The sequence below is a fragment of the Rhopalosiphum maidis genome, chromosome 2, assembly GCF_003676215.2.
Source record: "Rhopalosiphum maidis isolate BTI-1 chromosome 2, ASM367621v3, whole genome shotgun sequence".
Taxonomy (NCBI): Eukaryota; Metazoa; Arthropoda; class Insecta; order Hemiptera; family Aphididae; genus Rhopalosiphum; species Rhopalosiphum maidis.
The window spans coordinates 40,989,391-41,047,770 of record NC_040878.1 but is presented as its reverse complement, the minus strand read 5'-3'; the positions used below and the strand labels follow the sequence as shown (position 1 = coordinate 41,047,770).

Sequence of the window (58,380 nt, the reverse complement as noted above, 5' to 3'; positions counted from 1 at the left end):
AAACCTACTTTGCTCTGTTTTATGTGTTATAACTTTTACAATCCAAATCCATAGCTATTTTTTTTACCTTTTTCAATTTATTGGTATAAGTACCTATATAATAGTAAAATGTAAACCATTAGCATTAGAGTATCCATAGGCGTGCTCACGGGGGGGGGGGGTTCCGGGTGTCCCTGGGCACCACCTGACATGTAATCGAGGCTCCAAAATTTAAATCCTATAGCATATATATGAGTCCGTATTTTTACTAATGTTACTAGAATAAAAATGATATTTTTTCTAAAATATGTTGTGAAAAATTATGTTTTGAGATAAAAAAAACAATACAACTTAAAATATCTTAAACTTGCGCGGTAAAATTTATCATGATTATAACAGCTAGATGTTATTAACTACAAAAGTAAAAATAATAAATAAAATATATTGCAATTATTTTGAAAATAGATTTTAGATCCAACCATGTAATGAAATACTATATAACTACTTGGTACTAGTAATAGTAGTAACACTAGTTTACTACTGATTAATATGTGTTATAATGTAAGTAATGTTTATTCATGCATTATACTAATTAAAATATGTACATGTCTTGTTAAGAGAGGGCCCAAATTAAGAAAAGGGCCTGAAAAAATTGTAGGCACCCCCCCTTGAAATTCAAACCTGCGCACGCCTATGAGAGTATCATGTGTATTTTTAAAATTAGGTAATCAGATTTAAGTATTAATTTATAGAAGACAAATAATTACCCCTGTTTAAAAATCTAATAATCAAAAATAACAAATATTGTAGCAGATGGTTATATGTATTTTTTCAGTAAATTGATGTTCGTTTTTTTTTTTTTTTTTGGTGTAATTTGCGTAATAGGTATAGCGTAAACGTGCAACCTTATGAGCTTCTGACCATTTCCGTTTTTATTGTAGTTTGCTAAAAACTGCACAACTTTATTATATATTTTATAAATTAATATGAATAACCATTATACAGGTAAGGGCTGTAGATTAAATTAATAAAAAAAAATTTTATTTTTGTTATTTTATAGATGGACATTCACTATCTATTCAGTAATTATGTAATACCTATACACAGAATTAATTTTTCAAAATGTTTATTTATTTGAAGTCTTAATATTATTATTTAACTGAATATTTCCTTCAAATTATCTTTGTTTGATTGTTTTGTTAGTTCTCTTCTGTTATTTGGGCGGTATACACTCTTGTATTGTTGTATCTATAGTCTATATATTGTAGTCTTCAGATAGTGTGCTTGGAATTGTTTTTAAATTATATATATTTCTTTATGTTAAAAAATGTGATCGTATAATTTTGATTCTCCACAAACACTTAAAATATTATATTACAATAGTTTATAAATAAATAATATTTATATTATCTGTGTATATTCTATTAATAAAATAAATGAATATCCATAGGCGTAAATAAAAATATGTGTAAATTCAATGTTTTAAGTAAAGTAATAGATATATACAATATTTCTGTCAATATACAACTTGGCCAGCTTTTGTTAGTGTCTTTGTAAAATAAGAATTAATATAATAACTACTTGGAGTATTTTTATAATAAGTCAGAGAATATTTTTTTTCAAAACTATTTTACTGTAATACTTTATAAAACGTTAATATTTCTCATTTCTTGATGTAAATAATTATTTAATTGGTATTTAATAAAAAATGGTGCTTACTAGTTACGGTCAAAATCAAAAATTACATACTAGTTGTGGTCTACCAATTAAAAGGTTACCTACTAATTACGGTCACTGTTTGCGCTTTTATAACTCAATAGTGGGATAAAAGCACAAAAATAAATAAATATTTCTTAAATGTGTAGTATTTTTATGTTTCAAAAACAAGAGTGATCGACTTCAGTTAATAAACTACTGTGACGGTTAATAATCATTTAAGATTACTATACAGTATATTATATAGTATAACCTTACATCAAATGGTATTTAATAGCTCTAAAGTCAACTCCAATAAAAAAGCATGGTACATATCAACAACATTTCCGGATTGGATTACTTAAAAGCTGTCAGCTTCAAATTTCAAATTACATTTTTTAGATACTCATTATAATATCATATTAGTTACTACTAATAGATAATTTAAATTCTAAATTTTTTAACTCATTTTATTATCAGTGTAAAAGCTCAGTCTTTGCTGTGACCGCAACTTAGACATTACTTACAATTGTACCGACCGCAACTGTTATATGTGCTCATCTCAAAAACTATCAATGACCACAACTAGTATACAGCCATAAAAAAATGTATGCAAGGTAACTTATAAGATAAGAATAACAGTGTTAGGTAATTTTCCACACCACCTTTATTATTAAACGACGTACAATAACATTGTCCGTAATGTTTAATAAATTTATGAGGTATTACACGAGGCGCGTTTTTTTTATTGTGGTGTCCCCAGTAGGCCTAATCCACATTGTAAGTGAGAACGCATCATATGCAGGGGCGTATTTAGGTAGGGGCTTTGGGTACCGTCACAACAAATGTGTGCCATAGAGTTATAGAATACTGTAGTATTTATATAACACGGTGTTCTATGGTATTAAAAATTTCACCATTGCGCGGTGTAGAAGTTTTTAGTTTTTTTTTTTCTAGGGGAGAGGCGGCAAAATATGTCTTGCTCTTATTCTAAAATTCTTAAATACGCCACTGATCATATGAATGCATTCAAATAATAAAAAAAAATATACAATAACTTAAACTATGTAGATATCAATAATACTATAAGGAAACCTAGGAATAAAAATATGATTTTCGCTATTGTACATGCTACAAAAACGGGTAATGTGTGTAATATGTGTGTTGCCGGCCGGCGATAGTCTATGTGTTGGATGAATGGATGAGAGATGAGCGCTGACGCGTAAGGGGACAACTAAATAAAAATTATTATAATATAATAATATAATAACCTAACTTAACCTATACTATAATACAAACACATCCTGGCAACACTTGATGAGATGAGATGAGCTGCCAATCTTCCTCCGGGTTGAAACGAAGCAGAGTGCCGACACATTTCCCATCAGCTTTGTGACAAATTCTTCTTCACTAATAAATATAAATATTATATATTTATATATAGTATACTGTACCTACTATGATTCTAAAAATTATTATATAATAGTATAATACAAACAAATCCTTTCGACAGTTGATTATCAGCTGAATTTATTTTTGCTGCTGCCAAACGTCCTCCGTGTTGAAATACAACAATCAACTTTGCTGCCAATCTTCCTCCGGGTTGAAACGAAGCAGAGTGCCGACACATTTCCCATCAGCTTGGTGACAAATTCTTCTTCACTAATAAATATAAATATTATATATTTATATACAGTATACTGTACCTACTATGATTCTAAAAATTATTAAATAATACAAACAATTCCTTTCGACAGTTGATTATCAGTTGAATTTCTTTATGCCGCTGCCAGGCGTACTCCGCGTTGAAACGAAGCCCAATTCCGACACATTTTCCATAAGCTCAATGACAAATTCATCGTCGGTGAGTAGTCCATGATCCAGCTAAATGTTTGATTCCTATAAAACTACAAACTAATGTGCAGATTAAATGCAATAGAAAAACAATTTTAATATTTCAGAAATCTGTGTTGGTGTTCTTTTATTTTTGGATTTAAATTAATTTTAAATTTTATATTTATAATTTATCAGTTAAAAATGTAAACAAGAACTAAGAAGATTATAGTATATTGCAGTTTAACTTTCTGTTCGGTGGCCACCTTTTAAATTCCTCGCTCTCTTTTATAAGAAAGTTAAACAGCACAATAACTATAAAATATATAAATTTAAACATACACAAAGATGAACTAGCTGTGTAATGAGAAAAAAAATTGGAAATGTATCAACGTATTATTAAAATAAAAAGAACACCTAAAACCGTAGTACAGTATATTATCTGAAAAAAAATCCATAAAAGTTAAATATAATTTAAGTAAATATTCATAATATACTGTACTACTGTTCAAAAAATTATAGTATTAAACAAACACAGCCTTGCGACACTTGTTATTCAGATGTTATTGATGCTGCCGATCGTCCTCCGTGTTGAAATACAGTTCACACATTTTCCATCAACTTTGTGACAAATTCTTCTTCACTAATAAATATTATATATAGTATACTGTACCTACTACGATTTTAAAAATTATAATATAATACAAACAAATCCTTTCGACAGTTGATATTAAGATGAGCTTCTTATTGATGCTGCCAATCTTGCTCCAGGTTGAAATTATACAAGGATATAGCGTAATTATTTCAGTTTTGTTGTTTTTCCGATGTTAGAGCAAGATCTGAAATTTTTTGTTTTATTTTAATATTTACTACCCAAAATATCAAATAGACCATGTTTGCTACAAGAATTCATGACAAACAGAAAATAAACTACATAATTAAAATCATTATACATTTTTCGCTACGTCCAGGATCTAAGGTGTACTTAACGACTTTATTTTATTCTTGGCAATTTCATCATTAATGCGTGGTCAGTAACCTTTTTGAACTCACGGGCCACATTCACAAATTAAAAACAGTTAGCGGACCAGATAAAAATAAAAATTGTATATTCTTAAATTATTTACTATGGAAAAAAATATTGTCTAGAACTTTAAAATAATAAAATATAATTAAATAAAAAATGTGAGTGTTTTAGAATTTAAAACGGGTCGTATACAATAACCCGCCGGTTGCCGACCACTTCATTGGACTGGACAATCGGAAATAAAATATAGGTCTGTCATCGGGGTAATAGCTTGTAGAAGTCAATAAACATTTATTTTATTATACGTATAAATAGTAAATTTATTACTACCCCAATATGATAAGACAATATTAACCTACGTAAGTATCCTTCGACGCTTTTCGGTGAAATCAAGCTGTGCCATATTAATATTCAAACGCACACCGTCACCAAAGAAACAGCTAGTTTATTTCTTCATTCGCCTTCTTTATGCTTCGGAATGGAATTATTGAAATATTTTATGAAAATAAGAGTACTCGTCATGTACTGAAGGCTGTTGTTTGACGACTGTTCAATAAAATTATTAGAATTGTTAATCGTCTCCTACAAATGACAACGATTGTCGTTTGCCATGGATGATAAATATTATGTTTTTTTTATAGAACTCTTTGTGATTTAATAAGATTCATTATTATATTTCAGCTGCCTTGCATACGAAACTTTTGGTATCTAATTAATTTCATACTTAAAATCATAATAGTTGTATATTATCCTGAATGTTTTTTTAAATTATAATTTTATAACGGTTATTAACGGTTTTATACGGTTTGGCTAAACTAAATGATTAATAATTTTAAAATTATCAAATAACTATATTAATTCGTTTTTAATCACGCGCAGTATTTTAACCTAATCTTACATACCTATTACATTAGATGCAATTACCAATTACCTCTGTCTGTAGATATTGTGTCTGATGACACCTATCATAATAGAAAAAAAAAATTCATACATTTCGATTATTGTGATTTCTTGTAACAAATAGTACCTAATCACTAGTCAATGCTTTGGGAAATCAATTTACGTTTTAAACTTAAAATAAAATATATTAATTTTTATGAAAAATCCGCTACCCGGATAATGTAATCGATGTAGACGCATATTTTATTAATTTATGTATAAATTATATAGTACTGAACTTCAAACAGTCATAATATAAGTTTCCAATGAGCATTTTATTTTTGTTTTTGCATAAAAAAAACTAATGAGAATTCCTATAGAAAATTTTAAAAATGTTAAAAATTTGTAATAATAACAAAATAAAGAACATTGTATATAATATATAGTTTGAAATATTTTTAAAATAATAACATAAATAAGAAATATTCTCATAAAAAATTAGTTAAAACTTTAAGTTCTCGGTGTATAAGATTATTTGTTTTTAAACTATATAGTATATTATAGCCTATAACACAATATAAAAATTGTTTTACAAGAATTAGTTTTTTTTTTGGGATGAAAAATTAATACTCAATAAGTCATAAAATATTGAACTTCAATCATAAAAAAGAATGTGACTTTCCAGTAAACCTTTTATATTTGTTATATTTAAAAAAAACTAATGAGAATTACTATACTAAATTTATATATAAAAGACATTATTATATGAATATCTGATGAAAAAATAATTTGAAAATTGTATAGATTTAGACAAAATTTCACAAAATTTTGATTTTAAACGTTTATAAAATTACTTATTTGAAAATAAAATACAGGTTTAAATAATCGAAGTGGCAGCATGTACAAGTCAATAAATATTTGTTTAAAGTATAAATTTTTTACTACCCTAAAATTATAGGAAAATTAACCTGCGCAAGTATCCTTTGACTCTTTTTGGTGAAATCAAGCTGTGCCATATTAATGTTCAAACGTGCACCGTTGCCGAAGAAACAGCTAGTTTATTTCTTCATTCGCCTTCTTTACGCTTCGGAATGAAATTATTAAAATATTTTATGAAAACGAGAGAACTTGTCATGTACTGAAGGCTGTTGTTTGACGACTGTTCAATAAAATTATTAGAATTGTTAATCGTCTCTTACAGATGACAACGATTGTCGTTTGACATGGATGATAAATATAATAATAATGTTTTGTTTACAGAACTCTTTGTGATTTTATAGGATTTATTATTATTCTTCCAGCTGTCTTACATACGAAACTTTTGGTAATTAATTTCATACGTAAAATCATAATAATTGTATATTATTCTGAATTTTTTTTTAATTTTAATTTTATATCGTTTATTAACGGTTTTATACGGTTTGGCTGAACTAAATGATTAATAATTTTAAAAATATTAAAAAGTTTAATCATTAAACTGATATTACATACTAAATAGTTAATAGATTATGATCTAGGTATAATAAAGAAGGACTTACAAAATCAATAAAATTAATTTCTAAGTACAAGCAGTTATTCACATTCGACTCGTTATATACACATGTGACTTTATCATTCCCGTTTCGGTACAGTCTTGTTTAGGAATAATACATACCCACTCATACAATTTTTTACTGATTTTAAAATAATCAATAAGTTATAATGTTTATATGCTCAGATAATTTGAGATATTATTATATATATATAATAAATGCATCTATTTATGGTATTATGCTATTGTTATTTTATCCTATAAGTGTATAATCAAAATATTTTGAAAATTATAATATGTGTAAGAAATGCAAACATTAACATTTGTTAAAATTTTCAAATAACTATAGTAATTCGTTTTTAAATTACTACAAAAAACAAAAATAGGTTGAGGAGTAATAGTTATCACAGAAATATGAAATGAATATCTAATAATGTCATCAAAATTCAAAATTCAGAAAATTATAAAATATTAATGTGTCTTTTTGGAAAACTTTTTATATTTATTAGGGATAAAAAAAACTTATATTAGTCGGGTACTCGGCCAGTCAAAAATGAAAAATGCTAATTATACAATTAATATAAATATAAATTATTATATAAAATGGGTCTGGTAATATACTAATATGACGATTATGTATTTTCGGTCTCACGTATTTTATGCATCGCGCGTTCGGGAATAAAATATGCATACGTATACGTCACCCGGCGTGAATAGTAGAATAAAATATGTGCCTACGTTGATTACTTCGTCCGGGTAGCAGATTGTTCATATAAATGAATATATTTTATTTTAAGTTTAAAATGTAAATTTAATCCTAAAAAAGAATAAGAAAAAAACTTACGTAATCGTAGACTGTTCCAGGGAAACCGAGTTGTGTCAATCTTCAGTCTATACGTAGTAGTGCACCGCCGCCGAAGAAACTGCAAATTTTCTTCACATCGATCTTCATCGTGATTCTAAATGAGAATAAAAATACGTTTTATGAAAATAAATAGCACGAAATGAAAATGAGAGTAGTTGTCATGTACTTCAGTACTGTTCATTAAGACTGTTATAGAATTGTTAATCGTCTCTGACGAATGTCGTCGATTGTCGTATGCCACGGATGACGAATATTATAATATGATAAATCTATGTAGAACTCTTTGTGATATTATACGATCTATTTTTATATTTTAGCTGTTTGACATACGCAAAATTAAAACATATAAACTAGACCAAATCTTTATAGATATTGCAAAGTATCAATATTTTATTCTAATGAAGATGATTACAAATTATTTAATTTAATCTATGAAAATAGTGAACTAAATAAAAATAATTATATTATTAAGTATTTAAAAAAACAAATTATGATTAACATCGTTATGTTTCTAAGTCATTATTCCTGCATTATTTTGATTCTAATCACGCGCAGTGTTTTAACTTAATCTTACATACCTATTACATTAGATGCAATTACCTCTGTCTGTAGAATTTGTGTCTGAAGACACCTTTCATAATAGAAAAAAATTCATATATTTCGTTTATTGTGGTTTCTTGTAACAAATAGTACTTAGTCACTAGTCAATGCTTTGGAGAATCAATTTAATTTTTATACTTAAAATAAAATATAGTAATAATAATTTGAAAATTGTATAGATTTAGACAATATTTGTCAACATTTTGATTTTAAACGCTTATAAAAATATATCGTGACTATACATTTTTTATTACAGTAATTTAGTGACCGATGAGGAACACTGTATTAAAATTTAAATCATTTTTGCTATCAATAATTTTTATTGGCTTAAAAAACAAATACAAATTTTAATTATTTAAAATTGTTAAAATGTTTTTATAATTATACAATAAATAGGAAATCATAATGTATAGACAGTTGGTAAAATTTTCAACATTCTATAGTTAATATTTTTGAATTAAAACTTAGTAAATGAATTAATTTTGTCAAAATTATACAAGTATATAGCGTAATGATTCCAATTTTTCCGATATTATGACAAGATCTGAACTTTTTTATTTTATTTTTACAATTAACCACCCAAAGTACTAAATATATCATATTTGCTACAAGAATTCATAACAGATAGAAAAAAAACTTAATAATTTTAAAACCAATACACATTCATTGCTACGTCCAGGATCCAAGGTATAATTGACGAATTTATTTTATTATTGGCTATTTTTTAACTTTAACTTTTTAGAACTCTCATGCCATATTCATAAATTAAAAACAGTTTGTGGATCAGACAAAAATAAAAATTGTATATTCTTAAATTATTTACTATGAAAAAAAATATTATCTAGAACTTTAAAATAATAAAATATTAAAAAAAAGATTTCATCGTTTAAGAATTTAAAACGGGTCGTATGCAATAACCCGCCGGTTTCCAACCAACTGCATTGGAAGATCGGAAATAAAATATAGGTCTGTCATCGGGGTAACAGCTTGTACAAGACAATAAATATTTATTTAAAGTATAAAAATTAAATTTATTATTACCCTAAAATTATAGGAAAATTAACCCACGCAAGTATCCTTCGACGCTTTTCGGCGAAATCAAGCTGTGCCATATTAAAGTTCAAACGTGCACAGCCACCGAAGAAACAGCTAGTATATTTCTTCATTTATCTTCTTTACGCTTCAGAATGAAATCATTGAAATTTTTTATGAAAATGAGAGTACTTGTCATGTACTGAAGGCTGTCGATTGACGACTGTTCAATAAAATTATTAGAATGATTAATCGTCTCCTACAAATTACGACGATTATCGTTTACCATGGATGATAGATATTATAATAATATGATAGATCATATGTTTTATTTTTATAAAACTCTTTGTTATATTATATGATTTATTATTATATTTCAGCTGTTTTGCATACAAAACTTTTGGTTAATTAATTTCATATATATAATAATTGTATATCCTGAATTTTTTTTTAAATTATAATTTTATTATTTCAATAGTTGTTTGGTAAAATTTCTCACAAAAAAATAAGACCATCTTCGACCAGCATAATTTTACATTGTACATAATGCATTAATGCATTATACATTAAAAATTGAATTCAAATTGTACAAATTCATTATAGTGACATACTTAACCTAGTCTACATGTAGTATTGTAGTCACCTACTATAGTAGCAATACAGCAGTTTACGGTTTGGCTGAACTAAATTATTAATAATTTTAAAAATACTTAAAAGTTTAATCATTCAATTAATATTATATACTAAATAGTTAATAGATTATGATCTACGTATAATAAAAAAGGACTTACAAAATCAATAAAATTAATTTCTAAATACAAACAGTTATTCACATTCAACTCGTTACATACACATTTGACTTTATCATTCCCGTTTCGGTACCGTCCTGTTTAGGAATAATACATATCTACTCATACTATTTTTTACTGATTTTAAAATAATCAATAGGTTCTAATATTAATATGCTCAGATAATTTGCGATATTAATATATATATATGTAAAAAATGCATCTATTTATGGTATTATGCTATTGTTATTTTATCCTATAATCAAAATATTTTGAAAATTATAATATGTGTAAGAAATGCAAACATTAACATTTTGTAAAATTTTCAAATAACTACAGTTATTTGTTTTTAAATTACTACAAAAAAACAAAAATCGATTGAGCAGAAATAGTTATCACAGAAATATGAAATGAATATCCAATGTCTTAAAAATTCAAAATTTAGACAATTATAAAAAAATATTAATGCGTCTTTTCGGAGAACTTTTTATTTTTGTTAGGGATAAAAAAAACTTATATTAGTCAGGTACTCGGCCAGTTAAAAATAAAAAATGCTATTTATACAACTAATATAAATATAAATTATTATATAAAATGGGTTTGGTAATATACTAATATGACGATTATGTATTTTCGGTCTCACGTATTTTATGCATCGCGCGTTCGGAAATAAAATATGCATAGTGCATACGTGTACATCACCCGACGGGTGCAATAAGTATGTATTTATTTTATATCTAAAAAAGTAAATTAAAGCTCCAAAAGTATAGAAAATCAAACTCACGTAAACATCGTTTTTTTTGTGAAACTTAGTTGTGTCATATTTAATGTCCACATGTTCAGTAACCACATCGCCGACTTAGGAACACCTTTCCTCGTCAGTCTTTACCGCATTTCGAATCGAAGATATTGAGATATTTCATAAAAATAAACTGAATAGAACGGCATATGCGTGTAAAATATTATATATATTAAAGTACGGTTTAACGAATTGTACGTCTATTTTTTTCTCCGTTAAAATGATTACAACCGTCAATTGTCTCCGACGAATAGCGAAGATTGATGATTGCCATAGATGATAGATTAATATGATAGATCCATATCCAAAGATTATATACTGTATTATTATATTGTAATATTATTAGCCAGTCATTTAAATTTATTCGGGAGTCTGTCGTTCGAGAGACTCAATTGTGTATTTATACAAATTTTATATGCATGACAAGGCGGAGGGCCGGGCAGATGTTGTTCAGTACATTGAGACTAGACTCTTCAAAGTTTTTGCCATTGACATCGCATAAATTAGTTGTTGTTATCGATATTTTTCGCCCGTATTATTATTGAATGACATCCGTCTTCTCATTACTAATGTAAAAATATAATATAAAATATTATAATATTATCAATAATCAATATTAATATCGAAAACCATCATAATTATTTTCAAAATAGTTAAAAATATTAAATTATACTACAATTTTCTTCAAACTTTTTTATTGCTTTACTACTTTTTTGTTATGGTGAGTCGCCGTCTCAAAGACCCCTGACGAGCCGCCACTGCTAAGGTGTTAATAAGTTTATGGCATAAATAGCTTAATACTTATCTACATAATATTTTAAATACCTTCTCTGTTTGCGTTATAAATAATAATACACGAATTGGTGTCTTTAAATAATATAGACTTATAACTTAGAACAAAATAGACAAAACTATACCTATAATCGTTATTTTTCGTTAAAATATCCAGTTTTGTCAATATTCAAATTTGGTATGTACACGGGTATGAACTGGGGAAAATTCCCCAGAAATATTTATGGGTTGGTGGGTGATAATCAAAAATAGTTTGCTATGCAGTATCTTGTATGTATATAGTTAGAAATAAATATAGTACCATTCGAATGTAACAAACATTTTTTTAGTAGTTGGGTCTAACACCAGCATTTTTTCCCCATAAAATGAAATATAGCCACTGGACTTACGACTAACCTCTGAGACTGGGAGCGAGAAAATGAATAAAGTTAAAACTTTTTAGCAATAATAATAATATAATTGTAGCTTTAGTTGTATAATTATACTAAGTTATTTACTACTCGATAGGCTATTGTCTATATACTATAGAGCAGTGGTTCTCAATCTTTTTAGTACCACAACCCAAATTTCCCCCGAAAAATCTTTCGCAACCCACATGGTTTCACTTTTCAAAAAATAGTTATAAGAAACAAAATTTGTATTATATAAATATGTTTATATTTTTATTATGTATTTAGTATTTTATAGGTTTATAATCAATATATTTTTACAAATGTACTCTTAATGATGAGGTGTATGCGAAATGTGTACTTGTTTTCTGTTTTGGTTATTAACAGCATTGACATCATAATTCAAAAAATTGTTCGCGACCCACCAAAAATTGACTGACGGCCTACCATCAGTGGGTCGCAACCCACACTTTGAGAAACGCTGCTATAGAATATATTATACTCGTTAATACTTCTATACTAGGTACATATTTTGATATTTTGTGCACAGTGTTTTAGTGAAATAAAAAAAATGATGTAGTGCCAGATAAATATTTTTAATTTTATTTCACTATTACGACAAATACAATTTTAATGATCTGCACAAATATAATGATAGAGTTAAATTAATATACACAAATTTGGAATTTTACTAAACATTTCCGGTCGAGCCTATGGTGCGCACACCTATGTCAGAATATCTATCGTCCGTCTGACCTTGTTTAAAAATGTATGTAAACACTAAACGCAGTACGAATTAGGTATCTACTTATACATATACTTCTATTAAATACACGGCCGCACGGGAGTTTGTCCAACAAATGATACATTTAAAAAATTAAAACATAATGCCTATACATTTAAATTTGTATTATGATCAATCATCAGGCACCTTTTTCCAATTGCTGGGCTCTTTGGGCATGTGTGATCGATGAGGGATGGGGCCAGATCACCAACCGATAATCAATATTTATTACCGATAAATAAACTTATTTCGAGAAAAATCAAAGGATAATTGCTAATAGTATAATAATAATAATAAAAAAATTAAAAAATTAAAAACAATTTATAGTTAAATTAATCAAGTCTTTTTCTTATCTATCGCCACTTTATTTATCTGTTTTAATAAAATAGTACTCTGTTCAAGTTGTGGGGGCCCAATTATACCACTGCTCAGGGCTTCAAAAGATTAAAGACGGCCCTATCAATCATAGATGTAAAGTTTATCCTATTTTGATAAAAAAAAAAAATCAAAAAGTATTTATTACACAATATTGATCTAGTAAGAGCATAAAAAATAATTATTATAATAATATGTCAATCTCAAATCACACAAAAACTGAACAACCCCCAACCATGAGCATCTTTCGAATCAAGACAAGGCTAGTACACTACGTTATAATTTTTTAACCGTAGTCTTAGAAATATCTATAAGATAGTTCGAACCGTTTTTGGTATTATCGAACGACACAAAACATTAAAATAACTAACTTCTAACATTTAGACACAAAAAAGTTATATAACGGATCGCCACGCAACAATTATAATAGGTAAGAAAACTGCAATTTTATCGGAACATTACTGTTGTATAGTTAAAGTATTCCACATGTACCTTAATTTTTTTTCCCCATTTTCACTAGAAATATCAACTAATCAATGTACCTTTAAAAAAAAAATATTAACAGCTAGTATAATATACTATCGCATTCAAACCACACAAGACACAACACCAAATCATGAGCGTTGTTCGAATCGAAATGTCTAAATAGTCATTTATTTTATTATATTTAGTTATTATAAACAATAATAGGTATACCTATTCGCGATTTTTTTTGAAGTAAGACGATATGTAAATAATAAAATAAATGTATGATAAATTGATAATTACTTACTATATACATTTTAACTGTAAACTGTAATTAATATGAAATGATGAGGGAGGATAGCCAATAACGATGGAATCCAACATGTATAGTGAATAAGCGATATAGTCTAATTTGTGGGCTTAAAAGATTTACTAAAGCCACGGTCTAATCTATTTTACACTTAGTGTAGTCTATTAAGTAGGTACTCATTTCAGATTATCGTAATATCATCAAATGGTATTATGATATCGAGAAGAATTAATTGCACAGATACATGACAAAATATATTATAATATAAAATTTATTTTGCACAGATGTAAAAATATTTTTTAAATTTTTTCTTTCTCATTATATTTAATAAACCTGTCTGTGAACAGATGAAATTTAAAAAAAACATTTATAACATTTTTCAAACGTCTTTGGCAAAACAGCGTACGATCCGATCCGATGATAGCCGGCGATCAAAGTAGTTATCGCGTTTACCGTTGCCAACATCATTCTTATGCGTTGTGTTTACAAGTTTACAACCTTAAATTCAGTCCGCGTAGTGTGTAAGCGTAACATCTGATTACACTACTTTTCACTTGAACGTGATTTTGAGTGCCGCTGTAGAGGTATGTACAATTATTTTCATCCATTTTGATCGTAATATTTAAAAGCTTTTGACGTTTGAAATTGTTGTCGCCGCTTTAATAGTATCGTGGCGGTTTCGATTTCATCAATCGGCATATTTATTTTCGCGATACGAAAATTGTGACTTAGCACTCAACTGCTGCACTATTCGTTTCAGATACCCGCTAAAATATGAAGTTCAACATTTACAAAACGTCGTCGAGACGCAAGTCCCGCAAATTGCATTTCACAGCTCCATCGCACGTCAGGCGTCGCATCATGTCGGCGCCTCTTTCCAAAGAACTGAGGAGCAAGTACAACGTAAAGTCTATGCCTGTCCGCAAAGACGATGAAGTCCAGGTTAGTGTACCGATAACTTCTACTTTATTATAATAATATGTTTGGTTTTCACTAGTGTTTACATTCATTGCTAAACAGTTAGTAGTTCGATAGATCTGATCCATGAATCATATGATTTGGAAGGTATTTTCATTTGTTATTCGATGTTAAATTCTATTAAATGATTTTTTTTTAATTTTTCTACTCAATTTTATTTATGTGATAAGTGTTAATAGAAAAACAGTATCTACGCTCATCAATTATATCTGATTTGGTATTGTTTTAAAAATTAAATTTTCAACTATATACAATATATAGATACAAAACCAACATAACATACAGTATTTAAATGCCCACTTTAGTGGTCACTAGTTGATGAGGTCAATTTGTTTATTGAAACAAAAAATTAATAAATATAATCATGTTTAATTCTGAGAAATTTTGTCTATTGAGTGCTGTTAAAAAGACGATTGAATATTACTTAAAGCAATTTAACGTATAAAATAATTATTATTTATATTCATAATTAATTTTCATATGTACTTAAACTGATGAAGCAAAACCATTCTTTGAAACAGACGTATAACAAGTGCAATCAATTTTGTGTTACAGTTTTTGTAGCAGAATATATGATTGTAGGTGTTTTATCTGTTAAATGATATTGTAAAGGCTCTGATTTAACCATACCATAGTGAAATTTCATTAAAAAAACTTATCTTATTAAGTATATTTTTTTAAACATTCATAGTTCTGCTTATATAACTATTTCTTATTTATCAAATTTTATTTAAACTGATGAAGCAAAACCATTCTTTGAAACGGACGAATAACAAATACAATTAATTTTATGTTACAGTTTTTGTATCAAAATATTTGATTGTAGGCGTTTTATCTGTTAAATGATGTTATAAAGGCTCTGATTAAATATTGTTTTAAGTAATATTATTTGATAGGGATGAAATAATTATTTTACTTTTCACATTAAGGCTTTATTATTTATAAATTGTGTACCTGTTAGTGTGTTAAAAAATATTTTTTCTTACTACTTCTTTGCATACTTGTTAATTTTTATAAGTAAGTAATTGTATGTAATAAGTATTTGAACTGATGAAGCAAAACCATTCTTTGAAACAGACGAATAACAAGTACAAGCACTCTTATGTTACAGTTCTTGTAACACAATGACTGATTGTATAAGTTTTATCTGTTAGATGCTACTATAAAGGCTCTGATTAAATATAAATTATATTATATAAATGTTAAATAAGTATAACCAGTTTATTCCTTTGAAATTTAAATTTCCTTTGATTAATGTGATGAAGCAAAACCATTCTTTGAAACAGACGAATAACAAATACAATCGTTTTTTGGTTGCAGTTCTTGTAGTCAAATGAATGATTGTAGGAGTTTTATCTGTAAAATGATATTTCTAAGGCTCTGATTGATTATTAACTTTGAACAATTTATGGTTTGATTTTAGTCTATACTATTATTAAATTTATATTTTTAATATTTTCAGGTTGTAAGAGGACATTTTAGAGGTCAACAAGTTGGCAAAATTGTCCAAGTGTACAGGAAGAAATATGTCATCTACATTGAAAGGATCCAACGTGAGAAAGCTAATGGTGCCACTGTTTATGTTGGAATCCATCCTTCAAAGGTATTATTTAAAACTTATTTGTTAAATATTATAATCTATATATTTTCATATTGTTTTTTAGTGTGTCATTGTAAAACTGAAGTTGGACAAAGACCGCAAAAAGATCCTTGACAGAAGAGGCAAAGGCAGAGCTCAAGCATTGGCTCTTAAAGGAAAAGGAAAATACACTGAAGAATCTGCAGCAGCAGCCGCGATGGAAACAGCATCATCATAATAGTTATGATTTTTTCAATAAAAAACATAAAACAAATATTGTTTCTGTATTATTTAATTATCCTCAATTTAAAATTTAAATCCAACTTATAGTTCTTTCTTTTATAATTGTTTTAAATGCTAATACACCTAATAATAAAGTGTTGATTATAAATCAGTCTTAAAATACACTGTAACCATTGATTAAATGTTTAATCAATGCTGTAACTAACATGATTATTGTGATACTAAGACTTCAACACACTAAAAATGTGATAAATTGCCCTTTGTAAACATAATTAATGTTAATATTTAAATCGGGGTATACAAGCAAAACAAATCATTAATAATGAAATCATTTGTTAAAATACAGTAATTCTATTTTAGATAGATAATAATGATACATAGTTATCAATCTTTATACTAATTAAAATGTCTTACTAAAATAATGGATATGGTAAATTTAATATTTATTTTAATTATCTACTTTTGGTAAAAAATATATTTTTGTTATTTCACTACACATATAAGGTTATAAACCTTAATAGATAATGTCAAAAGACTAGGCTAATTAATGACTTGGTTTCAAACAATTTTTTTAATTTTACTAAATCTTGTATGATTTGATAGTAAATAATTTTTTATGAGACATGAGGATATCTAAATGAGCTATGCGTATAAATCATTTGTAAAAGTTAATAGATTCTATCTTATTAGTAAATCATTGAACAATTTTGGTATTTTTAGGTTATTCTGCCTATAGGCTCTTCGATTTCCTACCTTTCTTCTTATCATTCCTAGGATTATTTCTAAACATATTTTAACATAAAATTTCTTATTATCTTCTATATTATACAGGAACACGGGATGAACAGAATTTATACCCATTTTGATGTCTCTTAAATTAATAGATTCCATAATTTTGTTATTTTTTATGAGGTTCACCACTCACGGACACAAAGACTAGTTAAAGTATTTAATATTTTAGTAAAACAGTAGTATATTTTTCTGGAAATTTTGACGTTTCAACATTGTTTTTCATTAATCTCATGATTTATAATATTTTTTCTAGTTTCGAGAAAAATTGTAAATTATTAAGTAATACCATACGGACTTGTGGACTGATGAGTATAATATATAAACATCATAATTATATATATCTTTAAAATTGTTAACTAATAACATTCGTCGTTGATGTTTTAATTGATCAATACAAAAATAAAATATATTACTTATTTAAAATCTATAATATTGCTAGTTGTTACATCAACTTATAAAATAATTATATATATAAAAAAAGGTTTTTAATCAATTTTTTTTAGTTATTAAAAAATTTAAATTTGTTAGAAATAGAAGTATGCATTTATAATTATTTTCAGGTTGCTACTAGAAAAATTTAAATCTTTATTATCTACTAGCCTTATTTATCAAAATCAAAATTTACATTATTTTGTAAACATTTAAATATAGAACACATATAAAAAAAATTGTGAATAGGTTAGGTACCTAATTTGTAAACCTTATGATGAGTTATTTTATTTTATATTTTCAAGATTATTATCTAATAATTAGCAAATGACAAAATATTTTGTCATGAATAAGCATTCATTGAAAATTATTAACTAGGTTAACTTAATTAATAGCTCGAGCCCCGGCTAGCGGTTAATAAATAATAATAGGTCTATGCTAATGAATGGCAATTCAGTAAGAATTTTTTCTTTTAAAAAAAACATTGATAATAACATTAATAACAGAGAAGTCCATAAGATTACAGATATCTGTAATCTTCATTCTCCATGGTGAAGCATAGAACTTAGACCTTACATGAAGGTCTATGTGGTGAAGTCCGTTTCAAAATTGTTTATCTCATGCAGTTTTATCTTCATAGTTTATCACGATTAACAACAGTAAACTAAAGTAATCAAACTGACCATTGACCAACGACCAACACCGGCAACGGCGGCAATACTCCTCAACAAGACGCCCAAGACAGCAATATTCTGCTATAATCTTTTTTTTCATTAGCGTGACTACAGACTAAATATTAAGACTGAAGAGTAAAATTCAATTCTCGTCGTACTTGAGCTACACTGGTGTAGATAAAGTTTCATGTTTCTAGTTTTTAATTTTATGTGTTGATATATGTTTCATACGACTTATTCGTCGTGACTCTGGTAATCAAATTATTACATCTATATTATGATGGATAAAAAGAACGTACCTATACATTTCTATTTACGAGCATAATATCATTCGAGAATATCTTCAAACTGTTAGTTTAATTTGTGATTCATTACAAAAACTAGATTATCTAATAAATGATACTAATTTTTTTAGAATAAAAAGGCAAAACTAGGTACCTACTTCACTAAAATGGGTTTATTGACCGATCCATCAGTTGGTCACGGTGCGTTGACCAGCATATTTGTTCGACATCACAATCGTTTTTGTGTATTAATGTATATTGTATCTGTGGTACTGTTTTGTATGCTGGCACACCATAGTTTAAGCTCACGTGAGTTTAATGTTTCATTTTTAATAAGCAATTTTTTATGAATGATAAATAACTGATGATAATACTTGTTATTTCAGAAACTTATTTTTCTGAAAACGCCCTTCTTCCCGGATTGGTAAAAGGCCAGTTGAACGACAATACTGGATCATCATACAGAGATCATTTTAGAGAACTTAATGCTGAAGCACAACATTATGAAAATGAAACACCTCATGCATACTTGATCTCAAAATTTAAAAATTTACGGCTTGAAACTTACTCTCATAATTTTACATTAAATTATCCTTTAAAAAATAACACAGTAAGTTCAAAAATCAAATATATAAATTATAATATAATCAGTGGTGGCACAAAGGTAGATTTGTGAATCAATGGGTTGGTAGGTGGGTTGACAAAATCTTAATGGGACTCGTGAAGTATAATATCTTACGCCATCAATATACATAATTATTATGAATATTATTATACTTTTGATTTATTAAAAAATAATTTAATTTACAAAGTTTAATAATTTATTAGATTTATTTATGAACCATAAGTAAATCATCATTATTATAATATGACATACAAATTATATTGTAGATATAAATAATTTTATAGAAATATACTGGACGTAATGTATATGGTATTCTTCGAGCACCTAGAAGTGCTAGTATCGAATCAATAGTGTTAAGTGTGCCATACAGATCTCCGTCAAGTGTTTTTCACAGTACTCTACCTGGTCTTGCTGTTATGTTTCAAATTGCTCAGTTCTTTCGCCGTATGTACATTTACATAATCAAAATTAATATACATTTTTTAATTGAGTTTTTGATAAAGTATGATTTTTCAACAGATCAAATCTATTGGGCAAAAGATATTATATTTTTAGTAACTGAACATGAACAACTGGGAATGCAAGCATGGTTAGAGGCATATCATGGAACTTCCTGTGGTTCACTTGGTAATTACATTATTTGGTTATATTAGTAGTGCTAAGTTAATAATCAAATATAATTTAAAATACCAATGTAGGTGTGTTAGACTCTGGAAAGTTAAGTGGCCGTGCAGGTGCCATTCAAGCTGCTATTAATTTGGAAATTCATTCTGACAAAATTGATCATATTGACATTAAATTGTCTGGATTAAATGGCCAATTGCCCAATTTAGATTTGGTTAATTTGGCTCATAGATTATGCAACAAAGAATCTGTTAGACATACATTTAACAATGTAGATGGTGGAGTATGTATTTAGTTTTAATTACTAAATAATACATTTATTTTAGTTTGATAATAGTTTTCATTGTTTTAAAGTAATTAAATATTTTTATTAGGCTATTGGTCGTAATAAAGTCAACTCTTATTACACAAATTTGAGCACAATGTTGTCAATGGTAATGACTCAAGCTATGGGAGTGCCTGATGGTAACCATGGTCTTTTTCATAGGTGAAATTTAACTAGATATTTTATTATTTACTTTTATTCACATGTACATACATTTTTTCTAGGTTTGGTATTGAAGCAATAACTTAGAAGGATATGAAAAAGAAGGACGAGGCATTTATTCCAGTGTATTACAAGTTGGAAGGTATGCCATAAGATATTAAATATTACAAATATATAACTTTTAATGTCATTATTATTAGTTTTTAAATTTATTCCTTTCTTAAAAGGGTTATTGAAGGCATGTTCCGTAGCTTGAATAATCTACTTGAAAGATTTCATCAGTCATTTTTTTTTTATCTACTACCTTCTACTGATAGATATGTTTCAATTGGTAAGTACAATAATAATATATATAAAAGTAACTTGAATTTATTGAAATTACACATTTTCAAAAGAGTAAAATGTTTTATTAGGTTTATACATGCCTTGTTTGGTATTACTTGTCGGTGCTTTGTTTTTGAAAGCTTTCTCAACTTGGATTCAACATTCTTCTGAACATAAGCCGGGTGATTTGTTAGCACAAGCTACTGTATGAACACCTCTAAGTTATATAGATAGTTTATGTAGTTAACTTTTGAAAAATTGTATTTATTTAGATTCCTGAACACTTAAATGTTGGAATGGTCAGTGTAATTACATTGGGTTCTCATGTCTTTGGTTTGTTGTTATTACCAAATTTAGCACCAGCATATTTTACACATTTTTGGAATCATATACCAACAAGTCGTGCAGTATTACTAGGTTATGGTTCATTATCTTTAACCATTATTTTTCTTCTACCAGTAATAATAAAAAAGTTAGTAAAAGTTATAGTTATAAATAATTTATTTTAAATGAAATATAATGTAGGAAGTTATTTTTAATGTACTACACTTAAATGAATTGCCTCATTTAATTTTTATGTTTAGTTCAAAATTCAAGTATTTGCCTTAAATTTATATTATTGTTTATAGATGTCTAAATTCATTCAAATCTTCAAATTGGGTATTGTTACATGTAATTTGTTTATTAGAACTTGGAATTGGTCTGTTATGTGTTTCAATGCATAATTTTTCGCTCGGATATTTAATTGCTCTTGTGTATGTTCTACCTGCAGTTTGCACTAAATCTAGTCAAAACAGGTATGCAAAATAACTAATATTATTGAATCCATCTCTAGATGTTTTAATGTTCTTTAATTTCTGTTTCAGTTTTATAGTAAAATGCCTTTGGTTACTTGTGCATCCTATGTACTTACTGTTTTGGATTAGTATATATTTCACTTATACGATATATAAATATGAAATATCGATTACTGATTATTTTACCAATGTAGTAGAGGTATCGAGCCAATGGATGGTAATGTCAACAGTTGATAACATGATTTATGGTAATTGGGCATTTACAGTTGGTGTACTGTTATTGTTGCCAGTTTGGACAGCATTTTGGTGTCTTATGTTCCTTCCAACAGTTGTTTCAAAAAAAATGAAGACAGAATAAATAAAAAATAATACGTGTTCATTTAATCTTTTTTTTATTCAATAATTTATTTACAAAATAATTTTTAAGCAATAAAAAAGATCAATATATAAACCATTTATGTTATATTAACTAAAATCATTATATTATTCTAGTAGGAGTGAGTGCGGGTATTATTATATAATATGTATATATTTATTATGTGCCTTGGCGTTCAGTCATAATATGAAAATCAATGAACATCATGATTTTACATAGTTATAAGGTAACAAAATTCATTTAGAAAATAAAATTTGTTCATGATTAAGTTATAGTAGAAAAAATAATATAATACTGAAACAGGACACTTTAAGCATTATTATAAAAAACATAGCTTAAATTTGGGTAGGTAGGAACTATTTATTAGAAGAATATAATTTAAATTAAAAGTATTGAACTATTTATTATTATTTGGGAAAAATTAAGGGATTAGTATACCAGGCTTAAAAATCACAGGACATAATTGGTTGTTCCCAATATTGTCAGATATTACAAATTATGTATAATAAAAAAAAAAAAATACATGTAATGATAATAATATAATAAAAAAATAAAATAAAAATGGGTGAGAGGGAAAGAGACCATTGAGATGTCAGCCATTAATTATCAGCTCGTTATCATTGAGCAATGACTTAAATAGCTAACAATCAATTATACAAGAAAATAATATCTTAATTTAGTATTATCACATAACAATATTGTAGATCTCAGTTGGTGATCATTTAATGCATGTACAGAAAAATTTATTATTGTTACATGGTACTTTGTAACTTGGATGTTATGTAATATTATGGTACCTAGTAAAATCATAACACAATAATATATAACTATGCATATATATACATACATCTAAGATATATATAAATAGTATATATACTTGGTACAGATATAAATAATATTACTTAAATTAATAAATAAGTAGTAAATTTGTAGATACCTACTGTAATTAGTATATAAAAAAAAATATATATTCCCTAAATAATAATAATAATAAAAAAAAAAATGGTAAAACAAAATGTAATCAATAGGGGGTGATGTGATTATGTCATTCGATTTGCTCAAATGCCAAATACATAGAAAAAACTAAGGGTTTTTATTGAGCAATTGAGAATATACGGTGGGAATTAGTGGCATGATTGAAAATATTACTGGAACCATGTTTAATGTTGATATAATATTTTATAAAACGTTGAAGTTCTTGAGTGAATAAATTTGTTCCTATTTGCAAACCATTTTCTTTATATTCAATATTTTTAGTTGATAATGTAATTGTTAACACAAACATTTTTTCTTGATTTTCCCTGCAAATTCCAAAGACCGTATACTGATTCAACTAACAATCTGAAATAATTAGATAAAAAAAATTTAGAATTTAGTAATTTATGACTTAAGTATATTATATATTTATATTTTTAGGGCTCAAATTTTTTAGACCAACCAATTTGTGCACAAATTTTAGCATTGTTCTCAAGCTTAAAAATAAAAATGATATATATCATTTTTAAACCAATATTAGTATTTAATTATTTGTTCAATTTTCAAAGATCTAAGTATTTATTTTTTATTTTTAGGACATTAAAATTTTATTATATGACCTTTTAATAATTATTAGTTATTACACATTATGTCTCAATTAAATAACATAAATTACATTTTTGTCAGTATCATTGACATTATTAAAAATTAAAAATCAGTATTTCTTCTTAGATTTTTTTCAATAAGTTAAAAAGTTAACAAGTTTATTATACTTATTTTATGAAATAAAACTGTAAGAATTGACTAGAAATAGGAATTAAAACTGCTATATTTATTTCATAATTAAATTATGAATACCTTGTGACTGTTGATCTATAGGTGATGTTTCTGGCATATTGAGAAAAATGAAGTATTATATTTTGTTAATATCCCATTGTCGTTGATTGTAGAATACTATTAGATACATTTTAATTCAAGATTTGTTGAATTCAAAATATGTTGTAATAATTGTTGCATAGTATAAAAAGAATTAGAAGTTTTGACTTCAGGAGTATAAGAAGAAATGTAGTTTAACAGTTTTTGAAGCTTGTTGATTTGTTGTTATGACTGGGTATCACTTGATTACATAGGTGGTTTGATTTTGGTAACTGTAATTTTTGTTTTTTTTTTTGATGAATTTGGCATTATGATGTTCACGAAAGACATACAAATTGAGGTTTAGTTGTATGACTAATTATGGACATTAATGACGCCTTCCTAGATAACAGTACATTTTTTAAGTCAAATACTGAAACACACAGAACAAATCTTAAAAAAATTTAATTTTTACCTGAAAGGTCAGCTGCCATAGTATGAACATTTTTAACTCGCTGTTGTTGTTTTGCCTTATCTCTTTTTTCTCGCTCTTGCATATCTCTATCTCTCTGTAGTCGGTCTTCTTCCATTTTCATTCTATCTACTATATTTGGTGACATAACTAATGGTGACTGTAAATGATGAAGTCCATATAGAGCTGAAGGATGAGGACTACTATGAGGATGATAAGGAGAAGTAGGAAACAAAGGTACTCCACATCTTTCAAGATACATTTGTTCTTCAATCCTAAAATAACATATACACATTAAGTAAATAAGTATAACTAATTAATACAAATAATAACTTACCGAAAGGCATGTTGAAAATGTGGAGAATACAGATTTGCAGGATGATAAGGTGAATATGAGGCAGGATCAACAGCAAAATGAGGAGCAGATGCTGATGTAGGCACCATAGTTCTTTGTTCATCAGGTTTATAAGGTTGAAATCCACTTCGAGGCTCTGTATTCAGACCAATTGATTTTGATTCCTTTTGATAAAATATACAAATCAAAATGGAAATATATATTATTATACGGCAGTAAACATAAGGTTGATCTTGACATTAAATGATACACTCTTATAACTAAGATAGTTTAATGTTATTTTTTTATGATGCTCACATTATCTGGTTGTGATTTATTACAGCTTGAAAGTGCGATTCGTCCTTTTAAAGATTCTTGTTGATGTTTCTCTTGGGACTCAATTCCTTCTTTATCTATTTAAAAAAATAATTAAAACCGATCATGTTTCTATAATATTAATGTATTATATATAAGTAATTCAGTATTTATTATCTTACCGTTAGAATGAGTAGAAGGGGGTCCAGCTTGTTTAGCTAAATTTCTTAGAGCAGCAGCAAATGATCTACCACCAGGGGATGGGGGTGGCGGAGCTTGGCCAATAAGATTTGGCATTAAAGTATGTTTCGAACCTGAACTTGTTGGTTGAGGTTTGACTAAACCTAAAAATAAAAAACATATTAATGGTTTTTAGTTTTATTTTATAATTTACATAAAAATAAATTCTTTAACATACATTTGAATAAATAACAATTTACACATACAATACAAAGTTATCTAAGTATTTTTAGATATCAATTTTATACTTGAGTTTTAACAATTGATTTTATGATTTCAGAATAAAAATTTAAAATGTGAGGAATATCTTATAAATCTAACATTTGGAAAAAAAAACTGATATATTTATTATATTTTATTATTAAAATTAAAAAATTTTATTGAGTATTTTGAGTAAAAATAAGATAAGATATTTTCAGGTGATATTTAATAATTTAATAGGAAATAACAAAAGTAAAAATAAAAATACAGTACAATTCTCAATACAAAATTTATAAAACTAATAATATTAGGTTAATATAGTATATTACGCTAATATTTTAATTAAGCTAAATAATATTCCTCTAACTATTTTGTTAACCTACTGATTAACACGTTACAGAAAATAATATTCAATCTTAGTTTATAAAACTTGGTAATAATTTTGTCTCTGGTCTCTGGTGGTGATTTCAACACACAGCTTGGGGTAGTAGTCTCATTAATACTCGTGAGAGATCCTTCCATATAGTAACAAATTTAAAAAGTTCTCATTTATATATACTGATTTACCAATTTACTGGATAATAAATACAAATAGGCAACCTCTTTGCCTTTTTATTCTCGTGTATTCTAAGCAATATCTATCAACAATTTTAATGATCTGTAATTTACCACTCATCACTACTCTTGCAAGTTGGAGGATATCCATTCATTATTTCTAGGCCTTCATGGCCCTAAATTGGGCTTCATTCATCCAAAAAATTGATGAGTCACTGTCCTTAAATTATCCACTCTAATAAAACAGATATAGATAAATCAATTAAAGTACTAACCAAAGCAATTGAGAATTCAGCACATAGTTTTTCGACTCCCAAAACGTACCTAAATCTAAAAATTATCATACATTTCCCCTTCATCTAGTCCAACTCCTCAAAACCAAACATCGAGCTAGATCTAAATGGCAAAGATCTAATTATCTACAAGATAAAACCATCTTCAACAATCCGTCAAGCGCACTTAAATTACAGATTGCTAATTTTAAAAATGAACAATTCAAATCTCATCGCTAATCATTAAATCCAAATACGGTTCTTTTCGGAAAATTACAAAAACCCTGTGCAACCAAAGGTTAGGTTAAGTACGTTCCCCTTTGGAAACGTACTATCCCTAATTCATCTTGATGATTCTCCGACTATTTCTAACACTGAAAAAGTAAATTGTTTTAATGAAAATATTTGTCCCCCACAAAAAACATTTCAACCAACACCTACAAGACAATTATGTACACAAATTTCTTTTTTCTCCATTACCAATGCTCCTTCCAGCCAAACGAACCTATCACCCCACTTAAAATCGCACAAACCATAAAAATAAAACGATATCCTAAGAATTCTGGGTAATGGCTTAATAACTAACAAATTATTACAGTATTTATCTAAAAAATCAATCCTTTTTACCGCCTATATTTACAACTCCTTACTTAGACCATCCTATTTTTCGACAGTATGGAAACACCCTGAAATCATTATGGTACTAAGACTAAACAAACTAAAGCAAATTGCATTATCTTATCGATCAAGCCTACTACCACTTTCAGTAAATTGTTTGAAAAATAATTCCTTAAAAGGCTTATTTCTAAAATACATGAAAAAACTGTTTTAAAAAAGTCAGTTCGGTTTTCGATCTCAGCACAGTACAATTCACCTAGTTCACCAAATTCACCAAATTATCGACATCATATCCACCTCTCTTGAACAAAAGGAATTCTGCCCAGGATTTTTATTAGACACTTACCAAGCTTTTGATTGGACATGACGCGAAGGATGACATTTTAAACTCAAGCTATTTTTCCTGCGCCTTACTATTTAATTTAAAAGTCATACTTAGAAAATCAAACATTTGTTGTACACCATTTTAATTCATACTCAGGTATAAAAAATATAAAAGTAGGAGTCCCTCAAAGTAGTATCCTATCACCTGCGCTCTATAATTACATACCTACATCCTCTAAAACACTACTTGCCAAATTTACTAATGACACTGCAATTCTAGCATCCGACAAAAACCTAGCCATAGCAGTAAACCTTTTACAATATAATTTAAGTAAAATAAGTAATGGGCAAAAAGTGGAAAATAAAAAAAGAAGAAAACTTCATTCAAATAAATTTTACTTCGAGTCAAAATTAATGTTCCCCACTCTAGATTAACGAAAAGTTAATCTTAATCCATCTCTCAACAAAATACTTGAGTAACATCCTCGAAAAACGTCTCACTTGGACTTGAGCATACTACATACAATTTAAAGGTAAACAGGTAAATTCTTGTATTCATCTCCTAATAAAACACTCCTCAAATCCAATATGGATCTCAAATATAAAAATTTAATTCATAAAGCTACGGACTAGTCTGGTCTTATGGTATTCAAATTTGGGGCTCTACCAAACCTTCTAAAATAGGCTCACTACAAGCTTTCCAATCTAATTTGTCTGAGAATTCAGGAGCTCCTTGGTTTGTTATAAACGAATCTCTCCATAAAGACCTCAAATTCCCAGTTACGGAACTTGCCAAGTTATTATTTCCATTCTACGCTAATGCTGCTAAATCATCGATCATCCTAACCCTCATCAAAAATGTCTTCCTTTTTTCTTCCTGGTAATGTTCAACGACGTCCAAAACGTAACTGACAAAGAGATCTACTTTAGTTAAAAGTTAAGAAAATAAAATCTGTGAACAATTTAATGTAAAATTCTGAGGTGTCGTTAGTGAATAATTCTGATCTGATAGTAGTAATTAGTTCTGATATTATGCTTTGAATCTTGCAAAAGAACCGAGCTATCTAATAGTGAAAACCCCGTTCAAATCTATTTATTTTAATAATTATAGAGACGAGTAAAAATGATTCTAATTTACTCGTATAAGTAATATATAAATAATTATTAAATATATACATATGTATATAAACATTATAAACGTAAGTATGTTAGCACGTGGATGAGTTGTGTGCTGGACGTTGCAGTAATTATTGATTGAAATAAATAATTTTAGATATTTAAGTAATAATAAAATCCAATATTTTTAAAATTTAATGAAATATTTGTAGTAAATATTATATTAGCGGATCATAGAGAACTGTAGCACTATAGCCCTGTATAGTGTAGATCATAGCGGATTATTTTCTATTTATTAATACGCACTTTAAAGACGTACGTGCGTCTTCGTAATAATTTATGTTTAGAATAGTATAATAAACAAGCTGAATTACATTTTTAAAAGATGCTGCCCGTGATAACAAAATAAAATAATTTTTTTTAGTATTTTAAGGATTAAATTCTTAGATATAAAGTAGTTCATAACACTCCATGAATCTCAATACATTTATAACTTAAAAATGTTTGTACCTTTTTTCACGACTATAACAAATATATAGTCAAAACAAAATATAAAGTGGGTTGAAAGCGTGTTTAAAACTATTTAATCGTAGATCTGGCCAAGAGTAATTTTTTGGGCTTACATGAAATCAATTTACGTCTTACATAAATAATTAAAAATAATACTTAGTTTTGGTTATTTAAATTTTCTGATAACTATCAATAGATAGACACATACTTGTGTAAAAGTTCCTAGCCTTAAAACTAACTAATAATATATTTTTATACATATATAATATATAATAACAATATAAAAAAAATGTTATGATGGTATACATGAATTATGACCGATGAGTCATATCACAGGAAATTTGGAGACCCTCTTTATAAATAGAAGGGACGAATAGGACGATTATCACTTAAAGGGCGATATGGTTGTTTATATTTGTAATGTAACATCTGGGCTTTACTCCCCCTTTAATACAAGTGTAAACGAAACTGCCGACTTCCTGTCAAAAGACACATCAGAAATTCAGATAATACCAACATTACTTTAACTAATTTTAATATGTATTATTAATAAATCAAAATGTATAGTAATTCAAATTATGGTATAAAATAATAGGTGTTATGCGTGTTATGTAGTTCATAATAATATACATAGGTATTAAATAATACAATATATTAAATAACTTTAAAAAACGTTTATATGTATACATTTCTTTTAGACTTCAGTTAGTATCGTTTACAATAATTTAGTACCTAGAGTAAAATTAGTAATTACTTAGTATAATTAATGAATTTATATTATAGAATAAATGTATCAAATACAAGTACCGTAGTTCTGAATCATTAATTCAAACTAAATTCATATTATAAACTATTTTCATATTTCATTAAATATTGTATACATTTCTTTTATATAATTTAGCCTAGATTGTTATTGCATTAAATTAATAATGATACCGATTGTATATTTCTTTAAAGAAAAGGATTACAATAATAATATTTATACATTTACTTAATGTTAAGTCTAGTAATAAAAATTTAAGAAAGAAATATGTGGGTATGTCGAATTTTCAAAATTCTATTTTTCCGCCAAAAAAATGAAATATTAATTTGAAAATATTTAAATAATTAATGAAAATTTTAAGTTTCTTATAGATTATTGTTTTCTGAAATACGAAAAAAACACCGGTCTTAAAACGAGTGGCTATAATACATTTCAGTATTTTATCATAAATCAGTAGACAGTAGTCTGTATGGTTGAACTTACGCAACGCAATACAGTAATGTACAAATGCGTCAATCAATCAAATTAATCTTAGTATAATACATAAAAATTGAAATTGTCACTAAATTAAATGATAAATACCTTGGTAATACATCATATTATTTACAATACTCGGAGTTTGAGGTACAGAACCAGCCGCTCCGTATCCAGGCATAGGAATATTGTTTATATCGTGAGTGAAGTGATCCGAAGGGACACTACTTGTATCGTCATTAAAACGCATTATACAAAATAGTAAATAAAACTGCTCAGCGCAATGATTATTATTTATAAACAAAATTAACGTTTCGAAAGTTAAACGGTAAAGAACAATGTTGTAACTACAATATAGACGTGATATTTTTTTATAGTTCACAATGATGGGATAGTAATACACCATACACGTGTTGTTAAGCTGCGGGTACTGCGTTAACTGGCGAGTGCGGACTGGCGACGCATACGGGACGCACACAACGATGAAAATAATACAGTGGAGCGAACGTACGAGAACAAAAAAAAACAACACTGGTTAGCAATAGGGGATGAATATCCAATAAGCACCCTTAAACACCGCAGATCTCTAAACAAACTGAAAAGGGGGACGGTATACAGAAGCTAAATCATAAGAATTCTTTTAAAATAAGTGTTGTCTATACACATTTTACTATTAGGAAATATTTTATAAGATTTATAATTGAACTAACATTTAACTTTGATAATTATATAAATTATTAAAGTATAAACAAAATAATGTATGTATTCGGTGGTGAAACCATAATTTTATTTTTTTGGTTAAGGGTTTTTAATATCATATTATATATATAGGGGAAGTAGAATTAGGATCCTTCATAAGTTTGGTATGCTGTACCCATAGATAATACAAAACATATTCAACTTTCGCGGCAATCTTCATTTAAATAACAATTTTAATACATATTAACAATAGCTTTTTTACCATAGGTTGTAAACAAACATAACATTAAAAATTGAGTGTTTATTATTATAAGTATTAATATTTAATTGTAATATACTAATATAGTATTTACTTCTATAAATGTACAAAAAATAGTTTTTTACAATTACCACTTCTACCAACCAAATATATATCATAAACACATTATATTTAAAGTTTTTAAATATTCCACTTGCTTAAAAATAACAGTTCAAACTTCAAAAATTACCAGTATTATTTCAACCCCTTAAAACATTTTAGATACTGAAAACTATGGGTGTCCAACAAAAAAGGGGGCTTTTTAAAACTGGATATTCTAGAAAACAAATAATAGAATAAATTCACTTTTTAAAGGTTGAAGGGCCATACTGGACAGTGGTCAACTGGTTATTGTATAATAAACAAACCAGTTTACGTGGGTATAATACATTACTACTTTAAAAAGATAGAATTATTATATAGTTTATATCAAACCCAAATAACTAACTAATGTACAATAAAATAATAAAATCACACTATTAAATTAAATACTAACATTAATAAAAATCAATTATTTATACTATTATTTTAAATTAAGTTAGAAAACTATGGTCTATATTTTAATTAACAAATACAACTTAAAGAGTTTTTATAGAAAATAATTAATGGCATAAGAAATTATTACAAAATTATATTTATATAAATAAATTTATTCTTGAACTAAACTAAATTAAAGGTATAACTTGGATTTAGAATTTTTGTATTTGATGCATACACAAATTTTTTTTTTGTGGTTGTAGAATATTTTAGGTAAGATAAACATTTTTGAAAATAAATATGTATTAAGTTTGACTACATTTTCATAATAATTTATAAAACGGGCATTTTTATAAATGTGAGCATTTATAATAAATATTGATATAATATAAATTTATACTAGGTGATCTATTTAACATAAGGCACTCATAATTTCAAAAACTATAAAAACTTTTGAAAATATTTTCTTTATATTTAATAAGACATAAAAAATAATATTTAAAAAAAATTATATTTTTACTATATAGTAAGTATTAAATATATAAAAATGAATGTACGTTTGAATAAGGCATAAAGACTTAAAAACTACTAAACCAATTGGTCATAGTTTTTTATATACAGTGAGTTCCGCTTAATGTGATCAGTGATCACTGGTTTATAGAATTAACCGTTTATTGGAATCAAAATTGAAAATCCCAAAAACCAGATCTTATATTACTAATATTAAATTAACCTTTAATTAGAATAGCCAAATAACAGATAATTGAATAATTTTTAAGAACATTATACTTATTGTTTTAATGGTCCTAACTTTTATTAAAAAGAAAAACAAATTGTTTTGAAAAAGTTAAAAGGAGCTATTCAAAAATATGTCGAAAATGACACTTTTCAGTTGTTTCAAAAGTTATAGGTACAATGTACATTGTACATACATTATTTATTTAATTTCAGGCTAATATTAAAATGAAATTAGTAGATTCTCAAGTACAAACAAAAATAAATAGTTTCTTTACTTTATTTTATTTAAATTTAATTTTAAATATACATATAAATATAAACTCATCAATAATAAAAAAAAAAATGTTTTATAGAATCAACCGGTTAATAGATAAAATGGTCTGAATCAATGTGAACTCACTGTATAATATATTCTTCAAGATTCGAGAGTGTTATAACTTCATTTTTTAACCCCTATAGGCTACTGTAAAGTGGCTCTAGTCACACATGAATTTAGTTTTTGCTTATGAATACTGAGTACTTTTATTTTTATACATAAAGTTGGTTTTCCCAGTGAACTAAGGTATAATAAAACCGAGATATACTGATTTACTAATATAATGTTGTGATTATTCATTTTTCCAAGGTAAAGTTTGGTTGTAATAGCTAGTATTAAATAAAATAAAGTAATAAATTACTAATAACATACCTGCATCTGTTTTAGAGTTGTATTGATTAGAATTTAACTTAGACCGTTTTGTACTCTCAGCAGCAGGTTGTTGTTGTTGTTGTCGTTTAACAATTAGTCGTTGGCCTTTATTTGTTTGAACAAACGACTTTAACATAATAAATACATATATTAAACATAGTCAATAGAAATATTATGAAAGAATGTGTATAATAAATCAAAGATTATAATTTTATTTTTTTCACGTATTTAGTTAAGGGTGGCTAACCCAAATGATCTAGAGGGCAACTTTGGAAATACATTGCAATTCTGCAGACCACATATAAAATTATATTAGAATTTTGCCCCAATACAAAAAAAGTAAAAATAGTAAAAATATAATTGTTATTATAAAATAAGTTAGGTTATATTGTTAATAATATGAATACTGCGTTGTGCGGACATTCCAGAATATTCTATTGGCACAAAAATAAATTTTTTTTGAAAATGCTTGATAAGTCTTGTGGGCCAAAAAAATTCCTAAGGCAGGCCGTGGGTTAGCCATCCCTATATTTAGTATTGCAGTATATTAGGATATGAGTAATTTTAAAAATAAAGTTATAATTTAAATTTCAAATGGAAATTTATTATATTATTGATATTTATTGACAAAACAATACATTTTAACTTTTTTAAATTTATATATTGTTAGTAAATAAGTGTTTGTACCTGTGGTTTTTCAACTGTCATATTTTGTGGCACTCGTTGGCTATAATTGTCTTCTTGCTTTACCATTTTAACTGTATTAGTATTTTGAAGACTTTGTTTATCTAATGGCATACCAAATCGTTCATATTCGATAGCTTGTATATGTATTGTTTCATAACATTCAACACAAACAACGGCAAATTCTCCATTTTCTAATAACAATGCTTGATCAATTTGACGATGATATCGTAGAAAAGGATAATCCTAAAGTTAAAAAAGTTAATTATTTTTTGTCAAATTAAACAAAATAATAATTATAAAATAAAAATTATTTGTATATTACATTAACTGCAAGTGAACGAATTTGTCGACGTCCAGCTCTTTGTGTACAAACATAACATACATATTCCTTATGATTATAACTTCTTTCATGCTGTGGAATAGGTATGGAACTTGATTCATAGTCTCGCCATTGGGCAACATAAGCATGGTAACAAAATGTACACACTAATGCAGATCCGTCTTCACGCAATTGTTCTGCACCTTGTGTAGTTTCATGTTTTAAAAGATATGGGAAATATGGAGCATTTCGACCCTAAAACAACCATGATTTATAAATAATAAATAATATTGATAGTTATTATAAAATATAGATAAGAAAAATTACTTGTGGACGGCTATATAATACTCTGGCATAAGTTAAGTCTGAATGGTGGTTGCATAAGAAACAATAAATAGACGAAATGTCATTTCGACTAGATATTTGTTGAGTATTATATCCATTAACATTCAAACTAGGAACATTATACCTAAAAAGTTTTAAATAAAAATTAAATATAAATGTCACAAAAATCATGATTTCTTTTTATCATACCTTCTATGTTCTAAAGGGACCCTGTTGGCTTCCATAGAATTCCATTGGGCAGATAGCTGTGGAACACATTTAGAACAGGCTAATACTCTACCTTGGGATTCAACACAATAATTTTCTGATGACCTGAATTACAATTTACAATATAGTATAAAAAATGATTTATCTTATGATATAATAGTCAATATTTTAAATATATTTAATATTAACAACATTTTTTTTTTATTTATATTACTATTAACATAAAATAACTATTTTAATTTAGAAATAAACAATTTAGTTATTGTACATTAAAATGATAATATTATTTGATAGAAAGTAAAAAATAGAGAAAACAATTAAGATATTAATGATATCAAAAAAATATTTATCAATAAAATTGAAATATTTTCATCAAAAGAACATACTTTTTTAATTTAATGTATTCTTTAATTATTTTTAATTTAGTATATAATTATATAAATATGTTTGAACTATTTAAGTTAATGAAAGAAAATTAGTGTTAGCAAATAATTATAAATTTACCTAGATAATTGTGTAAGACATGGAAAATGCATAGCATGTGAATTCATGCCTTCTGCATTTGTACATATCCATTCTAATTGTGAACGATGTTGCATTTCATAGCATACATAACAACGAAAGTTATTACCACTCATGATACGAACTGGTCCTCCATTACCAGATACATCAGAATTAACCTGTAAATTGAATTTAAAAATGTGTTATATTATAGTTTATAAAACAATCTTAGATTAAGAGAACTTCATACCCGCATGTGTTGTCTCTGTTTTACAAACGTAAGACATAGCAAATTTGCATTCAGCGAAATAAATTTTATGCTATTAGCTTTAATTTAGTTAATTTACCTATTGTTAAACTAAATAGTTTTCATAGGGCAATTCATAGGTTTTGATTGATATTTTAATTTTGAAGTGAGTTATGAGCATTTTAAAGTATTAATATTTTACATAATTAATGAAAATTGATTCTGCTGAATACAAATTTTCTATGTTACATATGTGAGGGTATCACATCCTCTTAGTAATGAAAAATATAAACTACTGACTGCATGAGTACTACGATGTGCTTCAGACGGTGTTGGCGTTTGTGACTTATTTGGTTTTGTTATATCATAGGGCCGAAAACGTATATCTGGTGATTTAATTGATTGAAGAGATGGAGAAGGTGATGGAACAACAGGCAAATCCATTAACATAGTAACTTGATGTTTTTGAGGTACAGATTTAAAACAAACTGCACAAACCTAAGACAAATTAATTTTATAAAGCAATATCAGATGATAATAATTAATAAATAATAACAAAATAAATGCATACTTGAACAGTGCCTTGAGAAGATATAGGAAGTGCACCAGGTGGAGTTTTTATTTTCGTCAATGACGGATAATAAGGTTCACGGATATTATTTGGATAACAATATAAAGACCTTAAATAAATAAAGATCAAATTAATTAATAAAAATATTTATATCAAATGTAAATTGAAAACAAAATAATTTACTTATTGTCAATAGTAAATAACTCACCTCATAGAAGACGAAGGGTATTCAAGTGAACAGGTAAAACAAATAAATGTAGATGTATCTATGGATGGAATTAATCGCTTACGCAAAATATAATTCCTTTCACCATGTGGAATGCCTTTTGACGTATAGACCTGCAAAAATAAATCATGAATAATTTAATCACTTATATCATAATAAATTAATACATAAAAAATGTATACAGAAAAACAAAATTGAAATGTCTGATTTTGAACTTAATTAAAATAATAAATAGATTAGTCATTAAGCTACCATACCTGCCACTGATTTAAAAGATGAGCATGACAAGCAGTACATGTTTGTACACGTCCTGTACTATCCATAGGTCTAGAACGAGGGGGTCTAGGATGAAGCATAAGGCTAGGAAAAAAAGGTTGCTCAGTTTGATTAACAGTAGCTGGTGGTTTAGCTGACACATGTGATAAGGAACCTCGTCGGAATTCTTCTCCACATACATAGCATACTTCAGTAGAAGAATTTTTATCAGGCATAGATAGATCTAAAATATCTGTACCACTACTACTACTATAACTTCCTATAAAAAAAAAAAATAGTTGATAACAAGAATTAATAAAAGTTAATAATTAGAATTTATTAAAAACTTATTCACCTGGATTAGAATGAGGTGTATTTGTATTAATTGGATTTGAACCATTTAATTGTGCTATGTGATCAGATGATGTGGAAATTGATGTAAGTGGTATTCTAGCACCTCGACTATCTTCCCCGGTAATTTGAGACATCGCAGATGACATGATTGTATCCTTATGACTAGAACAAGAAATTTATAAATTTATTAAAGTAATTTATATGATTAATTATGGCATTTTAATAACCTATTAGTGTAGTCAACACTGAGACCCAATAGTTGGCATGCATATTCTCCTTGTGTAGAAAGATCAGCACCAGTAAATGGACCATTATCACAGCGTTTTAACCAGTAGACACGTTGCCTGGCTGGAACATTTTCTCTTTCATATCGATCCCATTGACCGATTAATAGTGAATAACACAAGTAACAACTTGTTATCTAAACAAGAATTAACAAATTAGTAAAACAAATTATATATTAACATTTATAAATGACAAGAAATTTCTCTTAAAATTATATTCTTATTTAAATATTTTTTTAGGTGTATATTACTATAAATACAGAGTGATTCTTTTATCATAAAACACTCATTATTTTAAAAAGTATTCATGTTTTTGAAAATATTTTTTTAAGTTATAACTCATACTCGCCATAAATACAATTTTTATATGTCAAAATACTCAGAAAATTATTCTGCTTTGGAATATGAAATTAAAACTATGATGTCATTCAAAAAAGTAAAAACTTAAAAAAATATTTAAAAATATAATCTTTTAATAAAAACGTTGTTTTTTTAACAACTTAAAACTATGTAAAAAAATATTTTCAAAAACATTAATACCTTTGAAATACCGAGTGTATACGATAAAAGAATCACTCTGTATATAATACATATAAAAAATACATTATAGATTTTTTAGTAGCACTATAATGGAATCATTTGTCTTTAAATATTATTGATTAAATTTGATCAACTTATATTAAATATAATTTCTTATTAAAAATATGATTTATACAATTTTAAAATATTTTAATTTTTTAATTTAACGTGTCTACCTATGCAATTCTATCATTGTACATATACTATCAATACATGAGGATTTTATGAAATATTTTCTTGAGTTTAAGTATTTACATCATAAGAAAATAATGAACATTGATGATAGATAAAATTTACGTTTTAATTTTATACACAAATTTCAAAAGGATTTTCATTTATTACACATTGATGGCAATGGTAAAAAATAATCAGAACTTTATTTTTATAAAATAAAAATGCATCAATTAAATATGTTTTTTCAACCACATAAATACTTCCATAACAATTAATAACATTAAGTTATCACAAATAAAAGAGTAATTAATAATTTTTCAAACATAATGTTTTATTCTTAAATATTGAGCAGATAAAAATTAAAAACATTATTGCAAACGTAAAATTAAATAATTTAATTAATTATTTATTAAAATAGATAAACAGTAATTTACATTTTATTAGGTAAGTATATAAGTATTTTTAAAGTCATGTGATTTTTCTTAAAGTTTGATTGGTAACTGTTATAGATTACTACCCAATACTATGACTGCAAGCTCAATACAATTCTATTATTTTGACAACTATTATACTAAATAGTTATTAAGACACAAAATGTCATTGGTTTCACGACAAATATCTTCAATGTATACTGTTGTGAAAATCTTCTATTTTTCTCTTTTAAAACATAGGTACTCCTACCAATTTCAAAAATTGTTCATGAAAATTTGATTTAATTATTGTAAAACAATAATGATAATAAAAATCATGTTTTACAAAACGTTTTAAAAATCTAATCAAATTGAATTAAATAAGTAGATTGAGTATTATTTTGTTCATGGGTTTTTATATTATTTGGAAAACTACTCATATTGATATATCATAACAAAATCCATATACTTTTATTTTTATTCCGTGTGGTAGATACCATATCTTGCCTATACTCTAATCCAAAAGAAGATACCCTAACCAATTTCTTCCAGTACTTAGAGTTTCCTACCAGTGATAAGGTGTAGCGTAACTAGAATAAAATGTTTTTACAAGAATTAATGGCTTTATGCTTTGAGTTAAGTATGAGAAATTAGTTTTGGTGCTACTGAAACTATCAGTTGCAATACACAAAAAGCGAGTATAGACTATAATATGGAGTATAGATATTTATTATAATTAAATAAATAATAATACTTTAATAGCAAAAATTCATAAATTAGGACTGGAATTTTTTTTTTCATTTTCATTTAAATAGTATTTTTTATTAATGCTATTGAAGAAACCTTATCAAAAAATGTATATATTATAACTTCTATTGTTTAAATTAAAAATTGAATATTTTGGATTATAAACATAAACATGACAAGTAAGCACATACAATTTGAACTTGAATGTACTAATAACTGTTGTATTATTATTGATAATTCATTAAAATTTAATAGGTAAATAGGTAATAGATTACACTTAAGTCATGTTAGTAGTTACATAAAATCAAATTTTGAATGTTATAAAGTACCAATGTGCCAGATAATAATATACCTGTAGTATAAATACTTAAGTTGTCGATAAGATGAGGAAAATAATTAATATATACTAAAGTAGATAGCATATTTTAAATTAAAAGTATTTCATTAAAAGAATTTAGTGATATTCACACTTTTTACTGGGGATTAAAGGTTTTCTTTAAAATAATATTATTTTTTGATTTATCATAAATAACAAATTTTTTTATAGAAGAGCATCATATTAAATAAAATCCATAAAATTACATACCGCACTATCTTGTTTGGCATTCAAAGGTTGTCTATAACCTTGTGGAGGTTCATGCATTTCCAAAAATGGAAAATGTGGTGTGCCATCAGATGGTCCAGCTGATGGCGGTCGTACACGTAACCAATACTGCTCGGGATGTCCAGAATTTCCACAAACAAAACATACATTATGTATCACACTAGAGGTCTCTTGTTTTATGTACATGCCATCATCGGTGCGAGTTTCTTGTGCCATCACACCACTAAACACAACACGAAATATACATAATTCCATTAGCACAAACCTAATAAATTTTCTTTTGGGTATGTGTAGAAATTACCCAACATGTATTGGATCAGGATGATGTTTTGAGCAAGACTCAAAGGAAATATGATTTATCGACAGATGTTACCAGCTGATGTGTGGCACATACATTTTTTCACTGGCGCACACACACACAGCTGCTGCTGTGGGATTACATATAAGGAAAAATAGGGCGTACACTTTTAGGTACTACATCTACATAAAGCGACGATAAAGCGGTAGCGGCCGATCGAGATACAATCGGCGGATCGTATTAAATGTCAATTCGGAGCCAGTTGATTAAAAAATTGTAAGTACTTACGTGTGAAAGTGTGATGCACAGAATTCAAAGGGACGTCGTCTCTCGCGATCCGGTTATCATACGATTGTCGACTGCGGTTATCACGGCGAACGGATGTACTTTATCGTAGTTCGGATTCACGTCCATCATCAGGCCGGGTCCATTGACACCGCACGGCAAAAGAATGATGAGGATTTTACCGTCGTGTCGCAACTTTCGGGGAAATGACAAGTTGCTTTTACCTTGCAGAGTATATTTTAAATACAAGACTTTGCAAGGGAAAAAAATACAAACTTTTTTCTTCCATGAGCTATCACTTTTTTTTCACCATTGTCTATTGGTTAACACGGTATCTTGTTCCATAACTGTTAATGTTGAAAAAAAATCGAATAAAAAAAACAATAATTACAATTTTTAGAACACAACACACATCAGTACATCACTATATTCAGTATATCCACCGAACGATGAACGGTGAGTTGAACGGTTAATGTATATAACAAGGAAGATGGTCACTGACTACTAGTCGTTGCTCGCTATTATAATTTATATCAAAAGTATTTTATTTATTTTTGTGAAATATTAAATACCTAATCAATTACCTACTAATGTTGCCTTTTGTCTTGTCTATTGTTCTTAACAGGAAGTTCCTCTTTCCGTTAGCACAATTTAGGCATGCGGGCATAACTCCCCAAAAACTCTCTTGACCCCCTCCACCTCATCAAAATGCGACAAAAAAAAATCTCATGCAGGTAGCTAATACTTTTTAAAATATTATTTATTTATAAATGTTAACATTCATTTTTTTAAATTGATAAGAATTTTTTGTCGATATCACTAAAACAATAAAACCTTACAAACTGCAACCACAGCTGTTGTAAACTAGACATTATTGTGGACTGTGGTTATCTTTTAGCTATTTATAATTTTCATTTAAAATGTGTAATATTTTAAGAGGATATAGTCGGCGCAATGTGTTTACTTTCTCTGTACACTCTGAACTAAGCACAACAGAACATTTGCATTCAGCAAAACTAATCTAGCGTTATTAATGTTTAAGTGAATTTTACTTAAAGTTAAGAACATATTATCTATGTTTACGCGTTGTTTTTTTTAATTTAAGACATTTAAATTCCAAAACAAGTTAGAACCAACTTACCTAAGTATGTAAAAATATATTAAAATGCTCATTACACAACTGCAAAATTGAAATATTTATCGAAAAAAGCCTCTATAGATGGTTCCAAACTTTAAGTTTGATAGTAGGACAGTAGGTCAATTTACTAAAATTGGTTCAGCAAACGGAAATTTATTTTGTTAGTGTAGGTTAGAGAGAGAAAACAAATTATAGTACGCTGACTACGCTAGCATCCTCTTGGCTGTAACATTGTTTTATATCGCAGGTTCCATTAGTAGTTATTTCCTTTTTAATTTAGCTAGCATTATTTCTTTGTTTTTTCTTATTTGGTATTGTAATTTATTTTGTTGTAGAATGTAGATATGCGTATGAGGTGACGGTGACAATACCCTTCGGCCTTACTACACCCTTTCTCGGGACAACTAGAGTATCTACTTAATAATGATAATTTATCATTAAAATACAATGAAAGAATCTTGTAAGATGTAAAAACTAAAAAGTTCAATATGGTCGTAGAGGGACATCGACCCCATACGAGTCTGTTAAATATTTTAAGAATACCTACGTATATTCTTTAGTTATAGTTAATACGTATTATAAAACCTATCGCTACAGGCTATATACAAACATGTAAAATTTATAACGATGTATATTTTAACTCTTGATTAAAATAAAAAAATTGTATTTATAAAATTTTCATAATCAGTTTTATTATTCTGCCGCAAACTACAATCGAGTATAATAGTTTATTATAGATAATATCATCATAGTGGGTGTGCTGAATGACTGAATGAGTCATCTGTATAACACTATGAATAGACGTTACTTTAATGCTTACTACCTACATACTTATAGATAATTAATTGACTTTTCCGTTGAAAAAGAATGTCATCATTATTTTTTTATGTTATCCTTTGCACATATTATGTAAAGGAAATAAACAACTAACTTAACCTTGATAGTAGTCTAAGTTCTAGGCACCTATATATCAGTTTAACAAAATACAGGTACCTGTTACAAGTGTTACAACTCTGCAGTTTCTGCAGTAGTGATGACAACAATTTTAAAACTAGGAATTTCTAAGCGGGAGGACTTATTAAGTTTGTTTAAGGGCTTCATAATATATCAACATCGCGTCATCGCATCAATTATAATGGTTTTAATACAATATCTATTGTAATTACCTATTTATAGTGTAAAAAAATATGCTTTATAATAACTTTTCCTAGATTGCAGTTCATGGTGTTTACTTATAAAAAGTTCCTAGAACTCATCTTTGTTATATGCTTTATATAATCTAAGCATCATACCTATAAAGTATAAGTTATACATAATACATTCATACATTATTATTTTATTTATCCATAATTTAACATGCTAATTAAGATAATATAATGTTCTGATTGAAAACTAAAATACAATACCAATATATAATATTTATATTCTAACTAAATATTTTTTCTATTTATTTTCTTAGGAGTCTGTCAGAAAAAAAATTTGAGAAACGTTGGTTAATAGTAAATTAGTAAATTATTACTTAATAATTTTATGTTTACATAATGACCATAAATCGTAAAATATGTCTAGCCGTCTAGGTATAATACCCATACTTAAGATATCGATATTGCCGTATTGATAGATACTAATACGTCCTCTCGTCACACGTTAATTTAATAATTTCACAAAAACATTCGGGTTTTAAAAAGGTGGAAAATTTAACGAACCTATCAAGTCTATTTTAATTTATAAATATAGTAAAAACTTGCCTCAAGTTTAAGATTTCATTCATATTTTATTGAATTTTTATTAAAATAATTAGGTAATTTATAACACAAACCATAGAGTAATGTATTGATATATTATCAATATATAATATTTAATATTTATTTAAAATACTAAATACTATTGTCGTGGTTATTACTTTATTATATTTAATATGATATACTGTCATATTGATACGTGATACATCAAATTTTGAACATAATTTGTAGGTGCCTACAGAGCCCTGCCGTTAAGATTTGGCGCCCAGGGCAAAATTAAAAATATTAGCCCCCTATTTTATTTATCATTATGCATTTCAATTTTTTTTGCGCCCCCTTAAACCCTGTGCCTGGGGCGCATGTCCCCTAGGCCCCCCCACGGCACGGCTCTGGGTGCCTATGATATTGTATGCAAAAAAAATAGTGCAAAGTTGAAAGCAATGATTTACATGATATGCCTTTTACATTATATAACAAATCATACTACTAACACTTTTATAGTTTATAACTTTAAAATATATATTATATTACATTTAAGGCTGGACGGAATCAATAGCCGCCGGGTCGATATATACTCAGCATCACAATTACCATTATTAAGGCCCTGTGCAGAAGTATTTTGAAGGTCCTTTGTCTCTAGACATTAGCAAAAATATAGTGTGCTACAAATTGAAAATTAGCCTCCCATATATTACTTGAAATTAGTACTCTACTTTTATTTTTTTTATGTATAAGTAGGTAGGTAAGTATAAAAATGTCAACAGTTATTTCTAATATATTTACATATTATTTTGATTATCTGTATAAGTGTATAATTCTTCTCTTTTCTGCTCCTTTCAACGAAAATAAACTGTGTACCTATTGTGTTAATATTTTTTATTCATCTTGACTTGGATGACGGTATACTCACCTATATTTCAATTACCTACAACATATTATTTTATGAATTCATTTAAAATTTTATTTTTATCGGATTATATTCTATAATTTATATTTCATAAAAATTATTACTTATGTATTTTCTTTTCGTTACTATAAGACCTATAGTATAGGAGTAGATTAATTTTTTATTATGATACATTACATGAATTTATTGCATTAGGAACTATTAATTATTCTTGAAATAGGTACACAATTTTCATAGAACATCATAATATATGCGGCCAGCGGCGTAGTTATGGGGAGGGGGAAGCAAAGGGGGCAACCTCCTCTGAAAATTAACTTTTAAACAAAATTTAGTAATTTAAAAAAACTGTAGGTTTATTGAAGTTATATAGTATTAAGTTCTATATTGTATTATTTATTTTATTATTTTCATTTACTGAAATTAACCTATATACTTGTGTATTTGACTTTAAATAATCCATGATTATTATGAACAATTTTGAAATTTTGCCCCTCCCCAACTAAAATTCCTAACTACGCCACTATATGCGGCACTATGACACAAACACTGTATATTATTATATCCATCGGCAACTTCATCAAACTATACAGCAAAAGTAAACGTTTATAGTTTAGACACATTTATGGTAAATGTAAATACACGATAATAATATACATTATTATAGCATCACATATATACACATAGACATTGAGAGTTTTATTTAAATAATATTATAGATTTTAAGTGTTTTGACAGTGAGTATTCATCATTTGTTTTCGATGAATTTTTTTTCAGAACACTATATAACTGTAACCTGTGTGATGTGATCCTGCGCGGGATTCTGAAATTAAGAATTCTATTTCATCGATACACTCATATGAAATCGAAATAAATATAATATGCAACACAACGTGGTGTGAAATACGATAACTAGTAGATATAATAACTGGCACCTCGAGTGTAAGAAGAACCAATAGTCGGTTAAGTCACGACCATTATCGTAGCTACGCCGTCTGTCATGTTGTGTTCAAAAGTTGAGCTTAACCAAACTTTCCGTCATAGATCATGATTACAACGGCAAATCAAAATGCTTTATTGGTAAGGTAGATGACAGCTGTGTTCTGTGTACTCTGCTAAATATTATTGTATCGTCCGTGCCGTTATTGTGGTTCATAGCAACTGGTGTAGCCAGAGCTAGTAAACAATGCACCGCGGCATATCGTGTATACTAGATATCAGACAACTGATTTTAGCGACGGCACGGCATAGCATCGCTCGCAGATATCGACGTCATCATAATATATAGACATTAATAACCCTCATTTTTAGCCTATAATATTTATAAAAAAACGCGCTTAGCCCTTACACAGTTACATCCCCCTCTGGCTATATAGTTATCGACACACAAATATAAATTATTATTTACATAAATTATATAATTTACCAAAATTAAATTTATTCTATTTTTATATGAGTTAGCCTGATACCTATATACATTATGCAAACATAGTACCTAATAAAAAATAAACACATAATCATCATATGTGCGTTAAAATGTTATGTAATCGATGCATATTATCTTTTACCACATTTTTACAGAAAAACAACACTGTTAACACTAAATCTTAAGCCTGCAGGGATTCATAACTATACGTCGTCTGCTGTGTCGTGTGCTTTTTATCGTATTTCGATTAAGTATTATAAGCATCATTCATTAATATTGTGAGGAATCTATAATATATTAGGGACATTTTTAGAGTCGTATCGACCTCAACTTTTGGACATGACATGACTGATGACTCGTGGACTTTATCGTCTGTGTTTACAAAATCATCTATCAAATTTATTGTAGGTACAACCTATCTACAACAAAAACAAAATATTTAATAATCTTTATTGAGTTTATTTCAAAATTGTAGAAATGTTCTATAGTACTGTGTGGCAAGGGCAGGAACCGGTAAGTGAACTATTTTAATTGAGGGCTGAAATTCACCCGCAAGATGAAAATTGTCTTCCTACACGAGCCATACATATAATATTTTTTGTCACACTTCTACTGCATACAAAAAAAGCTTCTATCGATATTAAAGTTTGGTAATCTATAATGAATTGTCCTTGCTATTCTCAATAACTAGATTGATCAAATAACTATTTACTAATTCGTATAGAATAGCAAAGGAGTAACCAACCGTAGGGCGTAGGTACTTTATATCAGCAAGTATTTATTATAATATGAATAATAATGGGATTCTCACATTGCTAAAAGCTAGCACTCAGAAAAAAAAAATTCTCTGTTGGCAAAAAAAGGTTATTTTTCATCGTTTTAACAGGCATCGAAAATTAAACTTTCCGCGATGACGTGATAAAAATAATATTTACTTGGTACTTATACTTTATTAAGACTCTATATTTTGGGAGGGGGGACTTAACATAGTTTTGGTGGGGGTCAAGTCTTGCCAAGTTTCCCACCCTATTTGCGCGTAATAATTTTTGAAATGTCTGTATGTATGAGTATGACTGTATGTCTATATACCTAGTACCTACTCGAAAGTAAAAACTCCGTGGCTACACCACACTGATCATATTGCGTTTATTCATAAGGAAATAACGCTCATTCATGGTTCATCTGTGAGTAGTGAGTACTAAGAGTAATGCGTTTTTACGCAGTCTTGTTATCGCCGTTTACTTATCTGTTTTTTTCTTAACTCAACCAATTTTTTTCATCACTATATATTATTACATCATTAAAATAAAAGGAGGGGTTAAATCTCATTACATCTGTGGATTTGAAGTTCACCCTTCTTCAACACTGGATATATGCGCCATTGATCCTCGAAGTTCAAATGAATATATTATGATATTGTTTTTTGTTTGTGACGACGTAATGGTTCACGATTGGTCAAAAAAAAATACTGCTTAGTGCTTTTACTCCACGGAAAGTCTTTTAGGTTTTGCCTTCTACATTTAGAAAACCACATACATCGACTATTTATTATTAAACTCCCCTATGGCTCTATGTAAAAGATAAAAATGGAATAATGTATAATGGTAATAAAAATAATGTATTTATTTACACCAATAATGTTCATTCAAATGTATATGAATAACTGTTTATCCTTACAAGTTACAAGAAACCTATGAATTGTATGGGTTATACACTAACATGATGTGCATTTTACCTCCGGCTCGAGAAACGAGTGAAGCGTAGAAATTATGTGGCTCGTTAATATAGATACTTACGAGACTCTTGTATCGCTGGAATTCTGTTTCACTGCTATCTCATCACTAATGTGAGAAATAACTATAATATTATCAAACCAAATCGATAAGAAGACACAGAAGAGGTCATTTAAAAAAGTTATTTATTTTTTTTATGATGATTATAACGTATATCTTCATATCATTTGACTCATTCCTCTCTCCCTATATTTTAAAATTAGCGAGACAAATTTCAATGACATGAACCTTATTTTTCAAAAAAATTACTCAACTACTGAAATAGTTATATATATTTTAAGTACACAAATGAAAATTACACAATATGTACTTAAAACAAATATCGACAAAAAAGTCACCAGTATATTTAAGCAATCATATGTTTCTGTGTAGAAAATCAAAAATTCGCAGGACTACAGGTATAGTATAATATTTAGCATTTGTATATATTATGCTATTTTTTAGAATTTGTATACGTTAATAAACGATTGCTGTAGAGGAGTAGTATTGTGCACATAGGCCTCCTTTGCTGTCGGTTAAACAGGAAAAAAAGTATAATATAAATATTTTTTATTTTTTTATTATTATTTAAATTATCATATTATTAATAATATTGTATTATCAGTTTATTTTTAGTTAATTTATTAAATCATAGTATTTCAAAAAAGTATATTAATTTATTTTTTATATATTTTTAGTTTCGTAACTTCCTATGGTAGTATATATATTAAGATTAAAATTATGTATATAAATATTATAAATTATATATAAAAAATTATAAATTTATAAGAGAGTATAAAATGTACAATAGTATAATTCAATTATTTTTGATTTGCACAAGTGAACGAGTTGTATAATTGTACCTATAAAAATAAATATAAATCATATTATGCATCTTAATTTGATATATGTATGCAACGTAACCTAACGGTTACTTCATAATACATGCCATATAAAAACAAACCACTAGATTGAGCTGCATTACAGATTTAAATTTTATTTTAAATATAAATTAGTTAATGTATTACATCGCATTCTAAATTGTGCTGATTTTAGAAATGACGATGAATGAAATATCAAATTATAGTTACCTATCAATATTATCATTATAAATTATAGCAAGTACTATATTAAAAGAAATATTACAATACTTTCATAGTTTCATATTATGTGTAAATGATATCATTTAAATTGAAAATAATGATTTTTAAGAATATTTTTGAAAGATGTTGATAAAAATAAAACTTTTTTTTTACAACATTATACATTTATAAATTATAATACCTAATTTATATTATTTATTCATGAACCTTTTTTTTTTAATTTTATTTATATACTATTACATTTTAATAAAATATTACCCTCGTAAAATAAATTACAGTGGCGGCGCCAGGGACGGGCAAGGTAGGGTCATGGTTCTACCACTGGCTCTACCGTTGGCCTATCCTTAGACATTATAGTATATTAATTTTTAATTTTTTATGGCCCTAACTTATAATTTTTGGCCTCCCATTGGCTCCACCTAGAAAAAAATCCTGGCGCCGCCATTGATAAATTATAATGTTTATTTTTTGATTTTATACCTCAATTGGTTATTTACATACAATTGTATCTTGATTTTTATAAATTTATAAATTCTTGCAAATTTAATTACTTTTGTTAAATATACACAGACAGTTTGGTTTAACCAGGCACGTATACAAAAAAAATTCGGGGTGAGAGGTTATTTACAAAATTTAGCAATACAAATTATGCCGCAACATAATAAAACAATTTTTTCCTTATTACTTGAAATTATTTCGGGGGATGTTTGAACCCAAAAACCCTCCCTGTATACGTGCCTGGTTTAACATTAAGTAATTAAATAGTTTTACTTTTGTGATTTAGGTTGTCTACAACTTTGAACTACAAGCATATCTACGAGTACAAGTGTCTACTATTCCGATTAACTTAACCTAACTTAAAAATTTTATTATTAATTTAATATTCATTATATAATCATTTTTTTGTAGGAATATATACCTACTAAATAGTATCTAGTTAGCACTTAGTTACAAATTACAAATTATAATGCTATAGAAAAATGTATTTTAAGAATAATGTCTTAAATAGGTATCCTTTCTGTATAGTACTTACATTTAATATAAATAATTGTATTAATTTAACCTTGTGTTATACGTCAGAGGAAAATTGTTAAGAACAACTTTTGGCATCAACCAAGGGCATTTATATAAAATTATATTTAGGGGGGAGGCACGCTTAGATATATTGTTATAATATTAATATATATTATTATTTACGTAAATCTTTAATATGTAAATATAGGTAGATACTTTGTGTATGACTTGATTCTAAATTATTTAAAATATTATTTTCTTAATGATAGGAATTACAAATAAGAACTTTACACTTAAATGTGGTTTAGGTCAATTGAATGTACGTATTTAATTTAAATATTCTATATCAATATAATAATTATTATTGTTATAATTAATATTGTTACGTAACTATTATTATAAAGAAAACAGTTAAAACCGCCTATTATTATGTATTGAATTTTCTATAGGTACATTCTCATGCATGTTCATAATAATAGCTAATTTAATGATTTTAGATAAATTTATTTTGTAATATATATTATGTTAAATTTTGATGTAATGTTTATAGTTATTAGTTAATAGAATAATTTAATTTTAATTTTGCATTAATAGTACACTGTGTATTCTATACTTTCTTCTCGTTCTAGTCACCTCATAACATCTAATACTTAGCCACAATTGTTACCGTGATCTGCTATTATTCACGATGATTTAATAAAACCAAATGAAGTTTTACATTTTATCTATCAGTACACTGTTATTTATATTCGTTTATCACATACAGTTATCAGGCTCTATTATAGGATAAAGATTGTACGTATCCTTTAAAAACAATTATATTAAAGTAAAAAAAAACTATAGGTATGAAGATTATGTGAATCGTAATAATATGATCGCATATGAAATTAGCACTACAATAATACGGCGATATTTATATCTGTATAGTTAACACAATACTATTATAGCATAGGTAGGTACGTTTAATTAAATTAAATATATGAACGCTAATCGATATAACAAACAATGAAACCCCATAAGAATATAACATTCTTAGCTTTTGTTACTCGCAATAACGTTGATATCTATCATTTTATACATGTTGTGTAAATTTTAATGTATAATAAATAATAATGCAGCCAGGTAAGATAATTTATGTATCATAATAAGTTTTATTAAAAGTACTGAAATATATTTATTATATCAATCGTTTTTCATAGTTGCCTAGGTAGTTTTAATAATTAAATCAAATATTTTGGAATGGTACCTGTTTACACTTATTTAGTACCTACTTAAAAACTAATTAAAGAATAAGTATTAAATAATAATATTGCTATACTTTAGAATAAAACATATTATGTATTAATACTTATTAATTTATACTAAATAATTGATTATCAAACCAATAATTAACTATGAATAAAATGTATAAGAAATAATTAAATTATTTACCAAATATATATTTAATACAATTTTTTAACAAAAATCGTAACTTTTAGCGTTTAAAAACTAACAAATTAAAGTTGTTTAACATTAATTAATTAATTAGTTGTAATTATTTGGAATGAAAAAAATACCTAGTTAAGAGGACGCCATACCCGCATGTATTGTCTCTGCCTTACTAACGTACACCATAACAAATTTACGTTTAGCAAAACACATTTTGTGATGTCAGCTTTAATATTGGAGAAAATTTTCCTATTATAAAATTTAAATATTATCTAGAAAATGACATATGCTTTTATTGATATTATCATTTTAAAGTGAGTTATGAACAATTTAAAGTTGTAATATTTTACATAGATATAACTCACTTTAAAATGATAATATCAATAAAAAACATATGTCATTTTCTAGATAATATTCTTACTTTTAAATTTTATAATAGGAAAATTTACTCCAATATTAAAGCTGACATCACAAAATGTGTTTTGCTGAATACAAATTTGTTATGGTGTACGTTAGTAAGGCAGAGACAACACAGCGGGTATGGCGTTCTCTTAACTAGGTATTTTTTTCATTCCAAATAATTACAACTAATTAATTCATTAATGTGAGATAAACAGTATTATGTTATGTTTAGTTTTTGTTTGTTTTATTGCGATGGTCTTATTTTAAATTACAACTATTTTATTGATAACTTATTTATATATATTTTTAATAATTCATTTTTATAGATAACTATTAATTATTTTTAATTAACTCTTAAGTCTTAGGTACCTATATAAGAATATACCAAGTACTTAATGATAAATGCGTAGAAGCTGTATGTAATACTTTACTAAATATACTATAACATATATAATGAGTAACGACAGATTTGTAAGTAAAAAAATAATTCATTTTTAATTTCATTTAGTCAAGTATTAAAAAATTATTTCTATATCAAACTATTTATTGCTGTAATCTATGTGTTTCTTAGCCAGGGTTACTAAATTTGGAGCTTATGTGTACGAAGATGGCTCAAAATACATCGGAGACTGGAACGATCGAGGTCGAAAACATGGTTTGGGACACGTCCAATTAAAAGACAATACACGTTATGAAGGAGGATTCAGCAATGGACTTTGCTCAGGTCTTGGAGTTCTCCAGTATCCGGACGGAGCAAGGTAGGTACATTAAAAATGAATAATGTGTATAGCAATAGCAATTATTGTTATTATTCAAGTATAACGTTAACTTTTTCATACTTTTTTATTTATATTGATCCAATATTGCAGATATGAAGGAGAATTTATGGAAGGATGGTTTCATGGTCACGGAATGTTTTGGAGGGCTGATGGCATGAAGTACGAAGGCCAATTTCGAGGTGGTCGTATTTGGGGATTAGGTAATACAGATTGCAGTATTTATACTTAAATAAAACTACTTATACACAGAAAAGATAAACAACGAGTTAAAATCTAATATATTTTTGGTATGTAAATATAAGTATATATATTATAATAATTTACCTATTATTTATTTATTGGTAAGGGTACAATATGAAATGATAAGTATACGTTTGTGTATTATAATTTTAACAAATACGTACCGTTATTTACCGGTAGTTAAAGCAAACAATGTGATAAAAATATCGGCAAATTTAATATTTAGTGTGATTTATAAAATTGTATAGGTTTAGTGACTTTTAAGGACGGATCTCACGGACTTCCAAGATACGAAGGATTTTTCAAAGATTGCAAATTTGTACAAAAAAAAAAATGTCCAGGAGTCGTTACAGATGCACAACGAGCAGCGTTAATGGCAAGAATACAAACTGAACAAACATAATTTTCACTGTGCATACTGCATAGTGGAGAGAATAATAAAAAAATTGATCTCGCAAAATAAATTAATTACAAAAAAAAAAAAAGTAAAATAATTCTTGTTTATTATTTAGATTAGTTAAGTTTAATATCTACTAGCAATTGGATTTTTTGACTAATATCACACTTTTTTGTAATTCATGATAGTTCTGATATTAAAACAATACTACATACCTACGTGTTGCCTGCGTCTTACAAACCTGTACAACATGTCAACATCACATATTTTACGTTCACAATAATTTATTTTATTCTGTAATTTCTACAACTAGAGTGAATTGACTAAAAAAGTTTTTATTGTTATTTTTATTATGAAGCAAGTTATAAGCATTTTAAAACTATTTTTTGTAAATTTAAAATATTAAATTTTGTAATTGAAAAAAATAATACATAATTAACATTTAGTGTTGTTCAATAACTATTGTGTGTTTTGTAAATTAAAGAAGTATAATATTCAATAGTTTATTTATATCTACAAATAGTAACAATAAGTTTATTTTAACTCGATTATAATTATTTTATTCTTACTATAGATTATATATATTCAGATGAGGTTTCTATATTATTATAAGTATTTTAATATTTAAGTCATAAATATGAACAATATAATATTCTGTTACACTGGGTAGTTATATGTATTTTGGATCGTGTATTTCTAACCTAGTGAACTTGACCTTGGACTACTACAATCCGTGATAAATAAAGTGTATACACACATACCTATGTATGTATGTGCTAATAAATAATATTATATAAATATAATAATAGATATACCAATACGTAAACATATCTCTTTGAATTAATACCACTTAATAGTAATTTAATTATCAGAATTATTTTATTGACGTATTTTAATATTTATGGAAATGATATAACTATATTAAATCAAAAACGGTATCTAATAAAGTAAAATTTGTGTTTATTAATTACCTTTTCTAAAATTCTAGTATTTGATATATTTTTTCTCCCTTTTAGAAGTTAATTTTAAGAAATACATTTTGTAGAATAATCATTTTGTGCCTTTATAATGTTAGATGGAGTAAAAATAATCTCCATAGAGAAAAATAAATATCTACCAAACTACTGCAAACGAAAGACAATTTTCTAGACTATCAATATTATAAATAAAAATCTAAGAAAAATAAAACTATATCTAATTATACAACCTATAGGCTATAACCGATTGTATACTGGATTCATAGATAAGGAGAGAAGGAAAACATTTTTCAGAACAAATAGTAGAAAAATATAATATCCTAAAAGTAAATAATAAATCATAGAAATTAATATCAAAGAAGGTGGACAAATTTCAAATGGGTACCGCTTTGCTGTACGGTAGGTCTCAACTAGGGTTACTGTACTACTGTAGTAGACGTATTTAATTTGAATTCAATTATATACAAAAACATATTTCTACATTATATATATGAATAACAATTCCGTGTAGATACGGTCTATCAGCTTATATCATTAAGTATATTATTTTATGTTATGGTTTTGATGCTATTATGTTTTGTAATTTAGTTTACTATAAGTAATACGGTAAATTAAATTATTTTTTTCTAAAAATTACATTTTAAAATTTCATTATTTGTGTAAAATGTAATAATATACGTTAGTTTTATGTCTCCACAAATATTTCTTAACTACAAATTACAACGAAATAATGAATAATGTTATTCATACCTAGTTTAAACATCCAATTTCGTCCAAATTTTAACTTAAATTTTTTAAAAATAAAAATCACGCTTATATTATTTTTTGATTTCACTATAAACTACTTATGAAAAACTGTGTATTACATTTTCAAGACTTAGACATAACAATTGCAAACCAATTTGGAAATTTTCGTCATTAGAACGAATTTAATTTAAAGTTGAACTTAAAAAATAAAATAAAAATCGACGAGTAGTTTAAAGCTTAGGGTTAATGAAATGGTAAGTGGATACCCCACAAAATCATGGTCTATTCCACTCACCTAAACTTTAAATACTTATAAGTTATAATAAATATAAATTTAGATTTTTATGTATCAAAATATTCCGAAAACTATAAATTTGGACCGACAGAATTTTATAACAACAATTTTTATAATGTATATTGTCCTTCAAAAAAATAAAAAATTATAACAATGAAAAATATAATTTTTTTTAAAAAAAAGTGTTGTATTATTTATTTTTGGAAATTAAGTAAAAAAAATATTTTCAAAAACGTTTATAGATTTTTATATGATGAGTGTTGTTTAATAAAAAAATCACTTAGTATATTAAATTTATATAAATAAAAGAATCCTGTATATATTTCAACAAATTATTATAAAAGGATGTATTAAGTTTTAAATTATTCTAAACTGTAGGATACTTTTTGTGGTTCCTATATGATAGGTGTTCGCTTCAATGGAAGGTTAGAAATTTCAATGTAGTGAATACATTTTAGTTGATACACACTATACAAATTATATTATATAATAATATATGAGTATATGACCTAGGATATGAGCAATACGTATATTTAACATACTATTTTTATTATGTATATTGCTTTATTATATAGGTAATTATTCACTTTTTGCACATGTGCATAATATTTTATATACATAAATAATGTTAAAAGTATAGATATTATTAGATTTTGAGTGGAGCAATGAGTACATTGATTTTACAACGATGTGTGTTTTTTTTTTTTATTTCCAGTCATCACCTTTCGGGGCAGTAAAACCTTTTTGGGTACTTGAACTTTCAACGTACATTATATATTTTATATTTTTATACACACAAATAAGGATTATATAATTTGTGTAAAAAATAATTCAATCTGTTGTATTTCTAATAGTAAAATATTAAAATATAAATAACTTCAATTATAATACTTACACTTAAATATATCATAAAATATACTTATAGAAATACTACAGCTTGAAAGATCGTCTTCGCTCAGAATCGTTTTTCGTATGCAAGATTGAAATTTATTGCATTCTAATTCAACACATACCGACATACCTACATTACAGTGACTTACTCTTCAATGACTAGTTTCTCTCGGCACCAACTGATTTTAATAATATTAATGTATAGTATACCAATAAATGTACAATTATATGTACGTTTTTTAAATAATCATCTAATGTTATTTTTATATTTAATTTAAATGTCCGTATATATGTAGATTGTGTAGGGCCAGGAAGTAAGTAAAGATGTACTATATTATTTTTATACACCTAATACTATAATAGTTAAGGGGTGTCCAATGTCCATCATGTATAAAGTCATGTTTGTCCTCGTATTGAGGTACATTCACGCCCACCAACTATATGTGTAATTATGTATATTACACCTACTTTGTTATCCACCTCTTGAATCTTGCAAACTAAACTTTAAAAAATCATAAAAAACTATTTCAATAGAATATATGTTTAATGGAAATGATGATGAGTGATGTTTTAAACTATACCCTCATAAAATGATGCCGTTCTCAGATTTTTACGTAACACGAAAATACATTTATTTTATTATAATTTTATAGGTCATTTTAAATAAGCTATTTATAAAATAGTGGATCTTTATATAAATTTCTAAGCATGATTAAAAAAAAAAAAAATTGATTTACAGATACAATAATACTGTGACACAACATACAGATAAGTAGTATAGTACGAGTATAATATAAGTAGTATTTTGCTTGATTTAAAAATTCTAAAATGAATTCTAAACAACATTAGTTGATTAAAATGATAATTACTTATACTTTCTGTAATTTAAATTGAAGTAAGTACTTTTATAATTTATGTTAATAGATAGAAGAAAAAAAAATATATTTATGAACATTATTTTATAAAATGTTATGTATTATTATTATTATCTGTTTTGATGGCAGAGTTCCAAATTAAAATTTAAATTATCTAGAAAATGCCTATTAATAAGTTGAAAATTCAGAATGTTAAATTTTATGTTATTTGAATTAGTAATTTGTTTAATGTAACTAAGAGACAAACACTTGTTTCTATATTTTTTACATTATATGAATTATAGCCATATAAGTACTTTATAAATAGTACTATATTATCATTTAATATTATAATAGTTTATATGGTCTAGTTTTACAATAGACAATACACTATATTGTATACAGTATATACAATTTAATAAAAATTATAGAAAATTCTAACTGCAATTTTACTAACAAATTTTTAATTTACAATTTGTTATTTACACTAAAGAATTTGAAAAGGCGATCATTATTGATAGATACATAATATGTACCTACTTGTATTATTATACATATTATAATGATAAAATTAGAAGTTTATCCATTATACAATTAAAACACGATACAAGCCATACACATTGTATGTATACTTTATAATCAATAAATTATTTGCTCGTTTGTATTTACGTCGATGTAATACAACAAACATATATTAACGATATTATTATACTTAACATTATATAAATGGAATAGATTATAAGGAAAATTATCGTATAAAATGTAAAAACACGTAGCATAATATTTTCAATATTATTTGCTTCCATGCTTAATTATTTAAACAAATATTGTTAAGTATCGCCTTGATAATGGCTTAAAAACATACACCAACAGACATGTATGTATATGTTATGGTTGAATAGTTCTGTAATATCTACTGCTAGTTATTGCTGTATAATATGAATACCATGGAGTTATTTAATTATTATTATTAATTATTTATTTAATTATATTATAATATGATAACTTAACCAGCTAGAACTAGATGTTATTGAAAACTTGTTACCTAACAATGAGTTCAAAACACGCTACCGCGATTTCGTCAAATTACAATATCAGTTCATGATATAATAATTGTATAAAAACTGAATTGTAATTGTTGTTGTGTACACGGGATGAGGTGTCTGTCGTACCGGCAATATGTAGATATCTGTATTTAATATTTATTTATTTATTTTTTTTTTTTTTTGCGAATATTATCTTAACACCTATGGTATTATTTCCATTTTAATCGCATCAATATCGATTAATTAATAATAATTAAATAAATAATGATAAGTCGATTTAAAAAATAATAATTCCTATAAATATTGTTATTATTATACATAGGCACATAATATTATATGTCGCAATTAATTGTATACTGCGGGTTAAATACACGTCATCATAAGTATCGGCATATACTGCAGTTGAATTGTACGTAATGCACAAATGCTCACACATAAAACACGTCGACATACGCACGATATAATATAATATATAATATGTTATATATCCAATATCAAGGTCACCTTGACCTAGTCCTGACTAATCAAAAACAGCTGATTGCCGTATTTATCACGTGCTTGCAAATAAACGACAAACCGTTTATTATGAATTGCATTCTGTATATCACGTATCTATTATACCTATGCGGCTACATGATGTGCACATTGTCGGCGTCGCCGCTGTGACCGTTTTTATTTCTAATTTTTTTTTTTTTACATCACTTGGCACCGCATTTCTTAATCAACAAAAATGTAAAAAATTCTGCATTTGATATAATGAAAGACACGTTAACAATATACCCCGACGACGATTGGCCGTGTCATAAATCATAAGTGCTTATCAATCGTATCATATATGTTAATAATGTCGCCG

At 26.8% G+C, this 58,380-nt stretch overlaps 4 protein-coding genes across 5 annotated transcripts; 3 read left to right on the top strand and 1 right to left on the bottom strand.

Moving 5' to 3' along the window:
* Nucleotides 1-14,569: 14,569 nt before the first annotated feature.
* LOC113554955 (60S ribosomal protein L26) lies at nucleotides 14,570-16,976 on the top strand. The gene is made up of 4 exons (XM_026959117.1): nucleotides 14,570-14,727; nucleotides 14,904-15,085; nucleotides 16,584-16,724; nucleotides 16,786-16,976. The coding sequence occupies exons 2-4, from the start codon at nucleotides 14,918-14,920 to the stop codon at nucleotides 16,936-16,938; spliced, it is 462 nt and encodes a 153-aa protein (XP_026814918.1). The 5' UTR covers nucleotides 14,570-14,727; nucleotides 14,904-14,917; the 3' UTR covers nucleotides 16,939-16,976.
* Nucleotides 16,977-18,695: 1,719 nt separating this feature from the next.
* On the top strand, nucleotides 18,696-22,358 carry LOC113552879 (glycosylphosphatidylinositol anchor attachment 1 protein). The gene is given in 14 exon segments (XM_026955873.1): nucleotides 18,696-19,188; nucleotides 19,254-19,431; nucleotides 19,509-19,732; nucleotides 20,032-20,191; nucleotides 20,267-20,374; nucleotides 20,446-20,654; nucleotides 20,746-20,858; nucleotides 20,921-20,940; nucleotides 20,943-21,000; nucleotides 21,086-21,189; nucleotides 21,272-21,387; nucleotides 21,455-21,654; nucleotides 21,812-21,979; nucleotides 22,049-22,358. Coding segments are annotated over 13 exon segments (1,911 nt in total). The 5' UTR covers nucleotides 18,696-19,188; nucleotides 19,254-19,289; the 3' UTR covers nucleotides 22,338-22,358.
* A 2,072-nt stretch (nucleotides 22,359-24,430) lies between these two features.
* Nucleotides 24,431-40,599, bottom strand: LOC113552382. The gene is made up of 19 exons (XM_026955257.1): nucleotides 40,376-40,599; nucleotides 39,772-40,012; nucleotides 37,219-37,412; nucleotides 36,993-37,153; nucleotides 36,640-36,917; nucleotides 36,365-36,495; nucleotides 36,157-36,265; nucleotides 35,886-36,083; nucleotides 35,342-35,517; nucleotides 34,820-34,942; nucleotides 34,613-34,754; nucleotides 34,289-34,540; nucleotides 33,967-34,209; nucleotides 33,280-33,406; nucleotides 25,489-25,650; nucleotides 25,310-25,404; nucleotides 24,995-25,176; nucleotides 24,661-24,932; nucleotides 24,431-24,587 (listed from the first exon to the last, which is right to left on the bottom strand). Exons 2-19 carry the CDS (start codon nucleotides 40,003-40,005, stop codon nucleotides 24,574-24,576), a joined length of 3,093 nt encoding a protein of 1,030 aa, XP_026811058.1. The 5' UTR covers nucleotides 40,006-40,012; nucleotides 40,376-40,599; the 3' UTR covers nucleotides 24,431-24,573.
* Nucleotides 40,600-50,516: 9,917 nt separating this feature from the next.
* LOC113554161 (MORN repeat-containing protein 4 homolog) lies at nucleotides 50,517-53,082 on the top strand. Of its 2 annotated transcripts, XR_003405235.1 has the most exons (5): nucleotides 50,517-50,593; nucleotides 51,873-52,059; nucleotides 52,171-52,280; nucleotides 52,569-52,805; nucleotides 52,906-53,082. XR_003405235.1 is itself a non-coding variant. In XM_026957880.1 (4 exons), the coding sequence occupies exons 1-4, from the start codon at nucleotides 50,584-50,586 to the stop codon at nucleotides 52,721-52,723; spliced, it is 462 nt and encodes a 153-aa protein (XP_026813681.1). In that variant the 5' UTR covers nucleotides 50,517-50,583; the 3' UTR covers nucleotides 52,724-53,082. The 2 variants fall into 2 exon arrangements, 1 of the variants encoding a protein (XP_026813681.1); XM_026957880.1 differs by having other exon boundaries at nucleotides 52,569-53,082.
* Nucleotides 53,083-58,380: the final 5,298 nt, after the last annotated feature.

Excerpts from the sequence above, each read along its gene's own strand:
- LOC113552382 (XM_026955257.1), bottom strand. The coding sequence starts at position 40,005 with ATGGCACAAGAAACTCGCACCGATGATGGCATGTACATAAAACAAGAG. Across the intron at positions 36,918-36,992 it reads TACACCTCATTCTAATCCAG|GAAGTTATAGTAGTAGTAGT; the intron begins GTGAATAAGTTT and ends TTTTTTTTATAG. Across the intron at positions 34,541-34,612 it reads TATTATATAGCCGTCCACAA|GGTCGAAATGCTCCATATTT; the intron begins GTAATTTTTCTT and ends TGGTTGTTTTAG.
- LOC113554955 (XM_026959117.1), top strand. The coding sequence starts at position 14,918 with ATGAAGTTCAACATTTACAAAACGTCGTCGAGACGCAAGTCCCGCAAA. Across the intron at positions 15,086-16,583 it reads GCAAAGACGATGAAGTCCAG|GTTGTAAGAGGACATTTTAG; the intron begins GTTAGTGTACCG and ends TAATATTTTCAG. Across the intron at positions 16,725-16,785 it reads TTGGAATCCATCCTTCAAAG|TGTGTCATTGTAAAACTGAA; the intron begins GTATTATTTAAA and ends ATTGTTTTTTAG.
- LOC113554161 (XM_026957880.1), top strand. Across the intron at positions 52,060-52,170 it reads CAGTATCCGGACGGAGCAAG|ATATGAAGGAGAATTTATGG; the intron begins GTAGGTACATTA and ends CCAATATTGCAG. Across the intron at positions 52,281-52,568 it reads TGGTCGTATTTGGGGATTAG|GTTTAGTGACTTTTAAGGAC; the intron begins GTAATACAGATT and ends AAAATTGTATAG.